The 72,089-nt window shown below is 30.7% G+C and overlaps 1 long non-coding RNA gene across 1 annotated transcript; it reads left to right on the top strand.

Moving 5' to 3' along the window:
• Positions 1 to 43,287: 43,287 nt before the first annotated feature.
• LOC142320371 (uncharacterized) lies at positions 43,288 to 57,332 on the top strand. Its single transcript, XR_012755361.1, has 2 exons — positions 43,288 to 43,485; positions 56,817 to 57,332. It is a non-coding gene; the product is annotated as an uncharacterized LOC142320371 (long non-coding RNA).
• Positions 57,333 to 72,089: the final 14,757 nt, after the last annotated feature.

Here is a 72,089-nt window from a genome sequence, read left to right as displayed (position 1 = left end):
TGAAATAATAAATTTAAATTTGATTCATAATTCACATATAAAAGCATAGGGTGATTCAAAGAAACGGGAAATTTTGAAAGTTGTGTTGGTAGCCGTGGGCGATTGGTACCACTTAATAAGAGGCACCAGCCTCTCTAACCTAACCTGCCATTTAGTTGTCATGGATCTTTGGAGTGGTGCGCAACGTGCATTTGCTATCAAAGCGTTTTACAAAAACAATGACAATGTGGAGGGAGCGCGTAGAGAATTTCACCGTTATTTTAATCTGGGACGGCACGACTGTGTTCCATCAGCACGTGCAATTAAAACATGGATATCTAATTTTGAGGAAACAGGTTCGGCAATGAAAAAGAAACCTCCAGGCCGTGAGCGAACCGTCCGTACACCACAGAATGTTCAATCTTTACAAGATGCTGTCACACGAAGCCCACATCGGTCAATTCGTCGTCTCTCAGCATCTTTACAATTGCATAATTCAAGTGTTCGAAAAATGTTGGTGAAGGACTTGCAATTCCATCCGTACAAGTTGCAGATCGTCCAGGAACTGAAACCGAACGATGCAGTTGTGCGAGCACAATTCTGTAATGTAATGCTTCAGAAGATAAACGATAACGAATAGTTTTTTCACAAACTGTGAATGTCAGACGAAGCGCATTTCCACCTCAGTGGATTTGTTAACAAGCAAAATTTCAGATACTGGGCACAAGAAAATCCTACGCAGCTACACCAGCTTCCGTTGCACAGCCAGAAAGTGACCGTGTGGTGTGCTATGTCATCTTACGGTGTTATAGGCCCTTATTTTTTTTTTGAGGATGACAACGGTCTCGTGATTACAGTGACGTCGGCTCGTTACGCAGTCGTGCTTGAAACCTTTGTTGTGGAACAACAAAAGAGATTTCCACCGATTCTTAACACAGCCTGGTTTCAACAAGACGGAGCAACGTCACATACTGCACGAATATCGATGGAAGCTGTACGCCGATTATTTGGACAACGTGCCATTTCACGAAATGGTGACATTAGATTGCCTCCCAAATCGCCTGATCTCTCAGCTTGCGATTACTTTTTGCGGAGTCACCTTAAAAGCAAAGTGTTCCACAGTAGACCTGCTACAACGGAAGAACTGAAGGCAAAGATCCGAGAAACAATTGCGGAAATTCCAGTTGAGATGTTACGTCAAACCACGAACAATTTAACGAAGAGACTTCGTGAGTGTTTACGTAGAAGAGGAGGTCACCTGCAAGATGTCATCTTGAAAAAATAAACTAAAATGTATGTATCCTAAAATGGCAACATTTGTACATGAAATAAAATTAATTTTCTAAAAAAATTTTTCATTGACGTTATTTAATTTTTAAAATTTCCTGTTTCTTTGAATCACTCTATATTTAAATAAAATATCAAAAAAGTATTTTTATTATTTATTTGACACATTATATTAACAACAGAGTAATTTATTAAGATAGCAAGTATACAGAATATTCCGGGACGTATTCTCCGAACTTCAGGTGCTGATTCAGGACACCAAAATGTACAAAAAAGTTCATATCGGCATCAGTCCTATTTTGCTTTGTTTTCCTTCTGGACGTCAATTTGTGATTTTCAACAAAAAACATATTTCTCAGGAACGGGTAAAATTAACGGGTATAATTTGTTTGATAAAATTTTTACTTATTACAAAATTTATTAAGCATTTTATTTTGAACAAAATGACACCTCATTTATAAAACTCCGGTGACAAGCAATCGAATTATTGCAGACCATTAACCCGGCAATACGCTTGCGCACCGTAATGCCAGCTGATAATTTCTTGCCTGTTTTTATTTCCTCTATTAGATGTAATAAAAATTATTAATAATAAATAATAGTAGATTAATAAAATTTATCACCTTGCATTATTTTGCGCAAGCGTATTGCAAAGTTAAATCAATTTTTTGTCAACGGATTTTTACAAATGAGATGTCATTTTATTTAAAATAAAACTCTTAATAAATTTTGTAATAGGTAAAAATTTGATCAAACAAATAATTACAAAGATATTGAAGATTAAAAAATTATGACAGCCGCCATTTTGGAATTTTTAAAGGTGATGTTTGAAAATTTTTTATTTTCTAGAATAAGACACTAGTTTTAGATTTCTCAAATTTAATTAAAGTAGGTTTACCCGTTCCTGAGAATTAACTTTTTTCTGTGAAAATCACAAAATGGTGTCCAGAAGAAAAACAAAGCAAAATAGGACTTCTAAACTATTTTGGCCATTTTGGTATCCTGAATTTGCTCATTTTGGTGTACCTAAAGTTCAGGAAATACGTGCCGGAATACTCCGAGTGTATATATCTACAATTATAAAACTTTAATTGTATTTTTAATTAATAATTCATAAAAATACGCTGAAAAAGCATAGATCTCCAGGAAAGTACTAAGATTTAAAAAGTTTTTTTTTAAATTTATTAATTTTAACAAAATTATTGTATTGTTCTGTTACGATAAAAGATTTTAATCAATTTATTTTAATTGTTCGTTTATTTTATTTCTTGTATGTGTACAAATAACTTAAAACTATATATAATTATATGAGGAATAATAAAATATTGTTCGCATAAAATTTATATAAAGTAATAATAATTAATTTAATAACTTTATTATTGAAATAATTATATACATCGCGTTTGTACATGCGTGCGCGCGCGCGCGCACACACACACACACACACAATAAAAGAATACTGGATGCTTACTTAACTTTAAGCGGGGTTCCATGCTTCCTATCCATCAAGTCACTCTCCACCATTCCTTTCTCTACCATCGCCCTCTTCCGATTTCTCCACACGTCTTTCTGGTTCAATCTCTCTTTCTTCTTGTTCCTGGACAATAATTTAACATCCTTTTCGGCCACCTCTCCTCACTCATCCGTTGAATATGTCCATACCAAACTGTTTTTCTTCAATCCTTTTAATACAGAAGTTTTCTTTTTACCTCATCTCTAATTACCTTTATTCGGCCCAGTTTTGAAAGACGGCACGGTGTTTGGGAAATATCCATTTCGAAAGCCTTCAAACGCTCCTTATTCTTTTTGCTTTCCAGCTAGCACTCTGAACCATAAGTCACAATAGAAGGTTCAACTACCGTTTTATACAACATCTGTTTAGTTCTGACTGTTATCTTTGATGAACAGAGTAAGTTATTCAATTTCCGAATCGCCGATCTTCCCTGCCAATCCTTGCTCTGATATCAACTTCACACCCTTCATCCTCAGAAATAAGTGTTTTCAGATACTTAAGCTTGTCATAATTTTCTCACTTGTCACAATTTTTAATCTTGTCACCCACTCCGCCTCCCGAACTAAGTCTCACCTATTACAAAATCACAATATTACAAAATATTAAAGCATCCCATTTTCCTTAAATTAATTTTCACGTCTCATTTAAGGTATTCCTATCTTAATCTCCTTAGCATACACGAGACATCCTCAGTATCATTAGCATCTGTATCAACACCATCTGAAAGTCCGCAAAGAACAGTGTATACAATCCTTTCCCGTGTCTATTCCCATTCTTTTCCATATATTTAACTCTTCTTGCTGATATATTTTATAAAGTGTGCGTGACAAACGGCAACCTTTCTTCAAACTCTTGGCCACCAATAAAACATCTTGAAATATCATTCCCCATTTTCACTCTACATTCATAATTTTTATACAAATTATATATTGCTCTGACGTATATCTCATTTAAGTTGACGTTTCCAAGAACTTCAAATAATTTATACAGCGGGATATTATCATAAGCCTTCTCTAAATCAATAAAAAGCATGTGCACTGCCAAATTCCTCTGGATGCAAAGAGTAAAAAACGATTCAAGTCTGCATCGAGGAGTTGAAAAATCAAAAATCTTTATTTTGTAGTAAAAAATTCCTGAGAAGATGATTATACAATTATATTGGTCGCACCTAGATAACTAATCTATAATCTTGAAGGCACATTGAAATGGAGATTGTAACTCTGATTCAGATTCGATTCGGCGCCAACATAATACGAGTATGTTATAAAAAGATTCAAATTTAAGATAGGAGGAAAACAACCAATTTTTCATTATTCTTAAAAATTATTATTTTTTATTTTTGAGCGAATTGGACAGACAGTTGTAAAATTTAAGATCAAGAAAGAGAATTTTTTTTTAAAAAAGATCAATTTGATTTTAAAAGTTTCATATATATCTTGTTTCTCAGACTTCATCATAGCTTTTTATTACCATCAATTTGGAAACTTGTATTTGGAATAATTAAAGAGACAAATGACTGTAGAAAAATTATTATTTATTCAATGACAACGAAACTAATACTACTTTTCAACATAATCCCTGGTTACATTTAGGCATTTGTTCTATCTTTCCTTAAGCTTCCTTATTTTAGAAGTAAAAAATTATTCACCTCTGTATTTGAGCCAATCAGGCACCGCATTCTTGACCAGCTCATTTTTATCAGACATAATGCCAAGTAAAAGCTCTTCGAAAAGACCAAACATAAAAACCATATTATGGTGGTAGATCCGGGCTGTTACGGGTGAATGTGGCAACACCTTCTGACCCGACTTTCTAACCCAGACTTTATCTTATTAAACAATTGCTTCAAGGAGTCGTTTGTTCTAACAATCAGGCAAGTATATATTAATAATCTACTTTTATATATAGTAGTATATATAAAATATATTATTATTATTGATTTAAAGCATTGACAGAATATATTTTTTTAACGATTTTTTTAATTTTTCAAAAAATATATTAAACAATAGATTTCATATTAGTCATAAGTACTGTTTTCTCTTTAATACTGATCAGTGGTAATTACATTTCTTTCTCAGAATCCGACATAATTAACAAAGGGATACAGAGTGTACTATAGAAACCTAATTAACTGTCAGTGTACTCTCAAACCTCTGCTTATTAACTACTAAATCGGATTAAAATCAAAATAAAAAAACCTGATATGGACATCACATGAATGCTTTGCACTCCTATTAAATTACATATACACATTTCTTTACAAGGAAATATACATAAAATTTCATTTCATTAATAACTTCTCATATTTTTTCATTTTTTTTTTTCTTCTTTGTTACGTATTATTGAATTATTATTTATTATAATTTATTTTTTACAAACAGAGGTTTATAATTAATTATTAATAAAACAACATATTTAAATTTAAAAAAAAAGAGATGAAGTCGGATTCGACCCGATGTGCCTTCTCCTTGTAAGATCCAAATATTTCATTAATTAAAATTTTATTTGGCTATAATTCTGGAACCAATGAAAATAAGTACCACTTGTGATATATCGTTGAAAAGCTTTCAATGAGGGCTTATTACTTCAGTTAAGAAAAAGTCCGAAATCCAAATTGTTATTGGATTATGGGCTTTTTTGGACAGTTTTGGTTGATTCGTTTGCAATCAAAAGGGAAGGTGCAAAACTAGATGTTACAACAGTCCTAAATCCAAAATTTCAACATTCTAAGGCTAATCGTTTTTGAGTTATGCGTGATACATACGTACGTACAGACATCACGCTGAAACTAGTCAAAGTGGATTCAGGGATGAATATTTTTGTTGAAATCTGAAAACCGAAATTTTTCGCGAATACAGTACTTTCTTGTACGTAGTACAAGGAAATAAAAACAGCTGATATATTAGACAACATCCGCTTCTGATTGGTCAGTGGTTGAAAAGAGTAGGATTTTGATCGGTTGAACATATATCACAATGAAAATCTTTTTTACAATGACCCTCATTATGATAAAGATTCCAGCCGCGTAATTTAAACGTTTTTTATTTATTTATTTATTTTTTATGTTTGTTATATTGTAATACAGCCGTAGAAAAATAAAAATAGATGTTCAATTACCCGTCGTGATCCATATTACTGTCTACAACCAATATCTAATACTTTTGTAAATGCTAGTACTGTATTAAGTCTATGTGGAGAGTCAATTAAATTATATCTTTGAAGATTAAATTATTTTCGTTCAACATCATTTCATATACGGGAATCTCACCAAGAAGGTCACAAAAGTAATGGATGGATTATGTCTACTGACGTTTTTGATTTTCTGTTTAATTAAAAAACGTGGGTAGCCTTTGGTTCTGTACATTCTATTTTGTTATAATTAATTATCAGGCACGCTGTCTGTAATTATATAAAGAATATCTATTTATAACTATTCTATCTAATAAAACAATAATTCTGTTTATTTTTTCAATATTAATTCTGTAGTTTTAGGTTATCTTTAAAGTTATTATCTCCTGTCTATATTTAAATGTGTTATAATGATATTTTTAAGATATCTATAATTGTCCTTGTTTCATCGCTACTCAAAATATAATAGTTCATATCTGCGCACAGAATTTTATTTTGAAAGTGTATATATATACTTATAAAGACAACAGAATTGAAATTTATACCCAATTAGCTGAAAACCGGTGAAAGTTTCAACTGACGCTTTGTAAAATCACGTAAATGATATTATTCGTAAGGACAGACGCATAAAAGTTTAGGAATTGCTGAAATTTATAGTACGATTATCGTTACTGTTGATTTCATTATCCATGGTAAGATTAATTACCTCAAAGTATATTTCAGATAGCTTTCAAGACGGTAAAAAAGCAAAGACAACAGAATTGAAATTTATACCCAATTTAAACGACTGTTTTTAAAAAATAGTACTGTATTTTTTGATATCATAATAGCTTATAATGAACTTGGATTCATCCTTTTAAACTACAATCCAATCGTCAGATTATGGAAATGAAACATCCAAATTCGTCTAGCAGGAAACTATCAAAAACCAATGCATCATCGGGTAAAGCGATGATAACGGAAGTGTTTTGGACGGTAAAGAATCAATTTATTGCAATTATCTGGAACAACAACAGTGAGTAGTATTGTGACATCGTAGAAAATAAGTAAGTAGTAAGTGAAATCCACGCTAAGGAAGAAACGTCCTAGTTCTCTCCCAAAATGAGTAATTCTTATGCATTATAACGCTCGTCTCATACCGCATAAAAGACGCTGTATAATCTATTCAATACAAGCGCTAATCTATTCAAAAATTAATAAAATAAATAAAATTTATTTCCTTATTTGTAAATTACAATAAAGTAAGATAATTTATATATATATATAAGAGGTGTGTGAGAAAATTAATGAGACTGACTTTTTACTTACCAAATTTTTTATTTTTTTCAAACAATATTATCCCCTTCAAAATAGTTCTCTTGGGCAGCTATACACCAGCGGAGTCGTTGTTCCCACTCCTGGTAGCAGCGCTGGAAGGCTTCAACTGGTAGGGCTTTTAACTGGTCGGTCACAGTCTTTTGAATGTTCTCCAGAGTTCCAAAATGACGTCCTTTTAAGACATGTTTCAATTTCGGGAAAAGGAAAAGTCACAAGGACTCAAATCAAGTGAATAGGGAGGTTGACGAACTGTAGGAATGTGTTTTGAGATCAAAAATTCCCTGATGGAAATGGCGGTGTGACACGGGGCATTGTCATGATGAAACATTCACTTTTCTGCAATGTCTGGTCTCACGCGAATCACTCTTTTCTCGAGCCTTTCAAAGACACCTTTGTAAAACACTTGGTTGACATATTGTCCTGGAGGAACAAATGTTTTATACACGATACCCCTACTGTCAAAAAATCAAATCAGCATGGTTTTGATCTTTGATTTGCTCATTCGGCATTTTTTCGGCCGAGGAGATAACGGAGTGTGCCACTCTTCGCTTTGCCGGTTTGTTTCAGGATCGTATTCAAATATCCAGGATTCATCACCTGTGATAACACGATTGAAGAATTCTTGGTCATTAACAATCCTCTCAAGAAGATCAACACACACGTTTCTTCGATTGTCCTTCTGTTCCATTGTGAGGTTTTTCGGCACCGATTTCGCACAAACCTTTCGCATGTCCAAATCGTCTGTCAAAATTTGATATACGGTGAAAGTGTTAAAATTTAACTTTTCACTCATCATCCTTATTCTTGTGAGATCACACCGTCGGTCTGATCTGACAAGAACCCTCACACGCTCAAAGTTTTTGCCCGATTTTGAAGTTGAAAGTCTCCCTGAGCGAGGTTGTTCTTCAACGTGTTCTCGGCCTTCCAAAAATGATTTGTACCGGCGGAAATCTTGTGCTCTTGATTATAGTTCACAGTTTTTTATACGAAACAAAGTACATTCTCGTAAAGAATTAATTGTCCGTGTTGTGGATGCGGCTGAGCAACTTAAGGACAGCACTGAAGAACTAAAAAGAGAAAAAAAGCAGTACAGAAGCATGTTAAGAAATGTGTGGAAAATAGTTCATCTTTGAACATTTATTAAAAATTGATAAAAATTGTATTTTGGTTTAGTGTATTGTTTCTAAATAAAATTTCGATTTTTTCTCCCTTTTCTTTTTTCTATTCAATTTGTCTTACACCATTTTGTTTAGAATTCAGTTCTCTACAAGTTTTGTTTAAAAATTTTATGTTTTATTTCTCATTTAACAACATTTTTTGTTGTATGTTAAACATAAAAAACAGGATTTTTATCACAATTTATTGATTTTACCCCATATTTCTCAAAAACTATTACAGATATAATTCTAGGACCTATTTTATTCGATTTTTCAGGTCAAATAGTATAAAAAAAATCACTTTCTTCTCTTCTTAATTAACGTCCTAAAAATCTCAGTACAACCTCATTTCACCGGGGTAGCTGAAATCCGGTAAAAATTATTCTCTAGCTGTAATTAGCAAACGAAGCATTTTATGATATATGTTTATATGTACTTTTTCCATTATTTTCACGAGTAATGCAGGTTATGAAAATCCAGGATAATTTTGTGATATACTCTGTACATTTATGTGCCTAAAAGTTAATATTTTTATTTCCATAAACTATGGAAAAACTATGTATAAGTAAATTTATTTACTTATACATTTTAACAAGTATAATATTTAGACTATTCCCTTCAAGTATAATTGTTTAATTGAGTTATTCAATATAGATTATGAAACATTATTATTTATATAATAATACTAATAATATATTATTATTTTAACTTCAATTATTGAGTGAAATGTAGACATTGGTTATGTAAGGCATTCAGTAATATAGCGTATTAACTATACATTATCTACATGTTACAAGAAATAAAACCCGCAGGAAATTAATACTACTATACTTTCATTCAATTTTTTGCTATGAATAAACAGATAAAGCGGATACTAGAGTAAATAAAAAAACAAAAAAAAACATTTAAAAATAGTATACTCGTATATACTCTTCACTCTGAGTTACATATGCATAAAGAAACAAAGCTTAAACTAAAACATTTTATCCTGATATTTAACAAAAAATTATAATACATATACATAGATATAGTTTATACTATATCTATGTATAGTGTAGGTCTATGTGTTTTCTCCTTGTTTTCACTAGCTCTATAAAATGAATATTAAATTCATGTCACATAAAACTTCTAAACTTTAAAAAAACAAAAATCAACTAAAAGGGAAATAAAAAGTAAAAATAAAAAGTTGGTAGTTGCAATTAGATTTCCAATAAAGAAGAAAAAGAATATACAAAAGAACTGAAGATTGTCTATTTGGGTTGTCTAGATAGTAATAAATGAAGCTAAAATCAGAGCACTGCTAGTTGATAAAAAAAAAACAAAAAGAATGAATTGGAAGTCTGTCGAAATAATTGGAAACAGTTTCATCACGAACAAACACATTCATAACCAATCCTATCCATTTTTATCTCTTTCCACCATTTAATTTGTGTGCTCTTCTCATCAACCGATTCGCAATTCCACAATCTGTAACCGGCAATCTATTGTAAACAACATGTTTCTATCAGTACACTATAATTCGTATCCCGCCAATCATGAACGAAAGAATGAATTAGTCGAAGGTAAAACGTTATGCTATTATAATCACTACGTCAAAAAAAATGATTGATCTGATAAAATACTATTTACATTATCAATTTAAATTCAAAATGAAATAAAAATAATTTTTTCACATAAAAATAGATAAAATCAAATTTTCTTTTATTATAAACACATAAAATTTGTAGTACAAAAATATTTACAGGTGAATTGTTTAATCATATAATTATCCTCAAAATATATCTACAAATATAATATTTAACTAGAGCAACTATTAATTCGTTTTTTTTCGGGTTGGATCCTCTACGGACCTCAAAAACATATTCACCTTGTATTTTGTTTTTTCGTTTTTGATATTGCGCCAATATTTTTTCATTCTTTCACTTTGAGTCCGTTCTTGATTTTCGGTCAAAGATTTGCTCTTTTGGTTTTTTATAAAAATTCTGTACTTATAATATTTTGTTTCTTAACATTTTTCCATTATATATTATAGAGAAAAGCTTCATTTATGTATAGTTCTTAGGCTTCAAAAAGGAAATTTTCAAAATTTAAGAAATAAATTTGATGTAAACACTACATGACTTCCTTGTACTCCTATTAAATTACATATACACGTTTTTTTTAATATATAAATTTTATTTCATTAATTTCTTATATTTTTCGTATTTTTTTTTTTTTTTTTTTATTATTTTCAGGAAAAATATAGGGACAAGCAAAGCAATTTTAGCGCTCAGATTAATAGTAGACGGAAAATTAAAGGAAAAAAACCCAACGTACTTGACATTTATAGACCTAGAAAAGGCATTCAATAACGTACACTGGAATAAAATGTTTAGCGTTTTAAAAAAATTAGGGTTCAATACAGAGATAGAAGAACGATTGCTAACATTTACAGGAACCAAACAGCAACAGTAATAATTGAAGAACATAAGAAAGAAGCTGTAATAAGAAGGGAGTCCGACAAAGATGTTCCCTATCCCCATTACTTTTTAAATTTTACATAGAAGTAGCAGTTAATGATGTTAAAGAACAATTTAGATCCGGAGTAACAGTACAAGGTGGAAACATAAAGATGCTACGATTTGTTGATGATATAATAATTCTAGCCGAGAGTAGAAAACATTTAGAAGAAACAATGAACGGCATGGTTGTAGTCCTACGCAAGAACTATTGCATGAAAATAAACAAGAACAAAACGAAAGTAATGAAATATACTAGAAATAACGAAGATGGACCGCTGAACGTAAAAATAGGAAGAAAAATCATTATGGAGGTAGAAGAATTTTATTATCTGGGAAGTGGAATTACTAAAGATGGACGAAGCAGGAGCGATATAAAATGCCGAATAGCACAGGCGAAACGAGCCTTCAGTCAGAAATATAATTTGTTACATCAAAAATTAACTTAAAGGTCAGGAAAAGATTTTTTAAAGTATATGTTTGGAGCGTAGCTTCATATGGAAGTGAAACTTGGACGATCGGAGTACCTGAAAAGAAAAGATTAGAAGCTTTTGAAATGTGGTGCTATAGGAGAATGTTAAAAATCAGGTGGGTGGATAAAGTGACAAATGAAAAGGTGTTGCGGCAAATCGATGAAGAAAGAAGAATTTGGAAAAATATAGTTAAAAGAAGAGACAGACCTATATTCAACATATAAAGGCATCCTGGAATAGTCGCTTTAATATTGGAGGGACAGATAGAAGGAAAAACTTGTGCAGGCAGGCAACGTTTGGAATATGTAAAACAAATTGTTAGGGATGAAGGATGTAGGGAGTATACCGTAATGAAACGACTAGCACTAGATAGGCAATCTTGGAGAGCTGCATCAAACCAGTAAAATGACTGAGGACAAAAAAAATGTTATTATTTAATTATTATTTATCGTAAACATTTGTTTACAATTAGATTAATAATTATTAATAAATCTAAAATTAAAATTAATAAATCTAATATTAATTAATATTAATAAAATTAAATTTAAAAAAAGGAGATGAAGTCTTGATTCCAACTGATCTAAATATTCATTAATTGAAATTTTATTTGGCTGTAACGCTGGAACCAATGAAAATAATTACCACTTATGATAAATTGTTGAAAAGCTCTCAATGAGGGCTTATTACTGCAGTTAAAAAAAGTCCAAAATCCAGGTTTTTTTGGATTTTGGGTTTTTTTGAACAATTTTGATTTAGTTGATTGCAATCGAAAGCGGAGGTACACAGCTAGATGTTACAACAGTCCTAAATCCAAAATTTCAACATCCTACGGCTAATTGTTTTTGAGTTATGCGAGATACACACTACGTTCATACAGACGTCACGCCGAAACTACTCAAAATGGATTCAGGGATGGTCAAATTGAAATTTCCGTTGAAATCTGAAAACCGAAGTTTTTCGCGATCACAGTACCTCCTTTATTTCTTATAAGAAAAAAAGATCCGTATTTTACCATTTTTTAAAACCCAATTTAGGGTGTGGCAAAGGAAGGAAACATTTTTCATGAAACTACCAATGGCGTTAGGTTATGAGTATTGGTATTTAAATTTTTCTTTGATTAGATTATCTATAATGATTGCCTGCTGGATGAAATCGGGTATTCATGACATTAAAATGTTTTTTTTTTTTTAAATAATAAGAGAAAAAATATTTATAATTTAAACATTTCAAACATCTTAGGCTACAGTAATGTGGTTAAAGAGTAAAATAAATTTAACTTTATAATGAGCTGAAAAATAAACTTACTGATTTTCACCAGATTTTAAGCTAATAAGTTTTATCGTTACGATTATATATATCTGGTTAAAATAACAAAAGTTATTGTTAATATGATATTAATACAAATAAGGTATTTTACTGAATTAGAAGTAAGAAATTTCGTAATAATTATGGATTGAAAGCAAAATAAAATATCTCTAGATTACATTTAGCTGTCAAAGACAGGTATATGGCTGTTTTGTGAATTAAATGAGGCGTAGCTGTTTAAAACTGAAAAATTAAAGTACTTGAAAAAATACAGAAAAATATAGACTAAAACGATGGGCATTTTGCCATAAAAAGTTGGCTCAGGTTAGCTCCTCTCCCTCTTCTTATCAAAACTTATCTCATTTTTTTTTCTTTTATTGAATGGATATATAAATTTAATTCCTTTAAAAGATATTTTAGACCCACTTCGATATACAAAGTTCCTTTTTATAATAGTCTAAAGCTTTGCATAAATTTTAAAGCATTTAAAAAATTTACAAAAAGCAATGGAAAACGATATTAATACGATTTCTGTAGTTTAATCGAAACTAGTAATACGTAAATTTTCTTTTTTTTAATAAACAAATTTACTAATAATAAAACTATTTTTTTTTTTTTTTTTATAATGTCATATTAAACTCATGAATGTAACTGATTCTTAAAATTAACTATAGAAATATAATAGAAATGTCAGATTATTTTCATACCTAAAACAGTTTATGGTAAAGCAAATCTTAGTTCAAAGCATGACATCACAAGTTTATTACTTATAAGAAGAACCAAATATCCAAAATCGAAAATAATTACGATCCAGATCCGAATAGATTACAATATTAAATTTTGGCAGCCCGTTATCAATGGGGCTTTCTTTATTGGTTATAATGATTACCAAAATAAGATTTAGCAATCAAAACTTCCAAATATCAAAAAAGGTTTCATTTTTGGAGCTCCTCTACTTCTTAGGAAAAAATTTAGTAACAATCTATTAATAAAAAAGTAATCCTTAACAAAAAAATATTTTTTAATCATTTTTTTTAATATTGAAAAATAAAAGAATAATCTATTAAATATTATAATCCGAATAGATTAATAATTTCTATTCTGATCCAGATCAGAATAGAAAAGTTAATTTTTTTAATTTTCCATTTTAATCTCATAATTCTTGGTAAGAATAAAAAGAATTATTTATTACGTTTAAAGATAACATTCTAAAACAGACTCAGTCATTTCCGTCTGTCGTACCTGATTATTTTTTAATTCCTTGTACGAAGTATTGTAAACGCAAAAAATTTCGGTTTTCAGATTTAACCGGAAATATTCATATTGACCATCCCTGAATCCATTTTGACTAGTTTCGGTGTGACGTCTGTACGTACGTACGTATCTCGCTCGCATAACTCAAAGACGATTACCCGTTGGATGTTGAAATTTTAGATTTAGGACAGCTGTAACATCTAGTTATGCACCTTCCCTTTTGATTGCAATCAACTGAACCAAAAGTGTCCAAAAAAACGCAAAATCCATAAAAGATTTGGATTTTGGAATTTTTCTTAATTACAATAATAAGCCCTCATTGAGAACTTTTCAACGATATATCATAGGTGGTACTTATTTTCATTGGTTCTAGAGTTATAGCCAAATGAAATTTTATTTAATAAAATATTTGGATCTTATAAGGGGAAGGCACTTCGGTTCGAATTAGATTTCATCTCCTTTTTTAACTTTTTTTTAAATTTATATATATGTATATTGACTTTTTAATAATTAACCTCTGATTAAAAAGACTTTTACAATAAATAATAATTCAATAATAACAATAAAAAAAATGTGACAAAAGTTAACGTAATTTTCATTTTAAAAAAAAATGTGTATATGTAATTTAATAGGCGTACAAGGAAGTTATGTGGTGTCCGTATCAGATTTGGTGAAACATCTGATTATTCGTTTTTGTTTTAATTTTGTTGATGGTTACATCTATAATTTAAAAGACATAGCATTAGTAAGATATAAGACATACATTTATTTAAAGAGTAATTAAGGGACTTTTACTCCAACCTAATATTTCGGGTAATATTGTTGAATTAATAATTGTATAAATATTTGATGTTAATAAAAACTAATATTTCAGCAACAGTGTAACTGTCCACTATATTAAAGAATTGGAGGATCGTATCTCACTTTGAAATGAAATAAGTTTAAATGAAGAACTATTGATATTAGTACTGTGAGTAGGTGGGCGTTGATATTTCGCAAGTGTGAAACTGATAAAGCGACAAATGAGGACGCACCTCGAAGCGGACGACCTGTTTCTGTGACTGACGAGAAACATCGAAAGGAGGTGGACGATTTCCTGCAAATGACCGGCGAATCACCCAGCAACGAATCACTATTCAGTTAGATAAATCTAAAGAATTAGTAGGCCATATTATCGAGCAATTAGGTTACCGTAAAATCGGTGCACGATGGGCACCGCACAAACTCTTGGATGGCTCTCCGCAAGCTGAAGTTTGTGCCTATTCCGCAACCGCCATACTCGCCGGATTTGGCTCCGTGCGACTTCCACTTCTTCCCTCATCTCAAAAGGGATCTCAAAGATAATCATTACACCACCGACGATTAGGTGAAGCTGTGAACATTTATATCCGAGAAAGGTCGCCAGAATTTTTCAGTGACGGAATGCAAAAACTTGTCACATGTTGGAAAACGTGCATCAGGGTAAACAGGGATTATAATGAAAAATAAATACTGTATTTTGTAGCTAAAATCTACTATTACAATATCTCTTTTCTAATCCCATGCTACGCATATATGTGCGAAATTTATCAATCGAGCTTCGTATATTTAAGAATTGATAGGGAGGCTCCTTTACATGGTACAATGATGCTATTAATTTTTTTTAAATCCGCTGAGAGGATGGAAAATAAAAACTCGAAATGTTGCATTTAAAAAAACGTCAGAATGGATTTTTTTTAAATTTATTTATTGCTTATTTCTTATAAATAATATTTGAGAAAACAGGTTTTAAAAAAACCACTAATTTCTCCAAAAAAAATACATTCTTTATATGAATTTCATTCTGATCAAGTGTTTTCATTAATTCAAGTGAACAAGTAATTTAATAGCTAATTTTTGGTGTAAAGAATGATTTATTGCAGCTAAAGTCTTCTTTAGATGATGAATATTTGAAAAAATAAGAAAAAAATTAATGAATTTCAGTTATTCCTCGTAACTTTGATGATAATATAAAAGCTTGAAATTTGTTAATGTGATTTTTATCAGTACAAGAGAGACATTGATGTGAATAATTTTTAACTTAACTTTTTATATGACAGGGTGATTCTTCCCAAAGTCAGCAAAATTATGCAACTCGTTGCCACTTTTATGCCTTAATTTCAGTTATGCCTTTGTTTTAATTATCAATAACAAACAAAACATATTGGTTTAAGGGAAAATTTAATAATGTCAAAAAATTAATGAGAATTAAAAAAGTAAGAGGTGGGTAGTTGGATCCCCCTTGGGAATTGAACGATAAATGACATCATTTATCATTCTCAGTATTTTTAAACGCATTTTATGCTTATCCGTTTCAGTTTAACAGGTAAAATCTTATTTAACCTGTATAGACGTTTAGTTCTTACTGATAGTCAGAAATTCTGCATAGCTTAATATTAGTTTTAGTTCATCTTAAATGACTAATTTTCTACTGGATATATTATATTTTACTGTTTTCCATCAGTTTTAAAAGAAAGTATAAATCACTTGATTTTTACAGAATTTTACAGTCTAATGGGTGAAAAAGAAAATGAACTATAATTAATTTCAATTTTGATAAATCAAATAATCAATCTGCTTAATTAATAGAAAAAAGTAAGAAAGCTCTTACATTCACTAAATCGAAAGTTTTTTTTTTTTTTTTATTTCATAACAGGGATTTTTTGTGACGTTAATTTGACTGAGGCTAAAACAACATTTTTTAAATGGGCCAGTTGTAATTAGGCTACAATTAAGCATAAATTACAACAAAAAAAAAAAAACTCCAGGAAACACTAGTTTATAAACTTAGACAGACCCTTCACTGAATTCTCTAAAATTAAGAACCTCCCCTATTCATTAAGATTAGTATTTTTCATCACTAGACATGGATAATTTCTTAAGTATTTTTCTACCATAGGTTTACTCTGGGTTGATATACATTTTAAGGATTGTCATAAATTCCCAGATCTTATTTTTTTAAATCGGTTAACAATTATTGGATCATAATTAAATGTCCTAAAAAAATGTCATAATTATTAGGTCTATTATTGTGAAAAAATTATTACTTAATTTGATACTGAAATACTAGAATTAACAATAAATAAAAACAATTAATATTTAATCGAATTGAACGTAAAGTGGAGGACCTGTAAACAGAAAAAAAATTACAATATTAATTTTCACTAAACTCGACTATTTGTTAACCGATTAAAAAATAAGATGTCATTTTGTTCAAATAAAAGGCTTAATATTTTAGAAAATAACATAAATTTTTATAAAACTAATATTTATGAATATATAACGGTTTGAAAAACAAACATGGCCTCCATTTCGTAATTTACGAAAATATTTAAGTCCTGATTTTTTGCTAATTTTAAAACATTATTATCAAGATGCTTACCAAATATTAAAGTGATTCATCTATGCGAACTAGGGATAAAAATAACAAAATGGCACGGACATAGTGGAAGAACGAAGGAGAAATTACCGTTTTTCCTGAGGATATTTTTTGTTTAATTTTACAAGTAGAATCCGAAAAAGTATAGCCAGTCCACCATTTTAGAAACACTCTATATAGGGACGTATGTGGCTAAATTTAATTGCTTCTGGCCTGTTTTACGCTATGTCACAAATTTATGTTTAATTCTAGTTTGCATTTGACGTACAGAAACGTTCTAACTCGAAGTTCTTATTTTTATTGACATATAAAAGTTTTGACAACAACTGTTATAACGCGGGGAAATTTTGAGAAAAAATTTCCGTTTTGACAGTGTTACTTCTACGTTTTGTTCCTAGCGAACATTTTCAGCGAATTTCACTGTTATAATGTTTTTGATGGTTAATTTAATTAAACTTTAGTTTGAATTTAATTTTTAATAATTATACTTATTTTTTTCGGTTTAGGAAACTTTCTTTTCCGCTTATAGATTTCTCTCTCGTGTGTTCTTTTACACGTGACTTTCTTATGTTATTCACTTGAATAAGCTGGTTGATATCAGACGTGACCATGTCACGTATCTGATCGAGTATGAATGGTAAGAAGGAAATCAGGTAGCCCTACCAGAGGCGCCAGGTCAAAGGGTAAAAAGGCCGGTAAGGCTGATTGTAAGGCTCCTAATAATGATGAAGTCATGCTTCTAGCCACGGGAAGGCTCTATGGAGCACCGACAACTGTTTAGTCTGGACGTGGATAGGCACCTTTCTAGTTTGGACGTGAAAAACAGTGATGTGGAAGGTCTTCCTTATGAAGAGGTTGACGATAAAATGGATCTAGCCGCTTCGACCAACAAACGGACAATTGTTGCCTCACAGCGGTGAGATCATGTGGGGTCGACCAATCAGCTGGCTAAGTTGCGGAACCCTCCAGTGAAGAAGAGGAAAGGCGCTGTTCGCTCTACCACTAATACTAGTACGCAGTACTAGCAGAGGAAGGAGCGCAGCTTACGGATGCCTTTGACGAAATTGTTCACAACAGTGTGAACAATCTACTCCCTATGAAGACTTGGTTATCTTGCTACATATGTGCGGGATTTAGCACGATAGTTAGTTGATGTCTGCCAGGAATTAACTGATGGCGACACGGATAGTCGGGACAAAGAGACCCAAACCTCTAGGTTCAACTATGAAGAGATTGATTGGGTTTTGCAGTCCGGTGACGTTGATGATCTGGGTGAGGTGACTGGCTCATGCTGGGGCAAGGACTTTTATGTTAATGGTAATACCAGGCAAGGTCTCCCGGTGGAAAGTGTCGATGGATGCTGCGTCTTCATCCTTAACAGAGCTGTGGCGAAGCGGTTTTCCTATGCCATCATGATACGTGAACCATCTCCTGGAGTATGCAGAGGGTCAATTCGAAAGTAGCCATCTGTAGTAGGACTGCTTTGAGGGATTCTCAGAGCACTGAGATATTTTCCCAAGACGACGGGAACTCTGATACGTCGAATGTTTATGTTTTAGTGATTGACATCACATAACGTCGGCCTTGTCCAAAATTCGACGTGCAGAGTGTTGTAACCTCGTTTTCTTTGAACCCGACAACCCGCTTGGTGGTCGCTTTCATAAGACCCTTGAGTTTTGGGTCAGGAGAGAGCCTCAGTCTCCGGAGAAGCTGCCGTTGTATCTTATCGGGAGTTCTGCACCCAAGTCGACAATCCCTAGAGGCCTCAAAGCAACGGTGGTGACTGTAAGCCGGGAAAGTGTCAGGTATACGGACTTATTGAAACAGATTAAGGGAAGCGTTGGTAACGATCTTGCTGGGGATACTTGTCGGTAGGTCAAGGTAGTATGGATACAGTTGAAATCAGAGTAAGAGATACAAACTCAACACGGGAGGACATCAAAAAGAGGATCGATGCGACAGTTCAGGGAGTACTAGTTGGGGACCGGCTCAGGAAATTGCGGTTGTTGGCTCTGTGTGTCAAGGATTTAGATCTAGATGCAACTCAAGCAGACGTTGAGCAGACTATACGACAAGAGTTGGGCTCCGAGGTCCCCATCGGAGTCTCTCCTCTAGGTCCAGCGTATACCCTTAGGACCACAGTCAGGCTTCCTCAACAGGAAGTAAAACTTTTGGCTGATAAGACACGAATTACGATAGGCTGGCTCTCCAACAGATTGGAGTTTATGGCAGTCGACATTCGCTGTTACAGGTGTTGGGTATTGGCTATAGGATTTCTGAGCGTCGTGGACCGGACCGGTCGGCCCTCTGCCACAATTGCGGGGATAATGCTCACAAAGTTGATAGCTGCATAGAAACTAAAAAATGCCTGAACTGTGGCACCATAGGACACCATACGGGAGGCCGGATGTGTAATGCCTTACCGAAACGTTAAAGTTATTACTACCCAATGCTGGTAGGAGTATTGAAGAGCGGAGAAGAAGCTTTTAGCTGGAGAGGCTCCAGAGTTTATTATATGGCCTGGATCAAGACAGAGGCTGAAAAGATGAAAATTGGCGAAGACAGAGAAGATCAGGACGGGTGAGGGAGAGGATGAAGGACAGCCTCCTGTGAGCCATCGCGCGTCCGCGCTTGTGTGGATGGGAGATGGTGATGATGCACAGGGACTCTGATACCCCGAGCTCGAGACACCTCCCGGGGCTAATGCTTAAAAAAAAAATTGAGTAAAATTGGAACAGTACTCGTAATAACATCTTGCAGAACCTGTTAGCAAGCCCGACACTCTGCCCGTAAATAAGATTTCTCCGACTCACCAAGAAAAAAACATTATTAATCATTAACCAACCATTAAATAACCACCAAAAGGGATTATTAAACCAGAAGATACCATGCTTATGATGACTTCATATATAATTAAACACAATAGGGTGTTAATATTCTTTGACTCTAAAATGTTTGATTTTATTTTAACTTATGTATAAAAATCTTTTTTATTATAAAAGAAATATACAACTATTGAAGGAATTTTTATTTTGAAAATTTATTCTTTTCTATAAATTTATATCATTCAGTTTACAATATTTGTTCCTATATTGTCATTTATTGTACTATCCCAATAAAAGTAATATTTTAGTGAAGCTAGTTGCTACAATGAGATAATTTATTGTATATTTTTGCTCTAAAATAAGTTTAAAATGTAAAACTGTAATTTTTAATTTACATCAGTACGACATGGTTACAAAAATGTAAAAACTATCAGTCTGCTTAATGCATTTCTAACTTTTTTTTTTTTTTTTTTTATAAAAAATACATTATGTATTTTTTTATGATGTGATAAATATTTTTTAAAAGATTTAAAGCCAGAATTATGCAGAAAATACTTCAAAAATCTATTTTTATTCAGAATAATGTTTTATTCAAAATATTATTTGCTATAAAGTAGCATGTAGAATCATGTTGACAGGGGTGCTTGAACATTCTAATGTTAAAACCAACAGCTAGCAGCCACATAAATGTATAATTTGGAATAAGCAGTGTTTTAGTTTTTTTTTTTTTTTTATTATATTATGTAGACAGAATATACCTTTTAAAGTATTTAAATATTTATTTCACTGCAGTTGTGTACATCTGCATTTCATTTCAGGTAAGTAAGGAAGATGTCAGGTTCCTACATTTCGTAAATACATGTAATACAGTGTCCACCTGGTATTTTTTTATAAATACATTGAAGATAATTCAATTTACTTCTGCATTAACATATTAGAGTTGAAATTTTATGTTGCTCATAATTCACAAAGATGTTTTTATTTCAATAACATGTAATATTAAATTAAAAATATATCACTTAATTATTTCTATGTCGTTCAGTAATATTTCACATTAATTCTTTGATTTTTGTCCTCTAAAACAAGTATTGTTAAATTAGTTAAAATTTTTGTTTTACTTATTATACGAACTTGATGTATTGTAATCTGAAGTTATGTAATATTTTTAATGACTGCCATTCACTACAGAAGAATTCATTACCTACATTGAATGCTATCAATTGATAACGTGTAAATCAATAATGAGAGACAAATTGTTTTGCATAATAACATTTTATTAATAAGTTTTGTTTCTATGTACGTATATATACATATATATAGAGTAAACTTTTCATAGAGTTTTTACATCTCCTTTTCTTATGCATTTACTGGATTGTCCACCAGACCAGTAGAAAAGGATGAAGTTGTCACCATTTTACATGATTTTTAATGAAAGGAAAAAATAATAATTTACAATATCAAACAATATTTTAAAAATAAAAATGTTGAAATGGATATTATCAAACAATTTTTTTTTTTCATTGTGAAAAGACATTTGTTGCACCAATAAATTTTTCCATATTTCGGTTTAGGAAACTACAACCCAATTTTTTGTATATAAATCTACAAATATTTTTAGATATGTAGTTAACGAGAAATGGAAAGAGAATATGAATAGGCACAAGGATTAAGCAAGTAAGAGCATTTCTCTGAATAGGTAAGTTAGAACATTTGAAAAGAGAAACAAAGATAAACAGAATGTATGTAATTGGAATAAATGAAGTGAAGTAGGAAGTAAAAAATAATTTATCAGCTATTATGTTACAATATACTGTACAAGAAATACAAAAAAAAGAAAGTAATGGTTTAAGAGTTATTTTAAGCAAACAAATAGAAAAACTTTTTACAATAGATGATTTTTAATAATGATCGAGTATTTGCTGTTTGAATAGAAATGAATAAAAAATATTTGATTTCAAAACAAATATACATACTAACTAGTCAATATGAAAATGATGCAATTGAAAAGATAATGAAGATTATGGAAGAGAAAGGTAATGATAGTTGTAGAATAATAATGGGGGATTGGAATGGTATATGAAAGGGGAAGAACAGAAATGAACGTATAGTGGCAAAGTTTGGATTGGACACGGAATAAAAGCAAAAAAACTTATTTTATGAAGAAACCAAAATATTCATAAAAATTTCTTGGATTAAAATAAAAAAAAAAGATTTTACACACAAAAATTACCAGGAGATGAACCCAGATCTGAAATTGTAGGAGAAAGACTAAAAAATGGAATAAAAAAGGCATATAAATTAATAGGAACCAATCATGACAGTAATCATACACAACAGAGAGCAAAACTAAAGGTTTTGAAGAGAATTAAAGAGTGAAGAAAGTAACAAATGAAATCTGGAAAAACATAATAGCTGGCAAAGGCAGTAAGAAAATCTAGGTGAAGTTTTAAAGAGATGAATTTTGACTGACAATAAAAGGTACAAACATAAAAACAGTCTAGTACAAAAAACAGACTTCATTAAGCAAAGAACAAAAAAGCCATAGTTTACCAGAGAGATCTTTGAAAAACTGAGAGTAAGAAGAAAATACAATAACTGAAAGGATGAAGAAGATGAAGATAAAGAAGAACGTATAGTGGCAAAGTTTGGATTGGACACGGAATAAAAGCAAAAATAAGCTTATTTTATGAAGAAACCAAAACATTCATAAAAATTTCTTGCATTAAAACAAAAAAAGAAAAAAGAAAATAACCCTATAGAAAACTGAAGATTTGACAGTTAAGAAGTGTGACATATAAAGCAAACAAGAAATGGCTTGTACATGAATAATCAGATATAAAGTTTAAAAGTTAAAGAAAAACTGTGTTCAGACTATCATAAAAAAAAAAAAGTAAAAGCACTAGTGTGGGAATAGTAACTCCTCGAGTTGGTCTACTGGTAAACTTATCACAAATCAACTGATTTTGAAGCTGAGAGTTGTCAAATCCTAGTAAATCAGTAACTTTTACACAGATTTGAATACTACATTGTGGATTCGTCAATTAACCACACATCTCAGGAATGGTCAACCTGAGACTGTACAAGACTATACTTCATTTACATTCATTCATATCATCCTCTGAAGTAATACCTTACACTGGCCCCAGAGGCTAAACGGAAAAAATATAGAGAGACTAGTGTGGGAATAGTGAAGGAAAAGTATAAACACTAAAAAAATTGCCAGTAGAGGTGGCAAAATGTAATGGAAAGAACAAAAGATATTCAAAAATTGAAAGGAAGCTATACTTATCTAACAGAAAGCCAGACGATTCCATTGATAAGAATGAAATGGAAAAGGATGTAAGAGCAGCAATACTAAAATCAGAAATTATATAAAGAATAAAAGATATAAAGTTTGAAAAACTTGTGTGAATAGATGATTTGCCAGTAGAAGTAATTAAATGTCTTGCCTAAAGAAGGACTATAAGAAATGGTTAAACTGCACAGTATTTTCTACAAAGTGGGATGTAACCAGAAGACTATTAAAAACAACCATGTTTCAAATACTCAGCATAAAGCACAGTACGCTAAAGAGTCAAGGTGACTTTAAATTTAGTTTCATTTTTTATTCAGCAAAGATTCTTGTATAAATCCTGAACATAAGACTATGTAAAGAAATGAATCAAATGGTTAAAGAAAAGTAATATGAATTCAGGAACGAAAGAGGCCCAAGGGAAATGATTGTACTAAAACAATTTGTAAGAGGTAAAAGGTGATACAAAAAAATGGTAAATTTTAAAATCCATAGTGGCAGCTATGTACAGTTGGCAGCACTGCTTTATGTTGAGGTAACCTTGCCATTCTGTCATCAAGGAACAGTCAACAGCATGTTTTCACCATAAATATATTTTACAAAATCAACAATAGTTTGGAAGCTACCAAGTGGGAGTTCTAACAGCATTAAAATTTAGAGCATGTTCCATCGAAATATGCAATAAAAACATGGATTAAAAAAACTTTGAAGAGATTAGAACAGCTCTGAAAAAGAAACCCAAAGGATGATCCAAAAGGAACTCATTCTCCACACAACATTGAGGCTGTACACATTTCAATCATGAGGAACCTATGGTGTTCAATTCGTAAACAACCAGCTGCGGTCAGGTTGTCCAGAGAGTGTTTACCGAATTCATAATTTCGACTTAAAATTTCATCCATACAAGTTGCAGATAGTACAAGAGCTGAAGGAAATCATCAGTTCCACATTGATTTTTTCAAAGAATTATGGTAAATATTAACAAAGGCAACAAATTTCTAGACAAGCTGTGGATGTCAAATGAGGCACATTTCCATCTCACAGTTTACATGAACAAGCACAACTATCATTACTGGACTGACAATGAAGTTTATGAACACCCTTTACACAGCAGCAAGGTAACAGTATGGTGTGTACTTTCATCACATGGTCATCAGACCGTACTTCTTCAAAAATGAGGAATGGATCACGATGACTGTCAGTCTGGATTAGTACGTTCACATGCTGCAATCTTTTGTTACACTGCATTGAAAAATTTAACACACCAGCACTTAGCTTGGTTTTAACAGGATGGTGCAACATTGCACACTGCAAGGCAATCAATGACAGGTGTGTGAGAATTATTCAGTAACGATGTCATCTCAAGATTAGGTGACATTCCCTGACCCAAAAGGTAACCACATTTGTTAGTTTGTAATTTTTTCTTGTGGAATACCTTAAGAGTATGATCTATAAGAGTTGGCCAAAGACACTGGGTGAATTGAAACAAGCAATCAAAAGGAAATTCATAGCACCCAACTTGAGTTGTTGCAGCAAACAATGTGTAACCTCAATGACAGATTGCTAGAGTGCATACATAGAGGAGAATTCCATCTATCTAATGTAATGTTCAAAAACTGATATTAGGTGTTTTGATAATTTGATATTTTTAATTTTTATATTCTTTAATTTTAATGGTTAGGTTTCTGTCAATACATTTTTTGCTGCATTTTTTTAAAAGTACCTGTTTTTTTGTGTCACCCATATATGGCAAAAAGGAAAGGAATAAGTATAGATATACTTATATAGGTATAGATATAGAAAAATCATTTGATGTTTCATGTGGAATAAAGTAATGTTAATAATAAAACAGAAAATATTGGAACACTTTAGATTAATTGTATTGCATCTGCATCAGAAAATGACTATGGGAATAATGGATGATTCAATAGACTGCTTCAACCAAGAAAGAGAATCAAGGTAAAATTTCAGTCTATTATCAACTTTGTTTAATAAGTGTCATTATATCAAAAATTCTATAGAAGATGAAGGAATCAATTTAAGAAAGAAAATAAATAAAATTGGTGAATTATATAGTATTTTTAGAAGATGATTACAGAATATTCAACAACAAATGATTTCAAAATTAGAAGACAATATGACAGAATATGATATGAAAATTCATGTTAAGAAAAATAAAAGTACCAAGTTCAGGAGACAATAACCAAATGTATCTCTGATTAAAAATTACAGATTCCAAATTATGAAAAGATTGTGTAAATGAAAATGAAGTAAAACCAAGAATAGTAATGGCTAAGAAAGCAATTAATAGAGGTTAGCAGTTAGGTTGTAGTTACATGGAGTTAAGAAGTTGAACAAGAATCCTGGTGGAATTTTACATTTGGAGAGTACTTCTGTTTGGAAATATAGCATTAACAATAAAAAAAGGGGGAAAAGAAGCATTTACAATATGGATATGATAGAGATTTGAAAAGATTAAAAGGACAAAGTGAATGAAATACAAAATGGTAATTAAAAGGATGAATGAGAATAAAAGATCTATCAGAACAGTTTAAACAATGAAAGCTAATTGACTGGAAGATAAGAAGATCCGGCTAAAACAATGCTAAACATATCAGTAGAGCATCCAGAAAAGAGAGGTAAGAAAGTTTTATAAGTTATAGACAATCTAAAAGAAAATAGGAGCTATAAGAAATAAAAGTTTAGCTAAGAAGAGAAAAAATTGGAGATGGATGCATTATGCAGTTATCATAAACAATGTATAGTTTACAAATTTATAAAATGTATAAACAATGTATAGTTACTGGGCTTGAAATCATAGTAGTCTGTTAGTAAGAAAAAACCAGATTGATATCATGTTATTTGATACCATACTTGATTGAGGTTTTATATTTTTCTAGTTGTAATATGTACAGAATTTAAGAGATGTTGCATTATTGTAAAACTCACTGCCCTTGTATTTGAGTATTATAATTGCCTTGTATGCATAAATTGAACAGATAGGTAATATGCTAATATTCTATTTACTAATTAGTTACTATGGTTACAATTCGTTTTTGTTTGAATAAGTAGTCTACATACCATTGTAGTGTGCTATAAGGATAGAGGTCGTAACCAATTATAAACAACTCATACTTTGTGATTTTATATTTTATTATCTTTACAGTTGATTAATTTACAAACAATCATAATTTAATTAAATCAAATCGTTTGATAATTGTTCTAGCATAAATAACACTGTATACTATAACTAATTTTGAAATAAAATGTTGGTTGAAAGTCATTCCACTTCCTTACCTTGCCTTCCCTACCAAAATCCTTGTAATTCCCCTTAAAAGACTGCTTATACTGTTTATTACATATGTATATATAATTTGTTAGTTTTTATTTTTTGTGCTGCAAAGAAAATTAAATGATATTTAATTTTAATCACTTACGTTTTATAAACACACTGGTTTCAATCCTGTTTTTTTAATTCATGTACTTAAAGAAATATGAACATTTCTATGATGAAAGATGTATTTTTTTTCTATATAGAAAAACTACCTTCTTGTCCGAATAATTGACGTAGTAAGAATATGTCGTGTTTTGAAAATATAAATTTGGTTTAAAAAACCCAGCTTGATGTTAATCAATTTTATTGATTTTTTATTTTAAATTCAATTATATTACACAGCTTTAAGAGAAAAATATTTAGTTTGTCGATGATTTTAAAAAAAAAACTACCTTCTTGTCCGAATAATTGACGTAGTAAGAATATGTCGTGTTTTGAAAATAGAAATGCTGTTTAAATAAACCCCGCTTGATATTAATGAAATTTATTGATTTTTTATTTTAAATTCAATTATATTACACAGCTTTAAGAGAAAAATATTTAGTTTGACGAAGATTTAAAAGAAAACTACCTTCTTTTCCGAATAATAGACGTAGTTTAACTCTGGTTACTTTGTTACATTTCTTTTAACGTGAAAAGATAAAATAACATAAAACATACTGTTCTTTTTCAGGATATTTTATTTGAGATGAAAGAATATTTTTTTAATTTTATTTATTTATTTATTTTTACAAACAATTTAAAAATGTACAATATGAATGATGAGAATAATTTATTAAATAAAATACTATACCAAATACACTTATTTCAAACACTAAAACAAATACAATTAAAATTTATTTTACCAAGTTGCACATAACATTTTTATATTAAAGAGTTATACTACTTATTTGATTTATAATATATATGAATAAAATTTCATATAATACTATGGCAAGAAATGACCAACATATGTACTGAGTATTAATTAAAAAAATAATAACATATAAATAAATATGATTAATATCCGATAACATTTAAGATCAAAATAACCTATGTATTTAGGACTGACTGTATTTAGGACTATAATACATGGACTGATCCAGAAAAGTACATAACAGTTAGACCACACATAAAAAATTAAGCAATTTGATCTGTGTAGTAAATCAATCATATTTTAAACAGAACTTTAAAATAATAGGGAATAAGATATCCTACGTCTGACCATTTAAAAATACTATCACACTGCAGAAACAACATTAATATTTTATGATAATCCTAAAGTGAAAAAACACTCTTGAGAATAAATTCTATATATCACATAAGCCATAGAGCCAGGAAACAGTAAGTGTAAGTTTTGTAAGTGCAATTTTCATGCTGGTTGGATAGGGTATTTTAGATGTCAGTGAGAGAACCTGCATACTGTTGCAGACCAGATAGGTCAGACTGAATATTATCATACCAAGTAATGTTTAATTCTCCTTTCCGTCATATACATTTCCATTACACTTATTTATGACACCAAAACAGTACCCAAAGGTAATAAAAATGAACTACTGCACATCAACCAACTATGCTTATGAAATTTAGACTAGTTTTTAAATAATCCTCATCATTTTTTCAGATTTAATGTCATCAATAAGATGTTAATTATTTCTGGTACCCTATAGATGTTCACAGCTTAATAAAATCATTTAAATGTATGTTTATTATATAGAGTGTCTCTAAAATGGTGGGCTGGCTATACTGTTTCGAATTCTACTTGTAAAACTAAACAAAAAATATTCTTAGGAAAAATAGCAATTTCTCCTTCGTTCTCCCCCTGTAACCATTTTGTTATTTTTATATAAAAATGTATATCAAGTTCGGATAAACGAATCTCATTAATATTTTGTAAGCGTCTTGCTAATAAAGTTTTAAAATTAGGAAAAAATCAGGAATTAAGTACCTTTGTAAATTACAAAATGGCTGCCATTTTTATTTTTCAATCCGTTATATCTCCGTAAATATTAGTTTTATAAAAATTTATGTTTTTGCTAAAATATTAAGCCTTTTATTTTGAACAAAATGGCATTTTATTGTTTTTTTTTTAAATCGGTTAACAAATAGCCGACTTATGGCAGAAAATTGATATTGTAATTTTGTGTCTGTTTTCATGTCCACCACTTTATGTTCAATTCGATTAAATATTAATTGTTTTTATTTATTATTAATTGTAGTATTTTAGTATCAAATTAAATAATAATTTTTTCACAATAATAGACCTTGTAATTAAAAAAAATAATTACAACTAACAACTTTTTTTCATGTTTGTCCTCAAATCTCGCATCCTTAATTTCACATACTTCCTGACATTTCCGGTTGATAAAATTTTGCACAGTTACTAAGGTAGGGTGACAATACAATATTTCACCATTACTTATGCAAACATCCCCGTAAGGTGGGTAAATTTGTAAAATGTATATAAGCGACCAAAAAAATTTTGTTAATTTACGATTGTATTTCAATAATCAAAAACTTCACATTTCGTTACTTTCTATAGAAAATGTTTGATTGCAAATTTGTTTGATATTTTCTAAATATATGATGTTATCTTTTGAAATCCAAATAAAGCTACTAATTAAACTCGTGCAATGTATGATAATAATTTGTTTAAATTATGACTATTGGATGGTCATTCAAAATTTAAAGATGTCATGCCCAAGACGAATTTTATGCAACTCAAGGGTGCAGACAAATTATCATATAGTCGTAACCCCCATATTAAATATAAAGGCTGTGTAATCAGCCGAGTTAGAGTTCATAAGTACCTAGGTGTTTTGTTTGATAAAAAATTACTGTTTCGCAACCAAATTAGGCAAGTAGCAGCGGACACCGTCTCAGTGATGCACAAACTTAGTAGGATTACTCGGAAAGACTATGAGTTGTCGGGCTGTTAAATGAATGGTGTACCGAGATATCTTCAAAAGCATAACGTCATACGCCGCGTCCGTTTGGGTGTATAAGTTGGATATGAATAGAGCACTTGTTCAAAATTTAAGGAGTGCCCAGCGCAGAGCCTTAATTGTATGCACTGGTGTTTTTAAGACAACCTCCTGTGAGGCTACCACCGTATTGTAAAAGGCTCTCCCAATCGATTTAGTGGTGAAAGTTCGGACAGCCATGTGGAGATTGCAAAGAGGCCGGGAGGCCGAGGTATTTGGGATACGGTTTTGAGTCGGGCCAGTACCGGAGCGGAACGGTAATCACAATGTACCGGATTTAGATTTCATTCAGTTGCCCTTCTCCCACCTCCAGAAGAGACTGCAGAGCCTCGCAATGGAAGCATAGCAGCTGGAATGGGATACCGCAACTAAGGTAAGATCCTTGTATAAGTTTATACAGGATCTGGAGGGATGGTATGCCTCGAGCTCGTTTTAAAGAGCAACGGATGCCCGGGTACTCACCAACCATGTTAATTTAAACCACCATCTGCTAAGGTTCCGCTTGGCTGCCGATGAACTGTGCGTCTTCAGGGAGGTCCAGTCAAATGAACACCTGATGTTTGACTGCCCTACTCTTGGGGGGGGCCAGAGACCGAAACACCCCTAGAACTTAGAGATCAAGGGGAAAATGGCCTCTCACAAGCGTCGAGTCAATGTGGCGAGAGCCGTATTGTCGGACCGTGTGGGAGTTCTTGATGCGGCTGGTTTGTTCAACCGACATACGCCATAGTAGTTTACCTAAGGGAAAAGACTCCTAACGCACTGCTGTGTGAAGCTAACCTACAGATATATATGGCTGACTACCAGCCAATTAGGGCTCCAAGCGCTACCTGGATAGTACCTGTCCAGGTACAGCGCAAGTACCTGGACAGGTACTTGCTGGTATTCAGCAAGCTAGGCGTGGCAGCAAATTACTGTTCTTGACGGAATAAATTTTAATTTATGGATGTCATATATATTTTTAATAGTTGATGGGGTGCGCCTACCTATTTTGGAAAATATATGACAAGTGAGCGGCTGGGACACGTAAGCCGGTGGTGTATGGCACCGCGCTTAGTCAGCTCGCGCTGTTAGGTAAACTCTAGGAGCTATTTAGGATACTGATCACTAACCTGTTCGAGGCTCAGTTGTCGTTTGTACCACAGAAATTCAGCCTTATGCTTCAGGGCGACCGAATGGGGTGGTGGCGGGAGAAATGCCAAGCAAACGAAGAAATTATTTTTCGATATGAAACTACTACTTTGGAAGTACTACTAGTCCTTTTTAAACTAGTTGTGAAAAATATTAAATGATACCATTTCAGCTACAATTTCGTAGCCCGATAATCTTTATCTCAAAATTTTTATTTCAATACCCTTTAAAAAGATGTATTACAACCTTTACTCTTTCAATTTATTTTTTTTTTTAATTACCCCCTCTTCCGATGATGACTTAGGGTGTGGTGATTTCATGCTGAAAAATAGATGATTTTGAGGTAGGAACATTTGCTAAACATTTTTTTTTTAGTATTTCATTTTTGAGAAGTTATTTAAGACGTAATGTAAGCCACTTTAAAAAACTAGCTGTAAAAAAACACTAAATGGCTCCTAATTTAGTTAGAGTTGTCATAACATGAAGTATTTATGTGAAAATATTTGTTTTTCAATGCTATTTAAAATGGTGTATCAAAATCCTACCTTTTCCATTTAAAATTTTTGAGTTTCCCTCCCCATGTAAACTCTCTAGACCACACTGAAAAAAAGATAGTTTCTTGGCAGTGAATTTACTAAATTTAATCTCTATGTGTTTATATTGAAAATTATTTAAGGGTTTCTATAATTTATGATCACCCAGTATGGATACATTTTTTTTTCTTTTCCTTTTTCCAGAACGTTTTCATTCTTCCGCTCAGTTGTTGTTTCCTTTCTTCCATCCATCCAGACAGGTGAGTACTTTTCTTTTTTCTTTCTGGATACTTAGATTCTTATATCAATTTTCAAAATTCATTTCTTTTTTTAATCAAGTTTTTAGAAATGTTCAATGTTTTTAAATTTATTTTGTACTTCTTTAAACTTTGTGGTTCTATTTTCGTAAAAATCAAATAATTGTTTTGTCAATCCGTTGTTTAAATTTCTATAAAAATCAATCTGTATAAATTTCTATAAATTCGAATTCTTCTTTTTCGGAGTAAATACTCATTTTTTTCTGTTTCTTTTTAAATTACTTTTTCATTTTTCAAAATGTGAATTCCGTCTTCACATTTTGGTCTATATATATTTTTTTAATTATTTTTTTTAATTTTATTATTACTTTTTCTGAAAATCGCTGTAAACATTCCTACACCATATAGCACTAATGATAGGACTACAGTTTTGTAATGCCTTAATTTTAAGTTATAAGATAGGAAATGTTTGTTGTACATTTTCTTCGGAGATGTTAGACGATTTCCGTTTTTTGTATTCTATTTTTCATACCATTTTTACTTCCTGTACGAAGAAAAAGAAGTATTATGATCGCGAAAAATTTCGCTTTTCAGAATTCATCGGAAATATGCATTTTGACCATCGCTGAATCTATTTTGACTGGTTTCAGCGTGACGTCTGTACGTACGTACGTACGTATAGTACACATACATATATGTACGTATAATATATCTAGTTGTGCACCTCCCCTTTTGATTGCGATCGACAGAATTAAAGGTATCCAAAAAAGCCCAAAATTGGATTTTGGATTTTTTCTTAACTGCAGTAATATTCCCTCATTGAGAGCTTTTCAACGATAAGTGATACGGATTTTCAGTGGTTCCAGATTTGTAGCAAATAGAAGTTTAATTAATGAAATATTTGTATTTTACAAGGGGAAGGCACATAGATTCGAATCAGATTTCATCTCCTTTTTCTTTTTCTTGGTTTTTTTTTAATTTAATTTAAATGTATTGAATTATTAATAATGATTACCTCTGTTTGTAAAAAAATGTTTACGACAAATAATAATTCAATAATAACAATAAATAAAAAATTAAAAAATATGAAAAGATATCAGAAGTTATTAACGAAATAAAATTATATGTTGTTTTAATTTTAAAAAAAAAAGAAAGTATATGTGTAATTTAATAGGCGTACAAGGAAGTCATGTTGTCTCCACATCATATTTTTTTCACTTACATTTGGTGTAATGATTTCTCCCCAATATTAAAATTTTTGGACTCTATTTATTTATTTTCAGAAATTTTAATGTTTTGAATTTTATTCTCTTTGTCATCAGAAAAATATTCTGTTTTTTCATAGGAAATTTGTAGAACAATTCTATTTACATATTTGTCTACTTTATTTTTAATTTTGATTTTAGTTTTTTATCAATATCTTTTGAAAACATCACCATATCGTCTACAAAGTTTTGTATGAATTTAAGTTTTATGACCAATTTTCTTGTTTTTAAGTGATTAATTTTTTGAGATCTTTATCCCATTCTCTTATAACTTTTTCTATGACGCAATTAAAGCGAATTGGTGAGAATGAATTTCCTTGTTTGACTCCAGTATTAATTTCAAATAGTTCTTAAAGTTCGCCGAAAAATTCTACTTTTAATTTTGTGTTTTTTAACGGTCTTTATTGTTATTATTATTTAAAAATGTAATCTTTTTAAAGCATGGAATGTAATTAAACACGAACAAATTCCGTAATCCCTGTGTTAATAATATTAAAGCGGGAAATATAATGCTTGTAATGCATAATAGATAAATTATACAGTTTATATGTAATAAATAAAATTAAATTTCACAATTATAATGAAAAAGACATGTTACAATTAGCTGCATTAGAAGCAACTGAGGGGGACAATTTCTGTATGGAAGGATTATTATTAGCCTGTGACCTTCACCCGCTGAATGTTTTCAAAGAGATTATAACTTACATAAATAACTATGTACTTAATTAAGCAAATTTTAATTAAGTATATTTTTATAATAAATGTTGAATTCACTGATATTTTCTTTATATTATTAGTATTGATTTATTTTTGTATACTATCCTGTGTTTAAATTAATATATGCTTGTTCGTGTGCCTTCGTTAAAGGGATTGCAATATTAGCAATGCGCGGTGTATGATCAACAGAGAATTACGGCATCTATCAACCCTTCGAACATTCCCCCCCGACCGGTGTGGCTTTATTACAGCACAGTTAATATGATTTAAGCACTTTACCCTGCCACATTCGAACGGATGATTATACTGTACACTGCATAAAGATAACCCTTCAATGGTTCTACTACTGCTTGTATAAATTCAAATCTTTGTTTACATACCATAATTTAACCGCTTTACAAATCACTTTGATAATTAATCTACTAATTATTATTATTATTATTCATTAAAAATTACTCAACTAAAAACTGATTTATTGGTAATAATTATATTGTATCGATCGTTTTATATTTATAAATAATCAGTGTAAGCAAATCAATACTTTCCATTAGGAAAAAAATACTAGCTTATAATAAATTGATTTTTATCTGCACTAGAAAAAAAGCGGACCACCGCGAAAATGTTAGATGGTTTATGTTTCATTACACATGATTTTGTTAAATTTTTTTGCCTATTGTAACTTAATAACCTTCATGAATTTAGCGTACTAATAAAACAAAAACTTTTACAACGAAAAGCTTCAAAATCCTAAACATTTTTAGCTACTTCTTGAGTTGTGATTTTTAACACAGCTTTAACCCCCAGTGTGTTTCTTTTTCATCCCCAAAACATAAACATAATTTTATAATAATTTTTATTTTCTATATATCGTATTCTATAGTTTAAAATTATTAAAACAAATTCTGATATGGACACCACATGATTTCCTTGTACGCCTTTTACACATACACTTTTTTTTTAAAATGAAAAGTACATAAAATTTTATTTCACTAACAACTTCTGATTTTTTTCTTTTTTATTGTTTTTATTGATTATTTATTGTAAAAACATTTTTACAATCAGACATTAATAGTTAGTTATTAATAAATCAATATATTTAAATTTAAAAAAAAAAGTTAAAAAATTAAGGAAATGAAGTCGGATTCGAACCGATGTGCCTTGCTCTTTAAGATAAAAATATTTCATCAATTAAACATTTATTTGACTATAATTCTGGAACCAATGAAAATAAGTACCACTTATGATACATCGTTGAAAAGCTCTAAATGAGAGCTTATTACTGCTGTTAAGAAAAAGTTCAAAATCCAGTTTTTGGGGATCTTGGGCTTTTTGAGAATCTTTTGGTTCAGTCGATTGCAATCAAAACGGTAGGTGCCCAACTAGATGTTACAACAGTTCTAAATCCAAAATTTCGACATTCTACGGCTAATCGTATTTAAGTTACGCGAGATACATACGTCGTACGTACGTAAATACTGATGTCACGCCGTAAATAGTCAAAATAGATATTTCCGTTGAAATCTAAAAACCGAAATTTTTCGTGATTATAATACTTCCTTTACTTCGTATAAGAAAGTAAAAAATGCAACGAAAATCACTTTTAACCCCATTTTTTGGGGCGAGGGTGAAGTTTAGCAAAAGATTGTTTTTTTAAAGTTGTTTCTTAATAGTCATAAAATTATTTAAAAAAATAACCTCAACTATGCAAATTCTGGAGACGATTTCGTTTTTAGCCCCTGTATCTCCCACCCAATGAATTTTTGTATTGAAAATTTAATAGCATCAATGCCCCTACTATAGACGTTTATACCCAAGTATGGTGAAAATCGGCCAAGTAGTTCTAAAGATATAAGGCGATTTACACGCCAATACACATACATACGTACGCATATTTCATTGCGGAAATTTCGATGCCATTTTTCGGTTTTCCGGGGTCCTTAGGGGTCAGTTCGTCAAGATTCGGTGAAATCCGGATATGCCCAATTTTAACCGATTTATCATACTTTCCCTTCTATATAGCTATAGCTGCTATATAGACGGAAAAGTAAAAATCAATAATAATACTTTTAAGACATAGTCTCAACATTCAACGTATACCGCTTTTAATTGGTTGAGTATTAGGGGTGTAACTTTTAAAATAAAATTGGCCTACACATTAAAGAAGGTTGATCGGGAATATTCAAGAATTCAATAAATGTCTCGACTCGGCATTCTCAACTATCTTCATTGACAAGATATTGAATAATTTTTTTCTTTTTGTATGTTTTATATGTAAATTTAATCATATTAACAAAGTTTTTCTTGTTTTTCATATCAAAAAAGTTGTTGAAATGTAATTTTGAATATAAATTTAAATCACCTAAGTTTAGTAATAATAATTTTAACTAGATGTACAAAAAAGAATATGAGTGTTGTTTAATTTCTTATGTCTATTGGATGAGGAGTACAATGTTGATTTAAGGCCAAAATCAAAAAGTAAATAGGACAGCCTCAGTTGCATCTATCTCCGTAGATTGTTTTCCAGTCTAAAGAAAGAGGGTATCTAAAGAAAGTTGAACTAACTGTTGTTTTCTGACCTTTTAGCATTGTCACTTTAATATCCGTCGTTGACACGTTTCGGAGTAACTCCATTCTGAAAAATACTTCTAACACTGTGTCTTCCGGAACGGAACGCAAGGATATCGGAGGGTGCAATACCCTTCTACTTTTCGCAGTATATGGACTCGCGTCCTTTGCTGCTGGGTGATTCTATTGGACTGGCGGGTTATTAATAGTAGTTGGCGTTGATTCGGTTTGTGAAGTTTGGATTGCGTTCCGATCCAATGGAGGGTTTATCGGTAGGGACCCGACGGTACGATGTGCTAATAAGCTTATCTTCCGTGACGCGCTCCATTTCAGCCTAGAGTGGGCTGAAATCCTTTATTTAAGGGGTCATCCTCGGACGCTGGAGGCGATTTTGGGCCTACAATCTAACATTTAATTTAATTCAAGTTGTTTAGAATTAAAGAAAATAAGTTTGGATGGATTGTTCTGACACATTGCGCCCCAGAGATATCTCGGTCGGTAGGAGAATGGATTCGGGATGGTTGTGATGGATATTTGTTGTCGTGTCTGTCTCTCAAATCTTCATCTTAACCTTGTTAAAGTCCAGTATGTTCTGGAGAGAACTAGACTGGAGAGAGGCAGACTCTTTTGTTCTTCTTTCCTTTGACTCTTCTTCTTCTTTTCTTCTTTATTCGCTTCGTTCTTCAGTGGATAGAAGGGAAGCGAGAAGATTACTTGGGATCATGGTACCAGCGGTTTTGGCGCGGGTGTTAGTACTATTCGGTTTGATTAATTTAAGCGCGATACATCTCTATTAAGGGTTAGATTTCTGCTCGCTATAAGGGTTGGCAGGAGAGATGTATATATCGCAGGTTGTTTTCGAGCGCCCGTGCGCCGGGCTGGTGACAATTTTGAATAAGACGCCCCCCTATTATATGTAAAATTTGATTTGTTACGGATGTTAGTCAAGCCCCGCAAAATATAATGGTCCGCGGTGGGTTTGGGGGGGTCTGGTGGTGTTTTGGCCAAACACGCTTTCTTCTAGCTGTCCTCGGAGTTCTTCGAGTTTCACCTGAAAAAGAAGAAAGCCCAAGCGCACAGCGGATTAAACTTTTGGAAGGAAAAAGGTTGCTTTTTCATCGCCATGGTATGTGATGGGGATGGTTTAAGGCAGTTATGCTGCCGGTAGGTTATGGAAATGAAAGTGAAATTGGGTGATGTGTACGCATGTCTTCCTATGGTGGGGCCTCAGGGTGAAGCTGTAGACCTTGCCTGTCCCTTCTCTTGATTAACTTGCTTTTTCATCCTGTGTTGGATCGTCGAATAAATAGCGATTTTAAGCTCCTCCCACTGACCATGGGAGTTTACTGTCATGGCCTCTTCTGCTTTGTCTCTCCCGCTTTATACAATTTCTTAAAACTAGTCCTGATTCTTTATTTAAAAAATTTTAAATATCATATCGGACTGAGTGTTTATTTTTTCATTAATTATCTTCTGTCATAGCCCCACCAGATTTTATTTTCAGATTCCTTTAGGGGATGGTTTTCAAAAAACCAGTTTCAATTTTCTTGACAGGCATTTTAGAGGAAACTTTATTAAAGCAAATTTGTTACCTACAATGCATATATAAATATTCAAAAAAAGAGGGTTAAAAGGTTTTTTAGGGTGAATTTTTACGGAGCTATCAAGAAATATCTACCTTTTTTTTAAATTACAGACTCCGGATCTAAAATGCAGAAAAGTTTTCTTTTTAATTTTTTTTTCTTACTTTTAAATAAACTTTTAAGAAAACTTTATTTAAGAAAATTCGTTAAACTCAACTTATATACAAATATTTTTTGAAAAATCGATTTCTTATTTCTAAAACGTATACATTCTATTATTTTTCTTTTTTTTTTGGATTCGTAAACTCTTTTAATTTTGATTATTAATAGCCGGAAAAGTTGTGCAATAATCTGCTACTTTTTTTTTTTATTTTTCAGATCTCTTCGCTTTTAATCGTATTTGTTAATTTTATTGTCTCCTTTCTCACATTTCAGAAAGCTACATTTCAAAAGTTTTCAAACATGTTTCTGCTTTTTTTTTTTTAATAAATCTTTTTTTCACAAAGAAGAGAGATCAAAGTGTGTAATTCAAACTATTTCGGAAATCGTTTAAGTTGTAATTCGTAGTAGTTCTTAAGTAACAAGTTTTTTAATTTTATCCAATTCTATTTTGTCCTTATTTCTTCTATATTCATTCTACTACTATTTTTATCGACTTTCTCATAGCTTCGACTTTCTTACTTCGACTTTCTCATAGCTTTTCATTATCTGTTATTAATTTTTATTCCAAAACTTTACATTTATCTGCTTTATCTCTTCCATCATCCTTTTCAATTCATCTTCACTTTCTGTCAGCATGACTTAATCGTCTTTACACTTAATTAATACTTATTACTTCTCAAACCGTTATTTTCTGCCTAAAATCTCCTTATCTTATTGTACATTAAATAATATTAAATAGAAAACAATACTGTTTTGATGTGTCTCACTTTTCCTCCTATTTTTATCTCCTAAAATCTTACCATTACACGTGCTTTTACATAAAATAAACTAATAAAACTCGTAGTTTCTAGTTTACTCTAATATCTATAAGAATCTTTTATAAAATATCCCGTTTCATTCTATCAACTCTTTTCATAAAATCAATAACTTCAACACGAAACTCCCTGTTTACTTCCGATGCTAACATCCTCTCCATCCATACTATAGCATTCTTGGTTCATCGTTTCGTTTGAATACTGAGCTGATCTCTGAAATTTACTTACGTCCCTTTTTCTACCTTTTTGAAAGCTATTTTATATAAAATTACTTTTACCACATCCACATAGATTTTAAAATAATGACAAGATTATGATAATTTTCTTTCAGATAACAATGACCATAGTTTTTAATAAATCATCAAACAATTGAACCGGCTTTACACATATTTAAGAATTATAAATTTCAGTTTGTAAAAAATAAAGCAGACAACACAGATGTAGGACTGCTACAAACAGCCGGAAACATGATAGCTTTAGCCGCGTGACGAGTTTGTTTCTTATGCACGGCTTACTCACACACATGCACAAACAATTTAATTTAAAATATTTATCATTTTATTTAAATATAATATTTTTTCGTTTATATAATTCAATGATTCTAACTAAAGTGCGCGCGCATACTGTATTTAATTCGCGCGGGTGTGGAGGTACTAGCGCCGATGGTCAGCACTAACTAAACTAATTTAATTTCACAACTTACATTGAACAAATTTTGCTTGTAAGGTTGACAAACTGGTCGTGGCTTAACGCACCAGGTACCGAGTCAACCGGGCGATCTAGTTCGAAACCTACCCAGACCGAGTTACTTTTTATTCATTTATTTAATTCTACCGCTCACCTGTGACGTCACAACATAGCGGACGACTACAACAGCATTTTTTGGGGTGGGGGTGCAATTTTACAAAGAATTTTATTTTCAGTTATTGTTATTTTTTAATCGTTAACAAATGTAGCTAACAAAAATATGACCTTAATCAGGCGAAATCTCGAGATACTGAGGGTGATTTCGCTCTACAGCATCACCCCCTTCACCTTCTCAGTTGAAAAATTAATGGCATCAATGCATCTTAACAAGTTTAGTCAAAATCGGTCCAGTAGTGCTGGAGATATAAGGTGATTTAGAGGCCAACATCGAACACACGTACATTCGAATATTAACATCCGGAAAATTACCATCTGGTTTTTTGGGTCCCTTAGGTATCAAGATCCGGTGAAAACTGCATATTCCCAAATTGGACCGATTTCAATACTTTCCCTTCTACAGCTATAGCTTTGCTACAGCGCTACACAAAAAAGAAAACATTAAATTTCATGTGATCCAATTTAAAATTTTTTAACAAGAGAAAGAAGTATTTCTTCAGGTAATAGATAGAATTAGATTTAATGGAGAATATATATGGTCAGTAAATATTTGAAAGTTTGAAAAAAAGTCTGATCGATTCAACCGATATTGAAAAACCAAATTTTTGATAGGAATCAGATTCTGAAAAAGTATTTAAACTACTGATAATTATGTCCAAAGATGATCTTCAAATATTCTTTTTGAAGAAAAATGCTGAAAGATTAAAACAGAAAAAAAATTTGACAAAAATATTGATAAATTCTCACTGCATAAGTATACAGATTAAAAATATAACTAGTAAATAAAAGTTATGAATTAATTTCTCAAACATGGTACCTCTGACATGTTAAATAAATAAATTAACAATTAATATAATCCACCTTACCATGTTGATACGTTCTTTAGATCTTTCGGCTTACTTGGAAGTCAAAGTTTAAAAATTATAGTTGTAATTTAAAAACAGTCATGAGTCCCTAATAATAATAGAATACGGTCAAACATACAATCATAATAATTTCATGAAAATTTTAGATATTTCTTACAAATATTATAATACTTCTAATTTGAAAAAAATATCATATATATTGTAATAATAAAAATTTAATTAATGAACAAACATTTTTTAAAGAGGATATATTATTTAAAAACATGCTAAACATAAATATAGAGAAGAAATAATTTAATCTAATAATTACCTCTTTACAAAAAAAAAAAAAAATTAGGGTTCAAATACAGAGATAGAAGAACAATTGCTAACATTTACAGGAACCAAACAGCAACAGTAATAATTGAAGAACATAAGAAAGAAGCCGTAATAAGAAAGGGAGTCTGACAAGGATGTTCCCTAACCCCGTTACTTTTTAATCTTTACATAGAACTAGCAGTTAATGATAAAGAACAATTTAAATTTGGAGTAATAGTACAAGGTGAAAAAATAAAGATGCTACGACTTGCTGATGATATAGTAATTCTAGCTGAGAGTAAAAAGTATTTAGAAGAAACAATGAATGGCATGGATAAAGTCCTGCGCAAGAACTACCGCATGAAAATAAACAAGAACAAAATGAAAGTAATGAAATGTAGTAGAAATAACAAAGATGGACCACTGAATGTGAAAATAGGAAGAGAAAAGATTACGGAGGTAGAAGATTTTTTTTAATTGGGAAGTAGATTTACTAAAGATGGACGAAGCAGGAGCAATATAAAATGACAAATAGCAAAGGCAAAACGAGCCTTCAGTCAGAAATATAATTTGTTTACATCAAAAATCAATTTAAACGTCAGGAAAAGATTTTTGAAAGTATATGTGCATAGCTTTATATAGAAGTGGGACGATTGGAGTACCTGAGAAGTAAAGATTAGAAGCTTTTGAAATGTGGTGCTACAGGAGAATGTTAAAAATCATGGGTGGATAAAGTGACAAATGAAGAGGTGCTGCAGCATACCGATGAAGAAAGAAGAATTTGGAAAAATATAGTTAAAAGAAGAGACAGACCTATATACCATATAGGCCATAAAGGCATCCTGGAATAGTCGCTTTAATATTGGAGGAACAGATAGAAGGAAAAAATTGTGCAGGCAGGCAATGTTTGGAATATGTAAAACATATTGTTAGGGATGTAGGATGTAGGGGGTATACCAAAATGAAACGACTAGCAGTAGATAGGAATATTGGAGAGCTGCATCAAACCAGTTAAATGACTGAAGACAAAAAAAAAAGAAGAAAATTATTTAATTTACACCGGATTAAATTCAGATAACCATTAATTTGGGGTAAGCATCAGAAATTAAAAATTTAAAGAATTGAAAAGATAATTTTTTTAGAAATGTTTTTTAAGTCAAATTATTTATTAGTTTTTAAAAGTTAACTTTTTTTAATTTACCTTTTTTTTAAATTTTACGGGGTTACACAAATCCTGTCATATTATAAAAATAAAATGTCTTTATCAAAGACAAAGGTGAAAAACCTTAAACTTAACAAAAATAAGGTAAGGAATTTGACGAACATAATGAAACTACTGTATGAGCAAGAGTTATGGGTTTCTATAATGTAGGTATCTGTATTATTTTTACCTTAGGTTTTCCTAATGAAGTTTCTTAGATTTTTATACAGAAATTTTTTAAACAGCATTATTACATTAGGCTATAAATCATTACATTATAACGATTCAATATTAAAACTTATAAGGTCAAAAAAAAAGGATGAAAATTAAATAATCTATATAGACATAATTTTTCATTTTAATGTTTTCAACTTGGTTGTGTGAAAAAATTTTCAATAGCTTACTTAGAGAAATCTGCTCTACAAGCAAATGAAATAATTAGTCAGCTCTTTCATTTAATAAGATTTAAAGGTACATAAAAAATTACAAGATGAATTGAGAAGTTTCCTTTTTTCTACAGTCTGTTAAAACATTTTGGAAGAAATAAAGAATATTTCTATCAGTTACAGATTCAGTTTTAAAATAAATAAAAGTAAGAACAAAAATAAACATAAGAGAAAGTAAGTTTTGTTAATTAATATTGATAGGAGGGATCACAATTGGAAAAACAAGCCAATAAGTTACTAGTGTGGTAAAATTTGAAAGAGAATTTGCAATAATTTGAATGTGATGAAGAGGATGGCAAGAAGATTGTAAAAATAAAGTCGGCAGGAATAGGCCAAAAGAAAGACCCAAGAAATGATTGATAATGTTTGAGAATGATTGATAATGATTGAGAAATTGAGTGATGGAGGATGGATGTAAGCAAGAGAAAAAAAGAAGTTGAAAGTTGAAAGAGGAATGGAACCAGTAGCAGTTAAAACGGGCAGATCATAATTAAATACCTACTCCATGAACTTGAATAAAGGATTAACATGAAGAGCAAGAAGAAAAAGAAAAGGCATAGTATACCATTAGGTATATCATTTAATAATATTTTAATAAATATATGCAATTTTTAAAAATAATTTAAAAGTTGAAAAAAAGTACGATACAAAATATGTCTACTATAATCATAACAACTTCCTAATTATGTTATTAGAAAAAAGATTTAACAAAAAAATTATGTTTAAAAGACTGATATGATCCAGAGTAATATTGTTTTTAATATATTTATAAAACATTCACTTGAATTGTTTCCCGGGTAGATTTTAAAAAACGCATCAAAAATTTCGGCAGTTGAGATTGTTTTCTACAACTAGTAAGCAACGTGAGAACGCGATAATTACATCGACTGATATGGTTGTGCACTGTTGACGGCTATTACTCAATTTAACGGTGTAAATTAATTTGTTAGTCCAAATAATCTTACTTGAATGCTTACTAAGAGAAATAATTTGATAGGTCTACTGATTTGGTTTCTGCGAATAATGAAATACTAGTTTGTGTCGTGGTCCTGTATTAAAAGTAAGTAGTTAAATTTCTTAATTGTACAAATGAACGTGAGTTTTTGAACCCGTTTTACATTGATTATTTACAGTTGTACGTCATACTAATTGGCTTGTCTAGATAAGCTAATATAAAACTAAGTAACTTTTAAGATTTTATGTTTATAGTTAATTTAGACCTAACCTTTAAGTGTATCTTTTACCTAAACCTTTTTACTGTTTTAATATTATTTTTGGACAAAGTTACGTTTTATTATTCGTACTTGTTGTTAGTTCCAATTTCCATGTTAGTAATTATTTTTAATATTATTAAGCCATACTGGTTATTGCTCCTGAATAAGAAGCATCTGTAATGATTTACCCATCCTAGCTACCTATTTTAACGGTTTGCTTAAGTGTTTAATACTTGTTCTTAATTAAAGAAATACGTAAGCATTTACTTCCTCACACAAATGATTTAAATGTTAGCCTCAAAAATTTCTGTTTATAAACTCAAATTTGTAATAATGCTATTTTGAAATGCATAGTGCATATTCATTGAACAGCATGACAAAAATGTCATAAAATTAAAGTTATTGATAATTGAGTTTAACATCATTGTAATTTTTCCTAGTCATTTGTAGCTAATTATTGTCCCCTTCATGGAGTAAATAGAAATGAGACAGTGATTAGCTGCATAAGGCATTTCAGAAGAAAGAGTTTCATTAATGTGAAACTGATTGTCAAACTATAAACCTAATATAGACTCATTAATTAAAATTAAACAAAAAAATTGTGTTTAGAGAATTAAAACTAGAATTCCGATTTTTAAAGGAAGAAAAAATGAAAGAGGTTAATGAATCAGTTTTTTTCCAAGGAAAACAGTTATTTTAATTGTTTTAAAACAGATTTTACCTTTTCCCTTTTATAAAACAATTCAAAATTTACTTTTACTAATAAAGTTATTACACTTGGAACACTTCTCCAAAATGCTACTTATCTTTTGATCTCAATGTGTTTAATAAATACTACATGTTAATTAATTCTTAACATTATATCTTCTCATAGTTTTTACGGTAGATCATTCTTTCCATTACTAAATTATAACTAACTCAGCGGTGGGAGGGAGGCTTGGGTAAGATGATACAACTCCATAAAATTTGATGATTCCACATCATGCAGAGTAAGATCCTGAAAATTGAAGATTATAAAGTAAAGTAAAATGCTAATGGCCAAATGATGAAGGGCTTAACAAACCTCAGTCAAAAGCCTGGCCAGCCTAGTGGTTCAGTGAAAATATATTCACAGTGCTTCATTTATATGTAATAACCTTTTTTTAAACCGTTGATTCTCAAATATTTTGCCCACCACCTACATTAAGATCAAAAATTTCTAGAACCCCCAAAATGTTTAAACTTACCATCTGTTAAAAGTAATAATTGCAATTCCTGTAATTAAAATGCGCTCTTATACTTGCAGTTGAAACTTGCATTTTAAATGAGTGTAATTAAATGCATATTTAGTAGTATTTTTATTAAAATTGCTTTAAAAAAAATTACAATTGTATCTATATATTTATGTAACAACAATAGTGATAGCATATTCAATATAACAATACAATATTAAAACAAAGCTTTCAGTTGAAAAATACATTGTACTAGTGTAGAAGGTATTTAATTTTTGTTTAAAATAACAGGAAAACATAATTTTTACCTTTTTTTTTTTGTTTTTTTTTCATCGCCTTCCTAGACCACCGGAATGCCCCAAATTTTCTTTCTGTGGGCCTTCTAAACCCCCCCCCCCCGAATGCCACCAGCGCCCACAAGGGGGCATTATTACCCAATTTGAGAACAAATATTTTAAATTAATTTTTTTTTAATTACATACAAAATCTTCAACATTATTTTGCAACATTGCTATTCAATTTCTAAACTTATTGTATTTTTCTTTCTGGATTTCTTATCTTCTTTTACTGCAAAGAAGTGTTATGTGCTCTGTATACATATTTGTATATGCACAACTTTTATAAGATTTTTCCTGAGAAATTCTCTTGGCCTTTCGAACAGTACAAGACTTCAGGCAAAGCTACTGGTTTTTTAGTGAATTTTACTTTTATGAGTAAATATTATATTTATAAACAACACTTCATGATGTTTTTATCATAAACTATCATAGAAATATATAATCCAACAGAAAGAAATGGAACATAAATGTGTGAGATCATAGGTGGCTCTGTTACTTAATCAGTTTAAGTTAATGTTTAGCATTAAGTAAGTGTCTTAAAAATAACAGTTTTAAACTATATTAAGAATGATTATATAAATGCAATCAATAAATATTACAAAAAAATACTTTTCAACGTTTATTCATTGTAATGAAATTCTTTTCATGAAGATGCTTTTACAGATAAAACATTGTCACAGAAAGATACAACTCTGAATGAGTTCTTAAGTGTACTATATTATTTGTTTTGAAGAAGCCACTGTAGTTATAGCTTAAAATGAAAGTTACAGTTTAAGTTAGGTTATAAAAAAAAGTTATATAGTTTAAATAAAATAGTCTTAAGAATTCTTGAGAAAATTGTTGTGTTTTTGATCAAGTTATATGAATCTAAGAACTTTTATTTTGATTTTCCTGATAAATTTGGTAATTACAGTCATTCGGTAAGGGTGGTTCAATGTATAAATGTGAGAATCATATTGTCAGTGCAAAAAAGATGTGAACTAAAGTAATGTGCAGAATCAATAGCCAAGAGTGTTTTAACAGGTCGATTCAGTTTTATTTCTGATAAGCTAGAGTATATTTCAGAAGTTTATAAACTTATCTTATTGTTATTGTATTTATTTTTTTTTTGCGATGAACCTTCTAAAAATCACTGATGCGTAGTCCTGAGTTCTTTCTTTTCCAAATTCTTTCATTATTTCCCTAAACCTTTCTCTCCTTTCTTTGGTCCATTCACTGTGTTTCCTTTTCTGTTTCTCTGGAAATGTAGATTCATCCACTATTTTTCTAAAAGATTTCACCAAAAATTATTTCTTTGGAAATATTTAATAATTTGAGATCTTCAATTTTTTTTCAACTAGCATGTTGGTTTTCCTTTTTTCAAGAAAAAAAAAAAGGTTAAATATCTGTTTTATTAATTTAGTTTCTCCATTCCATTCAAGTGACCATAACATTTGAGTTCTCCTAAAGTAATTTTTTTGACAATTACTAGCTTTTTCCTAAGAAATTCTGTAGGTCTTCCGTAACATACAACACTCCTAGTAAAACTATGGTTTTATATAGTCGTAATTATGTGTTTTTTAATCAGAATTTTTTTATTTTCTGTTTCTTTGGGTGAAAGTCATTATCATTTTTTGTGTTCTGGCTTTTATTTCTTTTTTTCTAAGCATTCAAGTAATTATTTTGCGTAATAACACTTAATTTGCTTAACTTACAAAAAATATGTGATGCAAAACTGTAAAAAAAATATTATAGACTAAGTAATATATGGTACTTTAAAAGTTCAGTGCCCTGTTCAGAATCCTTGGCATCAGTCTCATTCTCCTCTTCTTCATTCTTTGAATATGTTTTCTAAATCCCTTTGCCATTCTCATCCTTATTATCATCATCATTTACTGTTGTAACTCTCCCAAATGAACAAAGTTTGGTGACCCTGGCAGAAGTTCTATTGTTTCTTTGCTGAACGGTTTGCTTCTTTTCTTCAGTATTTTTCCTGGAAACTAAAAAGGGGTCTGAACTGAGAAACAGGCTATGTCACTGTTACATTTTTCCCTCAAGAACTTTATACTGCCGAAAGTGTTTGTTTTTCACTTCAGCTACTTCTTTGATAGCTGACTGAAGTAATATAGCACTTCTAATTACAGTTGCTCCCTCTCTGAATCGTTAGACCTTGCCAATAGTGAGGAGGCTTGGTGCTCAGTGATACAGAGTTGCTGGACCGAAGGTGCAACCATATTGGAGAGGTATTTGTTGAGAGCCAGACTAAGGAATGATTCCTGAAAGAGGGCAGCAACTCTTTCAGTAGTTGTTAGTTCAGGAAGACTTAAACGGCCATTTCAACATCACTCAATCTTCTGAGTACTGCGCATCTGAAAACAGTGGAAAACTACAGCTGCTTTTTCCAAGAAAATGTAACTATCTGTAGTAACAAACATGGGGGCACCTTCCTTTGTAAAATATTCCAAAGATAAACTAGTCCCCCATTCGGATATTCGAGTGGGGACTACTAAGAAAGGGGACACCAGAAAATTAAAAAATCAATTAAAGGGCAGGCAGGAATAGGTTTCATAATTAACAAAAAGGTAGGGAAGAGAGTAGAGTATTTCAAAAAGCTTAGTGATAGAATCATTGTAGTAAGGACAAAATCAAAACCTAAGCCGACAATGATAATGTCTATATGCCTAAAAGTGCCCATGATGATGATGAGGTAGGGTGTGTATATAAAAGCAACACATAAAGGGGATCAGAATTTAATAATAGTTGGTGATTGGAATGCAAGCATCGGAAAAGGCAAGGCGGGAAATATAGTGGGTGAACATGGGCTGAGCAAAAGGAATGAAAGAGGGGACTTACTGAGTGTTGCACGAAGTATAATTTAGTAAATTGCCAACACCCAGGTCAAAAATCATAATAGAAGAATATACACATGGAAAAACCAGGTGATACTGCAAGGTAGCAGATAGATTATATCATGGGTAATCAAAGATTTAGAAATCAACTTGTCGACTTCAAAGCTTATCTTGGTGTACAAATTGATAGCGATAATAATTTAGTGATAATGAAATGTAGATTGGGGTTCAAAAACTTGAAGAATTGGTGGAATTTAGAGAAGCTTGAGGAAGAAGGTAAAGAAGATTTTGGAGGAGGACATCGCAAGAGGTCTGAGTAAAAAAAATATAAGGTAGAAAATGTAGAAGAAGAATGGGAGAATGTTAAAAAGATAAATTCTTAAATCAACAGAAGCGAACTTAGGCAGAGCAAAGAGAACTGGTAAATAACCTTGGATATTAGAGGATATATTTCAGCTGATGGATGAACGCAGAAAATATAAGAATGCTAGTGATGAAGAAAGTAAAAGGATCTATCGACAATTTAGAAATATTATAAACAGGAAGTGCAAACTAGCAAAAGAAAAGTGTTAAGAGAAATGATCATTGGTAAAATAGACAGAGCATACAGGAAAATTAAGTAAAAATTTTGTGGTACATAAATAAAAATCTAATAATGTGTTAAACAAGGATTGTACACAGATTTATAATATGAAAGGAAAGGTTGATAGGTGGGTGAAATATATTGAAGAGTTATACGGAGGAAATGAATTAGAAAATGGTGTTGTAGAGGAAGTCGAAGAGGATGAAAGAGGAAAAAGAATACTGAGATCTGAATTTAAGGAAGTATTAAAAGATTTGAATGGCAGAAAGGCTCCTGGAGTAGACAGAATACCTGCAGAATTACTGTGCAGTACAGGTGAAAGAGCAATAGAGAGATTATTCAAACTGGTGTGTAATATTTATGAAAAAGGGGAAGTTCGGTCAGACTTTAAAAATAGAGTTATAGCCATAATACCAAAGAAAGCAGGAGCAGATAAATGTGAATAATATAGAACTATTAGCTTATCTGGTCATGCATCAAATTTCTTAACTAGAATTCTGTACAAAAGAATTGAAAAGAGAGCGAAAGAAATGTTAGGAGAAGACTAATTTGGTTTCAGGAAAAGTATAGGGACAAGGGAAGCAATTTTAGCACTCAGATGAATAGTAGAAGGAAGATTAAAGAAAAACAAACCAACATACTTGGCATTTATAGACCTAGAAAAGGCATTTGGTAAAGCAGATTGGAATAAAATGTTAAGTATTTTAAAAAAATTAGGGTTCAAGTACAGAAATAGAAGAACAATTGCTAACATGAACAGGAACCAAACAGCAACAGTAATAATTGAAGAACATAAGAAAGAAGCTGTAATAAAAAAGGGAGTCTGACAAGGATGTTCCCTATCCCTGTTACTTTTTAATCCTTACATAGAACTAGCAATTATTAGTGTTAAAGAACAATTTAGATCCAGAGTAACAGTACAAGGTGGAAAGATAAAGATGCTACGATTTGTTGATGATATAATAATTCTAGCCGAGAGCAGAAAACATTTAGAAGAAACAATGAACGGCATGATTGAAGTCCTACGCAAGAACGATTGCATGAAAATAAACAAGAGCAAAACGAAAGTAATGAAATGTACCAGAAATAACGAAGATGGACCACTGAATGTAAAAATAGGAAGAAAAAAGATTACGGAGGTGGAAGAATTTTGTTATTTCAGAAGTACAAACGAAACAAGCCTTCAGTCAGAAATATAATTTGTTTATATCAAAAATTAATCTAAATGTCAGGAAAGATTTTTGATAGTATATGTTTGGAGCATAGCTTAATATGGAAGTGAAACTTGGGGCGTTCACAATACCCGAGAAGAAAAGATAAGAAGCTTTTGAAATGTGGTGCTATAGGAGAATATTAAAACCAGATAGGTGGATAAAGTGACAAATGAAGAGGTGTTGCAGCAAATTGATGAAGAAAGAAGCATTTGGAAAAATATATTTAAAAGAAGAGACAGATTTTTATACAGGCGATATATTAAGGCATCCTGGAATAGTTGCTTTGATACTGGAGGGACAGGTAGATGGGAAAAATTGTGCAGGCAAGCAACGTTTGGAGTATGTTAAACAAATTCTTAGGGATGTAGAATGTAGGGGGTGAAAATTAAACAACTGGCACTAGATAGGGAATCTTGGAGAGCTGTATCAAACCAGTCAAATAACTGAAGGCAAAAAAAAAATTACAGTTGATCTGTAAATCGGGATCATGTGGTGCCATCCATACATTTCAGTGTTTGCTGTAGCTGAAGGAAAACCTTGAAACTTCTTGGGATTTATTTCGTGGCTGCTTGAGATAGCCTCCAAAATAATTTTGCAGTTTTTTATTAGACGCGTATCTACTCCTGTTATATGAGCAGCCGTTTCTGGGTCAGAAAAAAACCACTTTTATTTGTTACCATCTCATTCGTGTTACCAAAGCCTTGCTTTGAGATGTCTACCAGACGACCTATTTCCTTTTTGAAAGACCTACTTCCTCTTTGAAGCTATCTTGTATTTTCTTTTTTGAATTTTTAGCCATTATCTTTTCTTCTTCAGTTTTAGTCTGCCACATTTTGATAGGAATTTTATTTGCAAGCTTTTTTCCCATAAACATGCAATTTTCTTCTCTCTTTCTAGTAGAGCATTCTTTCATGAATTTGTACAGTGATATTCTCTAGTAATTTGTCACTCCGCTTAGAAAAACAAATCTTAGACAAGAGAAATTAGAAAACAAGTTGCATCAATAATGACTTCAAACTGTTAATAATTATTCTACTTTATTCCGCTAAAAAAATTATAACAACTAAGGACAATTAATAAAATAAATGAATTTAAAGAGTTGTCTCTAAACAGTAGATGCTTGATCCTGATCTCCCAATGCACGACAGGGCACTCAACTGAGGTTTTAAGATAATTTTCCTTCATTATTTCCCCCAAAAAATTATTTTTTTCTAATTTGAGCATAAATATTTTGCATTTATATTGTGAAATAATCAACCGTCACTGTCCCTTCTTGTCAGCAGACCATCTCTTGAAGTGTTTATGTAATATTTCAGTTCCCTTGACTTGAAAAATTTTAAGCATGATTTTCATCATAAATTTTTTACTAATTGTTTTTTCATTCATATTTTTATTCCATAGTAGGTTTGGCGTTAATTTTTATTCACTATTAAATAAGCGGTGGTATGTACCTTAGTCAGTTGCACAACATAAATGATAAAAAGTAATAACTCAATATGAAACAACAAACAATAAAAAATAACTAGCTGGTCGCCTCGATACTTTGTCATTAGTGAATTAAAAATCACCTAGCATTAACCAGAGATTAATCAATTATCCAACTGAAATTCAGACTTTGTGATTCAATAGCCGTTTAGTTACTGGAATATGTCAATGAGTTTTGCCGCTGTTTTGACAAGTTTAATTTTTCTATTTTTGGCCAGCTATTTCGTACAAATACCAAAAGTAAAAGCTGTGTGTTCAAACAACATAGCTACTGCCACTCTTGCAGTATGTATGACACAACTGGCTTCCTCTGTTTCCTCTGTTTACTCTCTTCTCTGTTACTTGACTTACCATCTTTCCTCTGTTTACTTGACTACTAAAAGGTATAAAATTTTAAAAAAAACTTTAAAAAAATGAGAAACCAAGTCGGTCACTCATGATGATGTTTGTTGTGTAACACTATAAGCCAGGCAAAATATATTTTTACCCAAACAAAGGACGGGTAACTAGCTATAACAAATACTTTTAAGATGAAGGCTGACTATTTTGAAACCCTCATTCAGATCATTGTGATCTGTTTCGGGTCCTTTACTGACCAAACTGGTACTCTGAAGAAATTACAATATATTGATATTTTTTATAAACTGAACAGGCAGTGATATATTTATATATCATTATTATTCTCACAAGCATGAGTTTAATAAACACAGCGGGGTCCAAGGGGCAGACCCTCTTGGCTAGACAGGAACCTGCTAAATATTCTGTAGTATATATATACATAATTCATAAAAGTCAAACTAGGAATTTGGTGATTGGTTTTCAATTAACCACACATCTTGGGAATGGTCGAACTGAGACTTTACAAGACTAAACTTAATTTACACTCATCATACATATCAACTTCAGTCAGCCTCCGAAGTATTATCTGAAAGGTAATTACCAGAGGCTAAACAGCAAAAAGAAAGAAAGGAATTTCACGAACTAATTTCAATAAAAATATGGTTTAAATACTTCAATACATATTTCAACCAACTTCATTTCAACCACCTCCATTTTTTATTTAAATTTTTATTCCAGATTCAGTATTCAATTAGAAGTTGTGTTTATAGACTTAACTTAGTACTTATCTGTTTTTATTTTTATTTACTGTATTTCCTTTAAATATCGCCCGTTGATTTTTCAACAAGTTTTTTACTACTTTTTTTCACAATAATTTTCATTTGTGTATGTTTTTTCCATCTTTATTGTAAACCACCTCGAAAATGGTAAAATATAAAGTTTCTCATTCTATGAGCATTAACCTAGTAATGCTATTTTTTATGCTAATAATTACTAATTCAATTTTTTTCCATATGATGAAATAAAACATGTAGTTTTCTATAATAAACAAGTTTAATGTGTGCCCCTGGCAAACTGTGGTGTCTAATAAGCTAGTTGTGCAAAATTCATAGATCAACTAATAATCATGCGTATATATCTTTTTAATTTTATATTTTTGTAATTTTTTGTTTTATATTCTTTGTAGTTCATATTTTGAGCATAAAATAAATATCTAAAAAGAATAAAGTAATGTGAGCGCACCATTCACCCACACTTCTGCATTAGTTCTCGTGGAAATTTTACCAGGTGAAACATAATAAATTTATAATTCAAAACTGTCGTCTCCCTATTTCAAAATGAAATATAAAAACTCATTGATATTGAAATTATAAATGAACAATCTTCATAATTAATAACATTTATTTTTGGAAAGGTTCATGACAGATGAATTTACGTTCATTTGCAGATGCCATTAATAAACGAACACTTTAATAATGAAATGATGAGAATCCTAAATTTAAACATGAAAGACTGCTCAATTAGAGTGACAATATTTCATTTCAAGTAATCATAGGTTAACCCACCGGGTTGGTCTTTGCAAATCAGCTGATTTCAAAGTTGAAAGTTCTAAGGTTCAAATCCTAGTAAAGGAGTTACTTTTTTGCGGATTTGAATACTAGATTGTGGATACCAATGTTCTTTGGTGGTTGGGTTCAATTAAATACACATCTCGGAAATGGTAAACCTGAGACTATACAAGACTACACTTCATTTACATTCATATATATCATCCTCATTCATCCTCTGAAGTTATACCTTACGATGGTTCCGGTGGCTAAACAGAAAAAGAGATAGAAGTAATCGTAGCTTCATACACCTTCTAAGGCCATGAAAACAATTTTGCCATAGTTAAAGCAGAGTGATACATCAAAATTTTATGTGCTTTTCTAGTAATAATTTCAGGGACATCACAACACTGTATACACTATGTTTTCAAAGAACAAAGACTGTGTTCACACACAACAATAGCTGTGTTAAATATGTCCCAATTTGAGATGTTCCATGGCTTGTCTTTCTCCAGATTTGACTAAATTTTACTAATTACTCTAAAGTTACTTGTGAATAAATTTTCCATCATAAAGTTAAAAAAAACCCCAATAAAAGATAGAAAATAAGATATGAGATAACAATTATCGCTAAAGATATGTTGGAACAAGTCTCCAAAACTTGATCATTCAAATTAACTTGCAATAATCATCATTTCAGCCATTATTGATCCGCTGCAGGATGAAGCTGTCTTCAGCATGTTTCCAACTGTTACAGTGTTATGCTATCTTCTGCCAATTCGGTTCAATATATCATCAATCCAACGAGCCTTTGATCTTTTTTGTGGCCGTTTAACATCTAGTGGTATCCATTCAAGTGCTAATTTAGTCTATATACCATCAATCCTTCATGCTTCATGACCTGTCCACTACCATTTTAATTCTTTAACTTTCATGATGATATATATTTTAGTCTGTTTTCTGATTCGTGTAGAGGTCTTTCTATCCTGTCTGGTAACTCCAAGTATACATCATTCCATATTTCTTTGTGCTACCTGCTACTTCTGTAATGATTGAATGGTTAATATCCAAGTTTTGCTTCCATAGATAAGGACTGGCAGATGCATCGATCGAAAACTTTCTTTTTAAGGCAAAAGGGAAGTTTGTTCTTGAAAACGATGTTAAGTCTCCCTAATGGCTGTCACCCAAGCTTAACTCATCCTTCAACTTCTTTGATTTTATCACCTTCAGTTGACAACTGTTGGCCAAGATATATGTAATGAATGATCTGCCTGTTCGAGTTCTTCTCCGGAGACAAAAATCTTTCTTATTAAAATCAAACTTATTGAACATGACCCGGTCAAAGGTGAACCTTTGACCAGGGGTTCACCATAGGGGTTTTGACCTTAGGGTTCACCAGCCACCTGCAGTTCCTGTATGTGCCTTTGTAGTTCTCCTGGATCTTGTGACAAAAGAACTATATCATCAGCCAATCTGAGATGATTTAGATGTGCGCCATTTATTCATATACCCACTTCCTTCTAATTTAGCTTTCTAAATACATCCTCAAGGCAGGCTGAGAAGAGCATGGATGATATTATATCACCTTATCATATACCTTTTGGTGCATTTATTTCTATTTTATGTTTGTTGACACAGATTGTAGCCTTAGTTTCTTTGTATATTGATGGTAGCAAGTTTATGTAGACTGTGTTTACACCCTGATTATGTAATGCAGCATAGCTTGCTTTATTACCGAATCAAATTCCTTTTAGTAATCAATAAAATATTAACTTAAATGTAATTTATTTAAGTTAATTTTCCTCTTGATTGGATAGAATTAAATATAATAAAAGGACATATTTTACTTAAAAATATTATCTTTATTAATTTCTTGGGTTAACCAATCAACTATACAAACTTATAAATTAACAATAATAATAATAATAATAATATATATATAAAAGGAAATGTTCCAGTATAACGTAGTGTCTCTATTCGGAGACCTTTTATGGCCTACCCCTTCACCAGTATAATAATTTAATTCTTTTTTTGTTACAATGTGTAATGAGGATCAAATAAAAATAACTTTATTTATTGAATTTCTTTCCAAAAACCATTTTTAATTACATCTAAACGTTTTGTTTTGTTATTCGCCTGCTCAATTTTCTTTGTCATTTAATGTTGCCTAACCCTTGAGGAAATCGAAAGTAAGTAATTTAGTTTGACTTTTAAGAGATGTGATAAATTAATAAAAGTAATCTATTCTTTTACTGGAAAGTAATGAAATCTTATAATGTAAAATGTAAGATTTGATTAAATCATCAATTTCCTGTAATCAATTTTTTTCCCAATATTCGTCACTGGAAAAATCTCAATTAAATGTAAAATGTTATCTAAAATTTCTTTTGGAAATATCATATGTTGTAGAGCACAATTAGGTTTGAAATCAAAACGAACCCTTGACATATTCATGTAAATGAGTATTTTTATTAAAAACTTACGGAGAAAAATAATTTTTAAAAGTGTATTTATGTATTTAGCATATCTAAAATCTGGCAAACGAAATTGAAACTTAAAAACGTTATCAATCCGTTGCAAATTCTCGGTCGCAAAGGCAGCACGATGAGGGCCAACATCTGGCTGTAGATGTTTTATACGCGTGCAACCTTAGTTTCTTGTGTAAAGTTTGCGCTATGCTGACCGGAGAATCCCACGTTCACGAGATGCACGACGGGTAGATTTGGAAGGACTATGTAGAAATGCTTACCGCACAACCTCAACCTTCTCTCCACTAACGGATGACCACCTTATTCGCGGAAGGTCGCCTACACTTACACTCTCCTTAAACTTTGCATACCACGCAACGATACTCTTGCTATCAGGTGATGGTCGTCCGTTTCCCTTCTAAAATTTCGCTGCACAGTAATCTATGATTTCGACTCGTGAAACACAACACCCATTGCGCTTTCTTCTGGATTGTCGCCATTTTATAACAAATTGATCACAGTGCCCTCTACTCTGTCTCTACCTGCAACAAACCAATATAAAAAAAACTTGATATTTTTTTTCAGTTGCCACTAACCTCACAACTATTAACAGTTTTTTTGTAATAAATTTTTGTAACCATGGAAAGTCTTTATGGACACTCTGTATGTTAATTTAAAAAAATTGATCTTTCTATTTTCTAAAGATTCCTTTTTGGCGCCCAACGTATGAATCATATGTTGACCTATATTTAAAAAAGCTTAAAATGCTAATTTATACTTGTGTTTATATTTATGAATGTGCAATCTTTTCTAAAAAGAATAGTCACGTATTTTTTAAGAACTAACAATATCCACATCTACCAGACCAGACAAATATACTGTTTTTGTGTAATTCAGCACAATTAAAAAAAAAAAATTAATAAACGCTGAGTTTTCTGCAGTCCATTTAGCATTTACGTAAATATATGCTCAAATAATTTTCAGTGACACCTTTTTAATTATGAATTATTTTGTAGTAATTTTTTATAATTAATGTATTTACCTTAACATTATTTCATATGTTTACATTTTACATAATTAATATTGACTTAAACACAACTATTTTTACACTTTTTTGTACGAAGTAAAGGAAGTATTGTGATCACGAAAAATTTCGGTTTTCAGATTTCAACGGAAATATCCATTTCGGCCATCCGTGAATCCATTTTTACCAGTTTCGACGTGACGTCTGTATGTAACGTATGTATCTCGCATAACTCAAAAACGATTTGTCGTAGGATGTTGAAATTTTGGATCTAGAACTGTTGTAACATCTAGTTGTGCAGCTCCCCTTTTGATTGCAATCGACTGGTCCAAAAAAGCCCAAAATCCAAAACATTTTGGACATTTTTTAACTGCAGTAATAAGCTCTTATTGAGAGCTCTTCAACGAATATCATAAGAGGTTCAACGAATATCATTTTCATTAGTTCCAGAGTTATATACAAATGAAATTTTAATTAATGAAATATTTGGATCTTGCAAGGGGAAGGCATATCAGACTTCATCTCCTTTTTTTTAACTTTTTTTTATTTAATTTAAATATATTTATTTATTAATAATTATCAACCTCTGATTGTAAAAAAAGGTTACAATAAATAATTATAATTCAATAATAACAAAAATAAAAAATACGAAAAGATATCAAAAGTTATTAATGAAATAAAATTTTATGTACTTTTCATTTAAAAAAATGTGTATATGTAATTTAATGGGCGTTCAAAAGTAATGTAGAGTCTACTCTTGTTTTATAATTAACCGTATATTTTGTGAGCTGCAAATCAAAGTTATTTCATGATTTCCTTTTATCTATCCAGGCAGTTCCTGTTTTTGTCTTTGAAGTAGCAAACTTACTCATTCCTGTCGTGATCTATATAATATAATACTATATACCGATAAGAATAAAAATTTTATTTATTTGTTTAGAAAAATTTATTACAATTAGTTCTTAATTTTTTTCTTTAAAAAAAAAGAAAAGATTTTAACTGATTGTTAAAATTATTCTAGAGAAGCATTGATTCCTCAGAGAAAAAATCTTAGTTACGTATCTAAAAAATACAAAATGTTTTAACTGAAATTAAATAGAAAAATAGGTCAGAGAATTTACATTATTTTAAACTGACAATCCGGATTAAATGTTAGAAATAGTTTTATTAATTATTAAAAATAATTTATAGTTAATTTTTTTTTACGAATATTACAATGAAATTATTATTTAATATAAACAGATTAGTATAAAAAAATGAAATAACAGGGCACAGTAATAAAAATATTAATCAAATATTGGAATAGCAGTGAGGGGAAAATGAAATGACAAAATATGACCTGCAGATGAAAAACAAATTAATTAAAAATAAGTGAAGAAGCAGATGATTCCGGCGGTGGATACATGACAGTTAGGATATAATATTGATGGAGTCACATCTGTGATGTCATTCTAGAGGAAAGAATTGGATATCATTCCAGAATGATGATTTTTCATTGTCAAATATTACTCTTTACAAATACTAAACTATATCTCCCGTACATTTTTCATAATCTATTGTGAATTTTTTGAATACAGCAGCGATTGTGTTGTCAGTGTTTTATTTTTATTAATTGTTATTTACTTAAAAACAATCAGAGAAATACTTGTATAATAATTAAAAGAAAAAAAGGCAATCAAAATCTCATTTACGGCATTAATCTAATTAATGTTCACTCAAGAAAATTTTGAAAAGCTTTCGCCAGTAAAATCCATATATCAATTTGTGTTTTGGAAATTAAAAATAATAGACAACAAAATAAATGATTTTAAGAAAAAGGAAAACTGAGTTCAATTAATTTTTGCACTTAAGTAAAAGAAAATAATAATTATCCTATTTCAATACTACAAATTTCGAATTTCGGAAGTCGGTGCCAAATTAAAAAGAAATTACTGAAACTTACTTATCCTTATCATTTTACTTTTTAGTACGTTTTTTTATTTTATTCTTCTATTTTTGAAGTTTTGTTTGGGTAGGCCAACAACGCGCTGCACATATTAAAAATTCGGTTGAAAGAAACGCAAGTGCAAAAAAGAGTCCCCCCCCCCCTTAAAAAGTAGGGAGGGAAAATGTAAAAATTTATGCAAAGAGACTGCTACCAAATGTGAGCTAAATTACATTGAAATCAGATAATATGTACCGGGTGTTTCAAAAAAGATTTCACGACTTTAAAATCATATAAAAATCTATTGAGATAACTTACAGATTCGGTTGAAGTCTCATTTCATAGAGAAACATATCAAGTTTGTCATTCAATTTTTTCACTTTGGTTCGATATGGCTTCCATTTGTAATGCGACACATTCCACTTTAAGTACATTTCATTTCAGACCGTAGCCAGAAGGTCGGGCTTTACCTCTCCATCTGCGATGTTAATTTGAAGTCTTAAATCAACAAGGTCGGCAGGCAAAGGTGGTACATAAACCCGATCTTTAATGAACCCCCCCCCCAAAAAAAAATCTAGCGGGGTCGATTATGGGGAGCGAGGTGGCCGTGCAATTGGACTTCCACGACCATTCCACCGACCTGGAAATCGAGTATCAAGAAAATCTCAGACTTGGACTTGGATGTTCTGTCTGGAAGAACATCCGTCCCAATGAAAGTTTGGTGCCAAGAATAAATTGCATGCGTACTAGGAAGTACGCATACAATTTATACCGTACTCTCTACGAAAATTACGTTAAACAACAGTTGTTGAGTGTAAATCGTGACCAAAACACATAGCGAGCACGTTCCGCACTAGTAATGTATCAATTTTTAACAAAAAAAAATCTGTGAAAGCGCTGGTGGTTGAATTCGTACTAATGAACTGCTGCGCTGAAAGAATGAGGAGTTAATGAACTAACGAGCTGTGAATTGAGATCTCAACCGAATTTGTAATTTATCTCAATAAATTGTTATATGCTTTTAAAGTTGTGAATTCCTTTTGAATCGCCTAGTATTATTTTTTTCCCAAATTTTACAAATAATTTTGCCAAAAAAAATATATTAAATATCAGAATGTTATCGCACTTCAACATAATGATGTACATAATTACAATTATGTACATCATTATGTTGTACAATTTCAATAATAAATAATTACATTAATACAATTTCTTTGGATTTAATGGTTTTATCGTAGAAGAAGTAATTTAAAAAAAATATATATATAAGTCATCCACTTACGAAGTAAAATTTACAAGAGGACAAAGAGAGATTTTCCCGCAAAAAATAAAAACCAAATCGTTGTTATAAAGGTAGATAAATAAACATGTATTTATTATTTGATATTATATTCCTTTGAACAATAATAGCTACATTATTTTTGATTTAATGTGGGTTGTATCTAGGTGTCGCAGGTAAATTTTAAGCTTACGACGAAACGGAACGCAAGTATATCGGGGAAAGACGTATCTGTCTACCTTCTATTTTGCAGAGCCTAGAGATTAGCCAGCTGGATTTTCACATTCCAATAGGTGGCCACTGTTTATTTTAATTGACGTGTTTGTCAACTTTTTTTTATTTTATAATGGATGGATTTTTAATTGCGTTCCGATCCTTTTAAATCATGCATTTTTAATATTCTCGCGTGTTCGCGGTTCGACAACGATATTGACTGACTAATTTGTAAATATATATATATATATATATATATATATATATATATATATATATATATATATATATGTACCTATAAAGCAACTTGTTCTGACTGACTGATTCATCAACGCCCAGCAAAAATTATTGCAGATAAATCGATGAAAATTTGTATACACGTTCTTCTTATGTTTCAAGTGCTACTAAGGAAGGATTTTATGAAATTCCGACTTTAAAGAGTTAAAATAGAGTAACAATGAAATTTACTATTTTTTTTTTAATTTCTCGATAAAAAATGAAGATATCAACTTGATTTTTGTTTGTGTATGATCATCTATCTGAATATCCAAAAACAAATTTTTTAATTTTTTGAAATTCCTAGTTTAAAAGATAAAATTGGATTTTGAATTTTTTTTAAATCCAGCTATATATTTAGATTTCTCTATAACAAATGAATATATAAATTTTTTTTGGTGTATGTAATTTTCATGTAAATATCTAAATTTTTTCAAGATTCGACCTTGAAAAGGATGAAGAAAGATATAAAGATTTGAACAATTACAAATTTTCCTCTAAAATATAAATAAATCTAAAATATTCTAAATCTAAAATAAAAGTAGTAAACGAGATATTCACTAAATCAGAGTTTGAAAATACTCTTCAGATAAATCTCTAAAAAAACCATTTTCGGGTTTTTTTGAATTTTGATTTTTTAAGGGGTCTGATATTATATGGCATGGCGGCTCAACCAACACATCCACTGCACTGCCTGTATGTGCAATGCGACTGGCTGCGCACCTCCATCTGGCTACTTGATTAAAAAACATAAATTAAAAATAATTAATAGATTTTCTTTAAAAGTGAGAAACGGAATACAGTCACCTCCTAGTAGAGTTTGTCAGGTAATGCTAAGAACTAGGCAAATTTTTTTTTTTACTCATATGAAGTATGGATAACCAGTTATAACTAATATTTTTAAGATGAAGGCGCTAAATTGTTTTGAAACCTTCATTCTTCAAATCACTCAAAGTTTCAGATCCTGTACTGATCTGATCCTGTACTGATACTGTTGCTCGGAAGAAATAAGAGTACTTGATATTTTTTATAAATTGTAAAAGTTTTAGTTTTTATTTATCATTATTATTTTCACAAACATGAGTTTAATGAACACAGCGGTGTCCAAAGGACAGAGCCCTATGGCTACACAGGAAGGACAGGAAAAGCTAGCCATAACCGGCTAAATATCCCCCTGCTCGCAACAGGAAACACAAGTAACCATATTGCGCATGCGAATGCGCAATATGGTTACAGGGCACTAGATTGGGAATTTTAATAATAATAAACAAAAATAATAGTAAACTAGATAAGAGGCTATTGCATAAAACCAATTATGCATCAATATATTGCATAAATGTTTTTATTATATCAGTAAACATTAGTTCTGACATCTCTTTTCATTATGCCAGATGACCTTAAAAATTAAGCATTCAACAAATACGTATTTTACATAAATTATGATACTGGTTAATATTGCCTTAAGATGTACTTTGTTGATTAATATTGTCAGTCATCTAATCAGTATTCTTGAATTGTTTTGTGTCAGTTCAAAAGAAGATAAGAGTAATAGAGTCAATGGCAGCAGCTGAGAAAGAAAGAATATCCATGTTATATTTCTTTAAATGAAGTTCATGTATCGAATGACAAACAAGATACTGCATTGAATGATAACCATTTCCAAAAACATAATTAAGGGTTTCAGTCTCCTGACTGTCACACATAAGACACTTTTCTCAGTTTATAAAAACATGCTTAAATGCTTTACAAATATTTTTTTATAAATTTTTAACTGGCTAATTGTAGCTGAAAAACAAGGTGCACATTATTTTAAGCTCTAGATAAGTAGAAGAAGAAGATGAAAAGTGTATTCATAAAAAATTTATTCACTTTTGCAAATAAGAATAATAATTGTTATACAAGGAGTTAATGACTATTTTCAAATCCACTGCATCCTTCCTTCCTTCCATCAGTCTCAATCGGATCAGATTTTCATTGTAAAAGATGAGAATCATAAATGTTAAATAGCTCAATTCTGTTACCCAACAAGAATATTTGTATAATAATATTGATAAGACAACAGCATGCAGAATTTTTTTTCCAGTTTGCCAACTATTTGAAAATGCTGTATTGATCACATCCTTTTTTTTAATCCAAAAGCTAGATCCAGTAGTTTGGTTGAAAGCCCAAAAGTAGAAAATATGATATATCTAAATAATCAAAGATTTTTTAATTTCTCGTGGTTGATTATGTATACAAAATTACAGGTCTTTTTTCTGATGTGAACTTTTATTAAAAATTATAACTTTTTTTTTCTTGACTTTAATATTAGCCCGTTCGATTCACAATATTATTTTTTGGAGAATAATTTACAAGTGATACATTCTTAAAAAGTTTCAAAATAGAATTAATTTCATTTAATTTCACCTAACATTAAATCAAATTTATTAAATTACATTAATAATAGCTAAATACAAAGGCAAACAAATAAACTCCCTAAGCTTTGTTAAAGTGTACATTAATATCAAGTAGAGATTACATTAGCATGCAATGAGCAAGATAGACCAAATATTTTGTGGTGCATTTGACTCTGTGTATGCACGTATATGCAAAGGGTCTACCTAGGGATGTGTATACTTGCCAATTGTAGTAACCCCCTCACAACATTTGCATGGACATCATGTTCCATTGAATTGCATTATAAAGAGAATATTTATCATGAAATAGCTGTAAATAAGCCTAATAATGCATTGTAAAGAACTTTTACTGCAATGTATTTTTTGTTTTCATTAAATTTATATAACACAGATGAATAGAAAAACTAAAATATATCTTCATAAAAAAAAATGTTTTATATAAAAATTGTATATTATTATTATATGAAAATTAAATAATATATTAATAATATAATAATATTAAAAAAAAAAAAAAAAAAAAAAAAAAAAAAAAAATTTTAATTTGTGGGTGTCTCCCCCTCTCTGTTGGCGCGCGCGCGCGTGTGTGTGTGTGTGTGAGAGAGAGAGAGAGAGAGAGAGAGAAAAAGAATACAAAATGAATTTTGAAAACTGTGTTGACTGCAGAATATATTGGAGGATTGTTCCACTTCTATTCAGTTTAACTTTTGTTATATTTTAAAATTATCTTTTTATTTTAATCAGTTAAATTTTTCTGTTATTTTCAGAGATGTAATCATCCTTTCCATTTTAATTAATCCATCCTATCACACTTGTCTCGCTGAATTTTTTCCTAAAGCAACATCATATTCAATTGGCTCTACAGTTTTTTTTTCATTACTTAATCAGATTGATTTTTAATTGTGTATATTTTGAGTAGTATGTTTTACTTTTTAAATTGAAATCTATAAAACCTTCAATACTTGAATTTACAATTTTCAAAAATTCAGAGTTAGGTTTATTTATGAACAAGTTGTTTGGGGTTCTGGTTTCTGATAATAGTTTTTGGATTTACTAATAATTTTTTATTAAGATATACGCAGCCCATTTAAAAGAAATGAATAACAACATTTCATTAAGCATCTTGAGAACTATAAAACAGTTTTTACTAGGATATCTTTCCTAATTTAATCTGACTTATTAATAAAATCATTTGACTTTTTTTTAATATATAAAAGTATAAATTTAAAAAGGAGCATCAGTTTTTTGAGAAGATTTTCTCACTCTGAATATTTATTTTAAATCACAGTGCCATATAATACAATTAATATAAGTAGAAAGTTTTTTTTTTCATTACTGTTTTCACAATTTTTTTATTCCTTTTTTTATAAAAATAAAAATTTCACTTTTTTACCTATCAGCATCAATTCAAATTTTTTAACATAGAATTTTACCAGTAATTGTTATATTTAAAAAAACATTAAATTCTTTCTTAATGTGTCATATAAAATGAAAAGAGAAAAATAACTGAATATTTCAATTCTAAATAAGATTAGTTTCAATCTTTTATTACTTTTTAGTTTGCTGCTGCCTCAGCAGCAACTATAAAAGAAGATTATAGCAATTGACCAAAATCTTGGGAATCAAAGTTTTTGTAAACGTCAATGTTTCAAGATCCCCTCAGTCGAAAAACAAATTTTTGGAAGATGTACATCAAAAACAAATTTTTGGAAGATGTTGATTTGTATTTTGAATAATATCTCAGGACTGGTTAAATATAAATTCTTTGAAAATGGCTCAAAAAAATTTTATGTAATTGACATTGATATTAAATTTTTGATAATTTAAAAAAGGGATGGGGTATTTTTTTTATTTTGAAATTTTGTGTTGTGGTCATAGAAAATTTGGCTTAGCACAATGAAAGTACTAAATAATTTGTTTAATTAAATACAGTGTAAATATCATTAAGTTATTTAAAATTTCAAAGTTTTATCAGATTTATGGGTGGAGGAATAGTCAATATTATTTTTAAACAGTTTTGGCTTAATTTTCAACCCCATCAAACAAGCAAACATCATTGTACCCATTTTTTTTAACTATAATTTTTTTAAATATAATTTTATTTATCCATAACTTTGTATCAAATTATAGCCCTAACTTATCAAATTATTATCCATAACTTTGTATCCCTCCTCTATGAATCATGAGACCTTGCCGTTGGTGAGGGGGCTTGAGTGTTCAGGGATACAGAGTAGCTGGACCGAAGGTGCAACCATATCGGAGAGGTATCTGTTGAGAGCCAGACTAAGGAATGATTCCTGAAAGAGGGCAGCAGCTCTTTCAGTAGTTGTTAGGGGCGTGAGTCACAATGACTTAAACAGCCGTATCAACATCACTCAGTTCTCTGAGTACTGCGCAGCTGAAAGCAATGGAAAACTACAGCTGCTTTTTTCCAAGAAAATGTGGCTCTCTGCATTTTCACATAGCAATAATGGAGGCGCCTTCCTTGGTAAAATATTCCGGAGGTAAAATATTCCGGAGGTAAAATAGTCCCCCGTTCGGATCTCCGGGTGGGGACTACTAAGGAAGGGGTCACCAGAAAATTAAAAAATAACATTCTACGAGTCGGAGCGTGGAATGTTAGAAGCTTAAAAAAGGTTGGTAGGCTAGAAAATTTAAAAAGGGAAATGGATAGGGTGAATGTGGATATAGTAGGAATTAGTGAGGTTCGGTGGGAAGAGGAAGGCGACTTTTGGTCGGGTGATTTTAGAGTAATTAATTCAGCGTCAAATAATGGGCAGGCAGGAGTAGGTTTCGTGATGAACAAGAAGATAGGGAGGAGAGTGGAGTATTTCAAAACGCATAGCGATAGAATCATTGTAATAAGGATAAAATCAAAACCTAAACCGACAACGATTGTTAACGTTTATATGCCTACAAGCGCCCATGATGATGATGAGGTAGAGTGTGTATACGAAGAGATTGATGAAGCAATTAAACACGTAAAAGGAGATGAAAATTTAATAATAGTTGGAGATTGGAATGCAAGCATTGGAAAAGGCAAGGAAGGAAATATAGTGGGTGAATACGGGTTGGGCAAAAGGAATGAAAGAGGGGACCGACTTATAGAGTTTTGCACGAAGTATAATTTAGTAATTGCCAACACCCAATTTAAAAATCATAATAGAAGAATATACACTTGGAAAAAGCCAGGCGATACTGCAAGGTATCAGATAGATTATATCATGGTTAAGCAAAGATTTAGAAATCAACTCGTTGACTGCAAAACTTACCCTGGAGCAGACATTGATAGCGACCATAATTTGGTGATAATGAAATGTAGATTGGGGTTTAAAAACCTGAAGAAAAGTTGTCAGATGAATCGGTGGAATTTAGAGAAGCTTGAGGAAGAGGAGGTAAAGAAGATTTTTGAGGAGGACATCGCAAGAGGTCTGAGTAAAAAAGATAAGGTAGAAAATGTAGAAGAAGAATGGGAGAATGTTAAAAAGGAAATTCTTAAATCAGCAGAAGCAAACTTAGGCGGAATAAAGAGAACTGGTAGAAAACCTTGGGTTTCAGACGATATATTCCAGCTGATGGATGAACGTAGAAAATATAAGAATGCTAGTGATGAAGAAAGTAAAAGGAACTATCGGCAATTAAGAAATGCTATAAATAGGAAGTGCAAACTGGCGAAAGAAAAGTGGATTAAAGAAAAGTGTTCAGAAGTGGAAAGAGAAATGAACATTGGTAAAATAGACGGAGCATACAGGAAAGTTAAGGAAAATTTTGGGGTACATAAATTAAAATCTAATAATGTGTTAAACAAAGATGGTACACCAATATATAATACGAAAGGTAAAGTCGATAGATGGGTGGAATATATTGAAGAGTTATACGGAGGAAATGAATTAGACAATGGTTTTACAGAGGAAGAAGAGGAAGTTGAGGAGGATGAAATGGGAGAAACAATACTGAGATCTGAATTTAAGAGAGCATTAAAAGATTTAAATGGCAGAAAGGCTCCTGGAATAGACGGAATACCTGTAGAATTACTGCGCAGTGCAGGTGAGGAAGCGATTGATAGATTATACAAACTGGTGTGTAATATTTATGAAAAAGGGGAATTTCCATCAGACTTCAAAAAAAGTGTTATAGTTATGATACCAAAGAAAGCAGGGGCAGATAAATGTGAAGAATATAGAACAATTAGTTTAACTAGTCATGCATCAAAAATCTTAACTAGAATTTTATACAGAAGAATTGAGAGGAGAGTGGAAGAAGTGTTAGGAGAAGACTAATTTGGTTTCAGAAAAAGTATAGGGACAAGGGAAGCAATTTTAGGCCTCAGATTAATAGTAGAAGGAAGATTAAAGAAAAACAAACCAACATACTTGGCGTTTATAGACCTAGAAAAGGCTTTCGATAACGTAGATTGGAATATAATGTTCAGCGTTTTAAAAAAATTAGGGTTCAAATACAGAGATAGAAGAACAATTGCTAACATGTACAGGAACCAAACAGCAACAATAACAATTGAAGAACATAAGAAAGAAGCCCTAATAAGAAAGGGAGTCCGACAAGGATGTTCCCTATCTCCGTTACTTTTTAATCTTTACACGGAACTAGCAGTTAATGATGTGAAAGAACAATTTAGATTCGGAGTAACAGTACAAGGTGAAAAGATAAAGATGCTACGATTTGCTGATGATATAGTAATTCTAGCCGAGAGTAAAAAGGATTTAGAAGAAACAATGAACGGCATAGATGAAGTCCTACGCAAGAACTATCGCATGAAAATAAACAAGAACAAAACAAAAGTAATGAAATGTAGTAGAAATAACAAAGATGGACCACTGAATGTGAAAATAGGAGGAGAAAAGATTATGGAGGTAGAAGAATTTTGTTATTTGGGAAGTAAAATTACTAAAGATGGACGAAGCAGGAGCGATATAAAATGCCGAATAGCACAAGCTAAACGAGCCTTCAGTAAGAAATATAATTTGTTTACATCAAAAATTAATTTAAATGTCAGGAAAAGACTTTTGAAAGTGTATGTTTGGAGTGTCGCTTTATATGGAAGTAAAACTTGGACGATCAGAGTACTTGAGAAGAAAAGAATAGAAGCTTTTGAAATGTGGTGCTATAGGAGAATGTTAAAAATCAGATGGGTGGATAAAGTGACAAATGAAGAGGTATTGCGGCAAATAGATGAAGAAAGAAGCATTTGGAAAAATATAGTTAAAAGAAGAGACAGACTTATAGGCCACATACTAAGGCATCCTGGAATAGTCGCTTTAATATTGGAAGGACAGGTAGAAGGAAAAAATTGTGTAGGCAGGCCACATTTGGAATATATAAAACAAATTGTTAGGGATGTAGGATGTAGAGGGTATACTGAAATGAAACGACTAGCACTAGATAGGAAATCGTGGAGAGCTGCATAAAACCAGTCAAATGACTGAAGACAAAAAAAAAAATAAAAACTTTGTATCAAATTATATCAAATTATATACTTATTAATAATAGCCCCAACATGGAAAACATAAAAATGAAAAAAAAATTATAACAAATTCATAAAATGTTTTTAAATCATCAATTTAGGTCCTACGGAACCCTGTTTTTTTTTTTAAATCTCCTGTTTCATCTACATTAATACTAGAAAAAAATTGAATTTGGTTTAAAATTTACATTTTTTTAAAAATGTAAATATTTTTAAATTTAATTCTCTAGACTGAAGATTCAATTTTTTTCTAAATTGATATTTTTGGTACAGGTTTTACTAAGTTTCTTTGTTTTTGGGGCTTAAAAATTTATTTATTGTAGTAAATGTTTATCAAATTGGGCCTACTTATTTTAGAAACATTTACTACAATAAATAAATTTTTAAGCCCCATAAACAAAGAAACTTAATAAGGTCTGTACTAAAAATATCAGTTTAAAAAAAAATGAGAAAAAATTGAATTTTCAGTCTTAAGAATTATATTTTTAAAAATTTTAATTTTTTTTTAAATTGAATTTTGTTTAAAATTTAATTTTTTTCTAGTATTATTGTAAATGAAATAGGAGCTTTAAACAGGGGTTCCAAAGGACCTAACTTGATGATTTAAAAACATTCTATGAATTTTTTTATAATTTGTTTTATTTTTATCTGTTTTTCATGTTGGCTATTATTAAAATGTTATATGGCATAGTTGTCAAGCAAAAAAGTGAATGGACCCCAAAGTTTTTTTTACTGAATACTTTAATTTTATTTTAGCAACTATACCCTAATAGAACACTATTTGATGATAAAAATTTGGTCAAGGGAGTAACTGGGATCTAACATTTTTTACTAATTTTAATTTACCAAATTTTGACTATTTTTTAAAGAATTTTGGTTTTTTCTTAATTGTACTTTTAATACTGAGTAATTTTTAAGGTAAAAGATCAAATTTTTACTGATTTTTTTGCAACAATACTCTAAATGTTGCAAAACTAAGTAATTAACTTTTAAAAACCCTGTGGCATATCTGAAAAATAGAAATCTATCAGGAGCAAAGCCAAACAATTTCTTTATTGTCTTGTTCTCCCATTGATTATTTTTAAACTTTTCCTTCTTCCTTTCAGTTACATAATTTCTCCATCTCCAACGTGTAAAATGTTAGGTATTAGCAGTAGTTGTCACAGTTTTTAGTTAAAATTATTTATATAAAGATTAAAGATAATTAAATTGAAAATAAAAATTGTCTTAAATTTCATGTTTTATTAACATTCATTTCACTTAATCATAGTAATTAATAAATATGTGTTGCGTAAAAAAGGGGCTAGAATAATAAATGTGGTACATTCATAAAATGTAACAGTTTATTATCCCCTTTAATGAAAGTACCTCCCACTATTGTCTACACTGTACTGTAAATACATGTTTCATGTTCAAAGCTGTGCTTTAGGTCATTGGCTATTAGACCACATGTAAGTAAGGATGCAAACAGAATCAAAAGCTGGTTGCTCATTCATGTGGAATAAATGGGCTTTATAATGTTAAAACAAATTTCTCTATCTCCTTCTGATTAATATTTTTGAAGACTAGCTTCACATATTTGTTTTTAATTTTTAATATTCATAATATAAAGTTTTTTTAGTTTCTCTCTTTGTCAAATTAACGGTGTTTTCAATTACTTAAATACTTAAACATTACTGCTGTCTGACAATTTTATTGTTTTTTTCCAACATTTTCTGTTTCTGGTATGCTTAAGGACCTGTTAGTCAACTTCCATTTGTTCGTGACTAAAGCTAATTCCTTTATTCTGCTCAGAGATCCTTATAAGTAATATGTCATCAAAGAATACAAATATTCTCTCATAATTTTGTTAATATAACCTAAAATGTTAGATTGAAATGCTGCTCAATTTTTAAACTTGCTGTGATCCTATTTAAGTAAGTTGGATATATCCATTTTAATTAATTTTATTATTAATCATGGCTTGTTGTTATTGATATAAATTAATTATATGATAATTTCATACTTACATGACGAACAATGTCAACATTATTTTTTCCTTTTTACGATCAATTGTTGTATTTATTATAAATTTTGTTTTTAAAATTCAAAATTCATTTAATATATTAATTTGTGAAGGAAATAATTATAATACATAACAACACATAAATGTTCTTGATGATGGATTAATATCTGAAAACGCTCGGACATAATAAAAATTATTGGTAGGTGGCAATTATCATATAATTAATTAACATCAATTTTAACTTAGTGTTTCTTCTTGGTAGAAACTAAAGCAATATATAGATATAATATATTTATATTATATGTTAATAATGTAAATGTGTATTATGTTTTATAAATAAGAATGTAGTAAACTGCAAATCATTTAAAAGAAAGAATTTTTTTTAGATATTTTAAAAGTATAAAATGAATAAAAAATACTAATTCTTTGTAAATAGATTTCTTCCTTTATGAAATGCTGTATTAAAAATAAACAAAGGTCTCATTTTATTTACTAATTAATTTTTATATCATGGTGATATTTAAATATAGAAACAGCTTTATATTGCATATCTGAGAAGTATTTCAAGGCAGAAAGAAATGGGGTTCTACATAGTTAAAAAAAATCTGCATTATGGTGGGTTTTTAATTTTTGTCCGCCATCTTGGATCTGCCATATTGAATTAAACTTAATTTTTTTTAAAAAAGAAAGTGGACATATGACATATGATTTCGATTTAAAATTTTACAAAAAAACAATGGTGAAACCCGTCTTTTTGTTGATGCCTTCCTTATTGAGTTATAAGCATTCAAAGTTACAATGACAGAAAAATCATGTTAACAATAAAACAAGGTAAAAAGTGCTACATGAACAATGTTATTGCATTCTACATTCATAATGCATACAATAACAAACTTTAAATAGTGCTATAATATTGATAATACTAAACAATAACTAATAATAATAATAATGAACAACACAACAAATTAAAGTGATAATATTTACTTTAAATATTATAATACAAAGAAAATTTCAATTTGATAAACCTTCAGAATGTGTTTGAGGGAGACAGTCTTATAAAAATTGCAACAGGTAGCACTTGTATAAATTAATAATCAATTTTCATTATTTTGGTATTTTTATTATGAAATAACAGAATTATTTCAATCATGACTGAGGAGCAGGATCCCATGAAAGTACTTCAGAAAAAATTTAGGTAAAATATATGTCTTATCACAATATTCTGTACTAGGTGGCTTATTTAATAGAATTTAAATATATATATATATATATATATATAATCTTACTACTATGTAATCTCTCTACTTATTTATGATTTAAATTTTAAGACTTAACCTTAACTTAATCATATAACAAGTCTATAATAATTAGGCAAATAAAAAATAATAATCATCAAATAATAAAATTCAATCTCTGCACAAGATCATTAAATATAGTTAAGGAATACTGAATGATTAACTTAAAAATACAAGAATTGTCTTACTGCTTAAGTGTTTGATTTATTACTAAATCAAGTTCTACTCATATACGAAGAGATCCCATATTACAAATAATTAAAAGATAAGAAACAGTATTCACATAACTTAAACAAATCAACAAAAAATTTCATGAGTGAACACACATCACAGCCAAACAAGTTATCATTCAAAATATCATCAAAACTATTGCAACCATGAACCATCAGGTCTAATTTATTGAGTAAAACTAAATTTTAAACAATTAAACTGATTTATTAAACTATACCATAATGTGTTGTAGTTATTTTATAGGTACTTGCTCTACAACTGAGAGCCAGTTACTTACTACATATAGTGATTAGAAGTAACCAGCTCACCATCTCC

This window comes from Lycorma delicatula, chromosome 2 (assembly GCF_047948215.1).
Source record: "Lycorma delicatula isolate Av1 chromosome 2, ASM4794821v1, whole genome shotgun sequence".
NCBI lineage: Eukaryota > Metazoa > Arthropoda > Insecta > Hemiptera > Fulgoridae > Lycorma > Lycorma delicatula.
This window is presented reverse-complemented; position numbering and strand designations above follow the sequence as displayed.